Source organism: Brachypodium distachyon, chromosome 2 (assembly GCF_000005505.3).
Source record: "Brachypodium distachyon strain Bd21 chromosome 2, Brachypodium_distachyon_v3.0, whole genome shotgun sequence".
Classification (NCBI taxonomy): Eukaryota; Viridiplantae; Streptophyta; class Magnoliopsida; order Poales; family Poaceae; genus Brachypodium; species Brachypodium distachyon.
In genome coordinates this window covers 19188852-19258455 of record NC_016132.3, presented here as the reverse complement: position 1 = coordinate 19258455, position 69604 = coordinate 19188852, and the positions used below count along the sequence as shown (strand labels likewise).

The 69604-nt window shown below is 48.4% G+C and overlaps 5 protein-coding genes and 3 long non-coding RNA genes across 11 annotated transcripts; 4 read left to right on the top strand and 4 right to left on the bottom strand.

Annotated features, from left to right (window-relative positions):
• Positions 1-19615: 19615 nt before the first annotated feature.
• On the bottom strand, positions 19616-22003 carry LOC100831828. Its single transcript, XM_003566064.4, has 3 exons — positions 21867-22003; positions 21499-21754; positions 19616-21385 (listed from the first exon to the last, which is right to left on the bottom strand). The coding sequence occupies exon 3, from the start codon at positions 21355-21357 to the stop codon at positions 19783-19785; it is 1575 nt and encodes a 524-aa protein (XP_003566112.1). The 5' UTR covers positions 21358-21385; positions 21499-21754; positions 21867-22003; the 3' UTR covers positions 19616-19782.
• Positions 21239-22221, top strand: LOC112270559. The gene is made up of 2 exons (XR_002962804.1): positions 21239-21377; positions 21882-22221. It is a non-coding gene; the product is annotated as an uncharacterized LOC112270559 (long non-coding RNA).
• A 13906-nt stretch (positions 22222-36127) lies between these two features.
• LOC112268531 (uncharacterized protein At5g19025-like) lies at positions 36128-37439 on the top strand. Its single transcript, XM_024459554.1, has one exon. It carries the CDS (start codon positions 36316-36318, stop codon positions 37030-37032), a length of 717 nt encoding a protein of 238 aa, XP_024315322.1. The 5' UTR covers positions 36128-36315; the 3' UTR covers positions 37033-37439.
• A 565-nt stretch (positions 37440-38004) lies between these two features.
• On the bottom strand, positions 38005-40836 carry LOC112270921 (myb-related protein 2-like). 2 transcript variants are annotated; one of them, XM_024459553.1, is made up of 7 exons: positions 40617-40836; positions 40336-40540; positions 40186-40262; positions 40048-40105; positions 39877-39964; positions 39726-39795; positions 38005-38805 (listed from the first exon to the last, which is right to left on the bottom strand). In XM_024459553.1, the coding sequence occupies exons 2-7, from the start codon at positions 40535-40537 to the stop codon at positions 38080-38082; spliced, it is 1221 nt and encodes a 406-aa protein (XP_024315321.1). In that variant the 5' UTR covers positions 40538-40540; positions 40617-40836; the 3' UTR covers positions 38005-38079. The 2 variants fall into 2 exon arrangements, with proteins under 2 accessions (XP_024315321.1, XP_024315320.1); XM_024459552.1 differs by having other exon boundaries at positions 40336-40543; positions 40617-40828.
• On the top strand, positions 39937-43737 carry LOC104582635. Of its 2 annotated transcripts, XR_002963549.1 has the most exons (4): positions 39937-40010; positions 40141-40213; positions 40754-43224; positions 43337-43737. It is a non-coding gene; the product is annotated as an uncharacterized LOC104582635 (long non-coding RNA). The 2 variants fall into 2 exon arrangements; XR_001406363.2 differs by lacking the exon at positions 39937-40010 and having other exon boundaries at positions 40078-40213.
• Positions 43738-48894: 5157 nt separating this feature from the next.
• On the bottom strand, positions 48895-50059 carry LOC112271011. Its single transcript, XR_002963786.1, has 2 exons — positions 49278-50059; positions 48895-49137 (listed from the first exon to the last, which is right to left on the bottom strand). It is a non-coding gene; the product is annotated as an uncharacterized LOC112271011 (long non-coding RNA).
• Positions 50060-50786: 727 nt separating this feature from the next.
• LOC100831529 (E3 ubiquitin-protein ligase SIRP1) lies at positions 50787-53067 on the bottom strand. 2 transcript variants are annotated; one of them, XM_010232938.3, is made up of 2 exons: positions 52815-53067; positions 50787-52069 (listed from the first exon to the last, which is right to left on the bottom strand). In XM_010232938.3, the coding sequence occupies exon 2, from the start codon at positions 52017-52019 to the stop codon at positions 51036-51038; it is 984 nt and encodes a 327-aa protein (XP_010231240.1). In that variant the 5' UTR covers positions 52020-52069; positions 52815-53067; the 3' UTR covers positions 50787-51035. The 2 variants fall into 2 exon arrangements, with proteins under 2 accessions (XP_010231240.1, XP_024315658.1); XM_024459890.1 differs by lacking the exon at positions 52815-53067 and adding an exon at positions 52385-52806.
• Positions 53068-55125: 2058 nt separating this feature from the next.
• On the top strand, positions 55126-58684 carry LOC100841834 (NADH--cytochrome b5 reductase 1). Its single transcript, XM_003568173.4, has 9 exons — positions 55126-55407; positions 56305-56446; positions 56583-56673; positions 56806-56883; positions 57096-57176; positions 57267-57356; positions 57884-57949; positions 58117-58203; positions 58320-58684. The coding sequence occupies exons 1-9, from the start codon at positions 55296-55298 to the stop codon at positions 58410-58412; spliced, it is 840 nt and encodes a 279-aa protein (XP_003568221.1). The 5' UTR covers positions 55126-55295; the 3' UTR covers positions 58413-58684.
• Positions 58685-69604: the final 10920 nt, after the last annotated feature.

The following is a 69604-nucleotide window of genomic DNA, read 5'->3' as shown; positions in this document are numbered from 1 at the left end:
TTCGTCGTTTTGTCGTGGGTCATGTGCTTACATTCCAACATGCTCTCACCTTGGAGTAGTGTGGCCCTTATGATCTACCCTTTTTCCACTGCAGTTTTGAAACCTTGTTTTAGGATGATGAAACAATATTTGTTTTATGCTGGCCCAAGAGGTCATGCGAGGTGGTAAGTACTATTTAAATTCTGGATGATGCGATGTAATAAAATACTTAGACCTTTGTTTCTGTATATTTCATCATGAAACTGTACGTGCTAGTGAGTCGATCCAGGGACTAGCACAGTAAACACAGAGATCGAACCCTAGTAAGGGGAAGGATCACTTCAGATGGTATCAGAGCAATGTCTTGCCTGTAGGAACGTGACCCTAGTTTGGATTAGAATAAGACAGACCAAAGACCAAAACTTAGGATTATTTTTTATCCCTATCAGATCTATACATATATATATACACGTATATAAATCTTTGCATTTATATCTTGCATATGCATGGCATGTTTATTGTTTTATCCCATATATACACGGAATACTATGCTTATTACCACATATGCATGTTTATTATATTATACCACAGATGCATATTTGATTCTTACACCATACACCATTATAATCATGTTGCCATGTTATTCACATAATATTATGCATCCAATTTTATATTTACATTTCCACCCTTGATATTAATGTTCATCACTTGATTCCCACTCTATCACTTTTATTCTATTTTACTTACATTCGACCATTTAATCATGTCACTGATACTCCCTTATCTACCTTCTTTATTTTCTATAGATGTGAAGCCCAACACCGTTCGGCAATGTACCGCCGTTCACCCGCATCTACTACCCCTCCACGGATGACGACCAGTTGTTCAGTGCCCCTTTGGCGGTACTGTGTGCGTTCCTCGACCTGCCACCACCTAGGTTCAGAGGCCGAGTTGAGACCGCCGCACCCGAGGGATGGCAGCCACGGTGGTAGATCGAGCCGAAGATCCGGGGGCGTGAGATCGCGCCAGCTACGCCGGATATCACCTTCATCAGCCGCTACCCCACCTTCGAGCAGGGCCTTCAGTTCGCCATGCAGTGCGCCTTCGCACAGGTGTGCCGGGACTATCGGCACGAGTTCCTCGAGGATCCCCCCTTCCTCCTCTTTGGGAGGCGGAATCATGCATGGTCGGCGGTGGCTACGACCAACGACGAGGATGCGACCCCAGTGACGACCCACTTCGAGAACATGGAGATAAACACCGTGGACTTGTAGTCTTGCCTCGAGCACGAGATGACCAGGGCCGACCTAGCTGAGGAACAGATTGGTAACCTGATGGGAGAGAAGACCCAGTGGCTGGAGGACAAGGCCGTGTTGGAGAACACTGTCCTCAACATGGGAGATGCCATCGAGCAGCTGCAGTATGAGAGGGACCAGGCTCGCTACTACTGCGAGCAGTTCCATGCATTCATCGCAGCTGCAGCCGTAGCCGCACCAGCTGTAGCACCGGCGCCTGTCCAGGTCCCACCTCCACCACAGGATCAGGACATGGAGCCTCAGGAGGAGGAACCGACTGAGGAGGAGGATCCCCAGGAGGTCCACGAGATGGACACCCCTGCTACAAACACCCGCTCCAAGATGAAGGCGAACGGGACCACACCGACAGCCACACTCCCCTAGTTCTGTTGATGCCTACCAGATTTATCTTTTCTTTTCGTTATCAGTGTTGCGAGTTAGTCATTGACCATACAATCTATGTGTATGGCAATGTAGGCAGATTGCTTTTTTCCCTGTACTCTTTTCTTTATGGGCAATGTCCCACCATAAACAAGTTTGTTTTGCTATGTTTTTTTCAAAACCTTTTATGATTGATGAGTGGATGATTGATATATGCTTAAGTTATATCTTGTTTGGGGGTTTAGTTATCCTTAGCTCTATTCTATCTGTTTCCTCATCTATGCTACCCTAAACTGATGCCTCCGAGACGCCGGAACCCCACCAACAACGCCGACGCAGAAGGGAATGCTGCCACCATGCAGCAGCTATTAGCTGCCCAGACCTAATTCTTCCAGATGATCACCCAACAGTTGGCCAACAACAACAACAACAACAACAACCAGTAGAACCACAACAACCAGCAGCACCACCCACCCCAAGTGCATATGCTGACTAGATTTCTACGTTTGCGCCTGCCCACTTTTTTCAGCTCCACTGAGCCTATTATGGCTGACGATTGGCTTTGTTCAGTCAATAAGAATTTGGTCACCATCAACTGCACTGAGGAAGAGAAAGTGCGGTTTGCAGCTTATCTGCTAGAAGGACCCGCAGCGTCGTGGTGGGAAAATTTTCAGATCACCATCCCCATCGAGGATGTCACCTGGGACATGTTCCAGGAAGCCTTTCGCACCGCCCACATCTCTGCGAGAGTGCTCAGCCTGAAGAAGAAAGAATTTCATAGGCTGCGACATGGAAGCCGCTCTGTGTCAGAATATATAGATGTTTTCAGCCAACTGTCCCGCTATGCACCGGATGATGTGAACACTGATGCCAAGCGCAGGGAGAAGTTTTTGGACGGTCTGAACGACGAACTGTCAGTTCAACTTGCTATTGCTTACACCCCCACCTACCAGTCTTTGATTGACAAGGCCATCATTCTGGAGAGTAAGCTCACTCAGTTGGAAAACCGCAAGAAGAGATTTCACCAAGGAGGCTCTCACACTGGCCCGCACCAGAAGCAGCGCACCTCCTATGATGGAAGTGGCAGTTCCTCCTTGAGTTGGAACGGGAACCAGAACAGCCACCGCAGTGGAGGAAATAGTCACCACCACCGCCAAGGAAGCCAAGGACACCACCATCAGGGTGGCAATGTGAACCGGCACCATCAGCAGCACCAGCATCAGCAACAGCACCAGTTCGCTCGCCCAAGGCCCATCAATGGCAATGGGAATGGCAGGAACAACGGCAATGGCCAGAACAACAATGGTCAGAACCACAATGCCAATAAGGACATGACCAAGGTGGAGTGCTACAACTGTCACAAGATGGGACACTATGCCACCAACTGCCCGGACAACCAAGATGGTACTGGGAACAAGCCCAATCCATTCCAGAAGGGCCACGTGAATCACGTGGATGTGGAAGAAATCACCGAGGAATCAGGTATCATACTTGGCACCTTCCACATTAATGCTTTTGAAGTACTATTTCTGTTTGACACTGGAGCATCGCATTCATTCATTTCAGTATTAGTAGAAAGAGGCAAATTACCCTCTAAGACCATGGCTAAACCCATGAAAGTGAACTCACCGGGTGGAACAATACTAGCAACCCGACACTGTCGCCAGCTACCCCTAAGTATTGGGAGACACAATTTTCCCTCTGATCTCATAATTATAGATTCCCGAGGACTGGACCTAATCTTGGGAATGGAATGGTTGACCTTATATGAAGGATTAGTAGACTGTGCCCAGAGGAATGTCACACTCACAACCCCAGACAAGAGACGCATCCGGTACAAGTCCACCCATGAGCTTAAGAAACCCAAGATTTATGCTCTTAAGGGGGCTAGCATGGACGATGTACCAATAGTGAAGGAATATCCAGACGTATTTTCAGAGGAATTACCAGGCATGCCACCGGACCGTGACGTGGAGTTTCTTATTGAGTTAGTGCCAGGAAGTGGACCCATAGCCAAGAGACCGTATAAGATGGCTGTGGATGAATTAAAGGAATTGAAGAAGTAGCTAGCTGAAGTTAGCGAAAGGTTTCATCCGCCCCAGTTCATCTCCATGGGAAGCACCTGTCCTGTTTGTAGAAAAAGAGGACAAGAGCCAAAAGATGTGCATTGACTATCGTTCACTAAATGAGGTGACGATAAAGAATAAGTATTCCTTGCCCATAATCAATGATCTATTTGATCAACCGAAGGGAGCCTGTGTGTTCTCAAAGATCGATCTGCGATCAGGATATTTTCAACTGAAAATTCGAGAGATGGATATACCCAAGACGACATTCACCACGAGGTATGGACTGTACGAGTACACCGTGATGCCATTCGGTTTGACCAATGCACCTGCATATTTCATGAACATGATGAACAAGGTGTTCATGGAATTCTTGGATAAGTTTGTAGTAGTATTCATCGATGACATACTAATCTATTCCAAGAGCAAGGAAGAGCATGAGCAGCATCTGCGCAAGATTTTGGAGAAGTTGAGAGCACACCAGCTGTACGCCAAATTCAGCAAGTGTGAATTTTGGTTATCAGAAGTCAGCTTTCTTGGACACATAGTGTCAGGAGCGGGAGTAGCCGTTGACCCAGCTAAGGTTGCAGCAGTTACGGAATGGGAGGCACCGAAGAATGTCGGAGAAGTCCGCAGCTTCCTTGGACTTGCTGGTTACTATCGGAGATTCATTGAGAATTTCTCCAAAATAGCGAAACCCATGACAGAGCTTTTAAAGAAAGAGAAGAAGTTTGCCTGGAATGAATTTTGTGAAGAAAGTTTCCAGGAATTGAAGAAAAGACTAGTGTCTGCACCCATCCTTGTTTTGCCTGACCTACAAGAGGATTTTCAAGTATACTGTGACGCCTCACGTCAAGGATTGGGAGGAGTGTTAATGCAAGGAGGAAGAGTTGTAGCGTACGCTTCGCGGCAACTAAAGAGCCACGAAGACAACTATCCCACTCATGACTTGGAGTTAACATCGGTAGTGCACGCCCTGAAGACTTGGAGGCACTATCTGATGGGAAAGCATTGTGAGCTGTTTACTGACCACAAGAGTCTAAAGTACATTTTCACTCAGAAGGAGTTGAATTTGAGGCAGAGAAGATGGTTAGAACTGATAAAAGATTATGACCTGAATTTACAATACCATCCAGGCAAGGCTAATGTAGTAGCCGATGCATTGAGCCGCAAGGGCTATATAAATGGACTAACAGCTGGAGAATTACCACCAGAGTTGTGCGAACAGTTCAAAGACCTCAGCCTAGAAATAGTACCGAAAGGTTATTTAGCCACTTTGGAAGTGCAACCCACACTGCTAGATAAGATTAGAGAAGCACAGAAAGATGACTCAGAAATAAAGGAAATAAAAGAGAATATGCTTAACGGAAAGGCCAAAGATTTTCGTGAGGACGACCGGGGTACCATATGGTTCGGAAAACGCATTTGCGTACCGCAAGATCCGAAAATCAGAAAGTTGATTTTGCAAGAAGCCCATGATTCACCGTACTCAATCAACCCTGGAAACACAAAGATGTACATGGACCTCAAGGAAACATTTTGGTGGTCCGGATTGAAGCGTGACATAGCAGAGTTTATTGCCTTGTGTGATGTGTGCAGCAGAGTTAAGGCAGAACACCAAAAGCCAGCAGAATTGCTGAGACCATTGCCTATACCGGATTAGAAATGGGATAAAATAGGCATGGATTTTATCACCGGGTTACCAAGGACCAGATCAGGATATGATTCCATTTGGGTAGTGGTTGACCGTTTGACCAAGGTTGCCCATTTTATACCTGTGAAGACTACTTACACTAGCGCACAGTTAGCAAAATGCTACATATCCAAAATAGTGTGTTTACACGGAGTGCCCAAAGAAATAGTTTCAGACAGAGGTACCCAATTTACCTCAAGATTTTGGGGACAACTACATGAGTCTCTAGGAACGAGACTGGAATTCAGTACAGCATTTCATCCGCAGACGGATGGACAAACCGAGAGGGTTAATCAGATCCTTGAGAATATGTTGAGAGCCTGCGCTCTAGACTATGGATTCAGTTGGGATGACAATCTGCCATATGGAGAATTCTCATACAACAACAGCTTCCAAGCCAGCATTGGAATGTCACCGTTTGAAGCTTTGTATGGAAGGAAGTGCCGAACACCATTGTTATGGGATGGTGTAGGAGATCGTAGTCTATTCGGCCCAGATATGATAAAGGATGCCGAAGAAAAGGTTAGACTCATCCGAGACCGGTTGAAAGTAGCCCAGTCAAGGCAGAAAAGCTACGCGGATTCTAAACGTAGGGAAGTCATCTACGAAGCCGAAGCTAGAGCGTATCTCAGAGTTTCACCGATACGCGGGGTAAAGAGATTTGGTATAAAAGGAAAACTAGCACCCCGTTTCATTGGGCCTTTCAAGATCTTGTCCCGCCAAGGAGAAGTGGCTTACAAGTTGGATTTACCGGAAGCACTGTCCAATGTCCACCATGTCTTCCATGTATCGCAACTGAAGAAGTGTCACCCCGAGATGGCCCACACACCCCTGAGGGATACAATTCCACTCGAGGAAGTCTAGTTACAGAGTGACCTCACCTATGAGGAGAAACCGGTCAGGATCTTGGATGCAGCTAAGAGACAGACCCGATCCAAGACTATCAAGTTCTGCAAGATTCAAACTTTTACATGTGCATTGCATCCATGAGCATCATGCCACAATTGCATTTTCGAATTCAAATTTTGAATATCAAAAAGCTTTGGAAAGATTCTTTATTTCATTTGAAACCCTAGGGTTTACACCCATATGAGCTTTGGATTTTCAAACCAATAGGTTTTATGTATAAAAGGGGCTTAATGCACATATAAGCCATCCCATAATTTTTGGTTAATTATTTGGAGTTGAAAAAGTATTTTATTTAAATGGACATATAGCCCTAAAGGCATTTATAGGGCAAATGTATTTTTATATATTTTATTTTGAGGGGAAAATACTCCCAAAAGTTGTATCATGGTGGAACATGATTTTATAAATTTTTTGGGATTTATTTGGACCAATTTTGAGTTCAAAATCAAAAGTTATCAAAGAAATAGGAAAAGGGAAAAAGAAAAGAAAAAAAAACGGTCCGACCGCTTGGGCCGAACCGGCCGAACCAGCCCGACCGACCGAGCCGCCCGCGCGCGCGCGCCCGAGCCACCGACAGGTGGGGCCCACCTATCGGGGTCGTCCCCTACCTCGGGCAAGCGCCCGAAATCGCGCCGCCCTCCCCGCGCGTGACCGCCGCGCGCCATCACCGGGATCCGCCCCTCCCGACCTTCCCAAACCGAGCCGCTCCCGTCCTTTTGAAGCCCGCGACCCCCTCTCTTCTTCCCCTCTGCTCCCCCTCGCTATCACGCCGCCAGGCCGCCCCGATTCTTCGCCGAAGAGCTCCGCCGCCACCGCCACTCTCGCGCCGCGCCCGACCACGCCGGTGAACCATCTTCGACGCCACCGCGCTCCCTCTCCTTCCCTCTCTCTCGCGCCTCTTATGACGCGCTTTTCCCTTCGTTTTGCGCGCTGCAGCACCCCGCCGACCACCGCCCGAGCTCGCCGGAGTCCGCTGCCCGCGCCACCCACTCGTCTTCGACCTAGGCGAGGACTCCGACCGCCCGAGCCCGCGCCGACCGCGCCACCAGCACCGCCGTGCCGTGCCGCGCGCACCCGCGTCCTCCCCGACGCCCGAGGTCCACCCGTACGCCGCCCGCCTCCACGCCCGAGCCGCGCCGCCGCTAGATTCCGTCGCCGGAACCCTAGCCTCGCCGGTGAGCCCCCCCGTTCAATCTCGTCCGTCCATCCATCTCCAACGGTGTAGATTAGATCTCTTTTATTTCACTTAAACATTATTTGTTTTATGCTGGCCCAAAAGGTCATGCGAGGTTGTAAGTACTATTTAAATTCTGGATGATGCGATGTAATAAAGTACTTAGACCTTTGTTTCTGTTTATTTCATCATGAAACTGTGTGTGCTAGTGAGTCGATCCAGGGACTAGCACAGTAAACACAGAGATCGAACCCTAGTAAGGGGAAGGATCGCTTCACGGGCCGCCGACTGGTACGGCTCCTTCGCTCCTCCTTTGCTGCATTTTTCAGTTGTCAATTAACCATACAAACGTAGGTTTTTTTTCAGCAAGCGGCTGCTCACCCGCGGCAAGCCTCTCGGAGGCTCCCGCCGGCGCGGGTGAGGCGGGGGAAGCCCCCCTCGCAAGTCCATCTACCTTGCAAGGTAACCACCCCAGCTACCCTTGTCCGCTTCCGATAACCATTTTACTTGTCAATCCTCACACTCCTTGTTGCTGCAGGCCCAAACGCCCCCTCATCGGGGGCGGAGCCAACCATGGTTGACCTCGACCCTGATGTCGAGATCACGGGGCGCCAGCCACGGCGGCAGCGGTGGCCACCGTCACCACCGGTACGGCGCTTGGTGACGCGCCAGCAGCCGTAGACGCGGCTGGCGCGGATTCGCCTGCCGCCCAGCAGGGAACGGCTCCTGTCGGGGGCACGGGGGCTTCTCCAGCCCCGGGGTCCCCGGGCGCGGGTGAAGGGGAGGCTGCCGGGGACGGACGACAGGATCCCCCGGAGCAATTAGACGACCCCCCGCACAGCCCTACAATGGCAGCGGGGGCTTCGTCGTCCTCGGCTGCCTTCCCCAACACTGACCTCGGCACCCTTGCCAGGGTGGCAAGCCATCTTCGGTTTCCAGCCGGACAGCCCCCGGTCTGGTCACCTGCACTACCCGGAAGGGGCCCTCCCATTTCGGAGTCAACTTGTTCCCGGCCTTCGTTCCTTGTATCCGGCGCAGGACAAGGTCTCCATTCTCGAGGCCCCGGGGACGGACTCGTCTGTCGTGATAACGACGGAGTCCCTGCTGGTAGCGCGCGGCTCGCACAGCAGCCCGGCATCGAAGCTCTTCGATGAAGTTTAGATCATCCACCCTTTGCTCGTGTTGGCTGGTGTTGTCGTACGCGCGTACTCGGGGAGATCCGTGCTTGAGCTCGAGGGGCAGCACCGCTTCTACCCCATAGACAAGGGCGAAAGGAGTTTCGCCCGTTGCCCGACTAGGTGTGGTCCTGATTGACCACAGCACGGGCTGGAGTTTTTCAACCCAGTGTTTCCCGTGGCCTTTAAGCTTGTCAAAGGTTCTCGTCTTCAGCTCCTGCAGCACTTCTGCGTTGGCTCGCTCCGCCTGCCCGTTACTCCTCGGATGAGAAACGGACGCGAAGTGCAACTTGGTGCCCATGCCCTCACAATAAGCCTGGAACACTGCGCTCGTGAACTGCGTGACGTTGTCGGTGATGATGCCGTTAGGCACACCAACCGGCACACCATGCTTTTAAAAAACTTGATGGCCGCCTAGGCGGTCACCTTCCGCACTAGTTCCACTTCCACCCATTTGGAGAACTTGTCGATGGCCACGAACAAATATTCATAACCACCAACTGCTCTCGGTAGCTTGCTGACGATATCGAGCCCCCAGACCGCGAACGGCCACGAGGAGGGGATGACGTGTAGGGCCTGTGCCGGCTGGTTGCTCTTCTTCGAGTGGAACTGGCATACTTCGCACGTCTTCACCAACTGCTCCGTGTCGGCCAGGGTCAAGGGCCAGTGGAAACCGTGCCGAAACGCCTTGCCAGCCAGCGTCCGGGAGGCCACATGGTGGGAGCATGTCCCTCGGTGTATCTCATCCAGCAGTGCGCGCCCTTCGTCTTGCGGCATGCAGATGAGCTTGACTCCATTTGCACGCCCGCGGTAGAGGTTCCCGTCCACCACGGCGTACATCTTGGCTAGCCGGGCCACTCGTTCTGCGGCGACATCATCCTCCGGAAGGGCCCCCTCCTTCAGGTAGCGGGCGATTTCCATCGCCCAGGGAGGGGTCTCCCTGCCTACGCATGCCGCTACATCAGCGGCATGGACCCCTGCTGTTGCGGGGGTTCCTTCGGTCGCCGGAGGGGTGTCCCCGACGACCGGCTCGGGGTCAACTGAAGGAGCCGCTTGCTTCTAGCAGAACACCCCCGCCGGGGGCTTCCGGCACTCTGCTCCCATCTTGGCCAGCTCGTCAACAGCGAAGTTATCCTTCCGCTTGACGTGCTAGAACCGCAAACCCTTGAACTTGCGTTCTAGCTTGCAGGCTTCCTCCACGTACGGCGCCATCTGCGGGCAGTCGTAGTCCTTGTTCACCTGGTTGATCACGAGCTGGGAGTCCCCGCGAACAATCAGGCGCTTGATGTCGAGGGCGATTGCTGCCCGTAACCCAGCGAGCAAGCCCTCGTACTCCGCCGTGTTGTTGGTGGAGTTCGGGAAATCGAGTTGAACAGCGAACCTCAACTGGTCCCCTGTCGGTGACTCGATGACGACCCCGGCGCCAGCTCCTTGGAGACTGAACGCACCGTCGAAGTAGAGGACCCAGTGGCCTTCGTCCAGCTTACCAGGTAGGCTGGTCTCCAGCTCCTCCTCTTCGGCGTTCGTCGACGTCCACTCGGCGACGAAGTCCACCAGAGCCGCACTCTTGACGCTCTTGGAGTTGGTGAAGTGGAGGTCAAACTCTGATAGCTCCATCCTCCATTCGGCCACCCTCCCGGTGGCTTCACGGTTGGTGAGGGCTCGCTCAAGGCAAAACCCCGACACCACCGTGACGCGGTGCGCCTGGAAGTAATGGCGCAGCTTGCGGACGCAAGGAGAATCCCCAAGAGGAGCTTCTGCACTTGCGGGTACCTCGTTCGTGCGTCGCGCAGCACCGTGCTGACGAAGTACACCGGGTGCTGCACTAATCGCTTACGCGGTGCAGGAGCTGCCGGCTCGGGGGTTGTCCCTGGGTCCGAGGCGGTTGCTGGGGGCCGCTCAGCCCCCTGCCCCGCAGCCTCAGTCCCTGGAACATCTTCCGCCCTCTCGGCAACCAGCACCGAGCTGACCACCTGGTCAATCGCCGCTAGGTAGAGAAGCAGCGGTTCGCCCGGCCTGGGGGTGACGAGGATGGGCGGCGACCTCAGGTACTGTTTGAGTTCCCGGAACGCCGCTTCGGCCTCGGGAGTGCAGTCAACCGGACCCTTCTTCTTCATCACCTTGAAGAAAGGCAGGGCGCGTTCGCCCAGCCTTGAGATGAAGCGGCCCAACGCGGCAACGCAGCCGTTGAGGCGTTGGACATCCTTCACCTTGCGGGGAGCCTCCATCTTCTCGATGGCTTCTATCTTGCTTGGGTTAGCTTGTATCCCCCTCTGTGAAACCAAGAAACCCAGAAGTTGACCCAAGTCCACACCGAAGGTGCACTTGTCAGGGTTCAGCTTGAGCTTGATCCTGCGGAGGTTATCAAACGTTTCCCGCAGGTCATCAATCATGGAGTCCCTGCGCTTCAATTTGATGACGATGTCGTCCATGTAGGCCTCCGCGTTGCAGCCTAGCTGGGGTCCCAAACATTCACGCAGCGCGCGCTAAAATGTTGAGCCCGCGTTCTTCAACCCGAAAGGCATGCATGTATAACAATAGCAGCCAACCGGGGTGATGAACGCTATTTTTTCCTCGTCTTCGACTGCCATCTTAATTTGATGGTAGCCGGAAAAAGCATCTAGAAAACTCAGCAAGTCACACCCAGCGGTAGAATCAACTATTTGATCGATGCGGGGTACAGGGAAGGGATCCTTGGGACATGCACGTTTAAGATCAGTAAAATCTACGCACATGCGAAGCTTGTTCCTGCTTTAAGTACTACTAGAGGGTTAGCTAAACAAGTGGGGTACAGAACTTCCCTGATAGCCCCGGCAGCCTTGAGCTTGTCCACCTCCCGCTTGATGAAATCTTTACACTCTTGCGCTTGCCGACGAATCTTCTGCTTGACGGGGCGGGCGTCCGGGCGCACCGCAAGCTGATGCTGAATCACCTCCCTAGGGACTCCAGGAAGATCCGACGGCTCCCAAGCGAACACGTCGGCGTTCTCTCGGAGGAAAGTGATGAGGGCGCTTTCCTATTCGGCAGTAAGACTCGCACCGACGGTAACGGTGCGTTCCTTGTTGCCGGCTTGGAGGGGCAGCTTCTTCACCTTGGCGGCCTCCTCCCGGAGCTTCTGGCCCTTCCGGGGCACGAGCTCGAGCCTGCACTTCCCCCGGCAAGCTCTTGTGGGGTAGCGCGGGCCTTCTTAGTTGCCGGGGCATCGCCCGGCGAGCTGTCGTCTTCGGCAACATCTTCGCCGCTGGCGTCGGCTGCGGCGGCGGCCCTGACGACCTCACCGACGCACCAGGCCGCGTCCTTGAGGTCGCACCTGATGGAGAGAACTCCATATACGGACGGCATCTTCATCATGTCATAGGCGCAATGCGTAGCCGCCGTGAACTTGATCAGCGCTGGCCGACCAAGGATCCCGTTGTAGCGCAACGGGGTGTGTGCCACGTCGAACACTATGTGCTCGGTCCTGAACGCTTTCCGGGACCCGAAGGTTACCGGCAGCGTGATGCGCCTCAGAGGGCGCACGATCCCGGGATTCACCCCCCGGAACGGGTCGGTGGGCTTCAGCTGCTCCACCGGAACTGGAGTTTCTCCACTAGCCTGGCGGACAGGAGGTTAAGCCCCGCTCCGTTGTCCACCAGTACCTTGGTCATCGTCATATTGCCGATGATTAGTGAGACGACGAAGGGTATTACCCCTGAACCTAGCTGTCACGCTGGGTGATCGTCAGCGCAGAAGGTGATCGGCACATGCAACCACCTCTACGGCTGTTGCGACTCCGTGTCCGGCAATTTGTCATCTCGAGAGGCAATTTCTTTCCTCTCGAGTGCAAGACTGTCCTGTGCCTCCAATTTGGACAGCTTGACAGCTGCGTCCACCTCGGCACGAGTAGCCGCCAACTCCTTGGCAGAATCGGCGACTAGTTGCTCATCCTTCGACCGCCACTCCTGACTATTGCCAACCACCAACTTGCGTAGTCGGTTGGCTTGTTCGGTCAAACCTACAAGTGCAGAAATAGTTAACAGGCAATAGTCCATGCAACAGTATGGAGAAGGTTAAATCCGGCTAAGGAACACAGATCGATACCATTGGCGTGCACAGCGGCTTCTTTCGCCTGGTCCAGCTCCTGGCGTAGTTGCCAGTTCTCCTCTTCTAAAATCAGATAGCGGTCGCCAAGATCCACCAGCTTTTCGACAAAAGGCTGCAATAGACAGAAGCCCGAGTGAAAAACACTTAGCAGAAAATTTTCACTCAACACTCCCATCGAGAGAACACTTACATGGTTTTCAAGCGCCAGCGACCCAATGCGCAACTGAGACACAGAAGTCGACGGCTGCATGATCGTTCAAGCTAGCGGAGTCTCAGGAAGCCCTGTTGGCGAGTTCCTCGCTAGTGGAGAATCCTGCACCTCGCACCGAGCCAGAGACGCAATTGGCTTTGTAGAACTCCGAGCTGGAGAAACGGCACGAGAGTTCTTGGCCGTGGTACACGTCAGCCCAGAAGACAAAAGTCAGCAACAAAACAAAAGAGATGGGTTTTTCAACAAAGCGTACCTGGAGGAGCTACTCGACGAAACGTCAAAGATGCGAAGACATCCTTTCGGCTTGGCAGCGACTTTGGCTTTCTTGGTTAGGGGAGCCGACGGAGATGGCGACTGGAGCTTCGGCTCGTCGGAAGCGGCCGTGGCACTCGAAGTAATCAACTCTTCGTGCACCTCGTGCTGATAAGAATCTTCAGTCGACTGCTCCGCTTCACTCGACCGACCACGCTTTCGGGATTGATGGTCGTCTTCGTCCTCATCCACGTCATCTTCGTAAAGGGCGTCGGAGTTAGAACAGTCAACCAGTTCGTCGTCGCCGACTGGCACTTCTTCGTCCAGTGAAGGCTGGCTCATAAGCTCTTGATGGCCCTGGAGCAACACCTTTCGATGAAGACTAACATGGAAATTGCAGAGTAATAAGTGGCGAGTGAGCAATTAAAAATCACCTCTTCGCGCGATTGATCGGGTCCGTAGGGGGGAAGAGGCGACTCCAAATCTTCCAAGGTGATCTCCTTTCGAGTAACCACCCTAACTCGGGTTAGAAGATCCTCGTCCGACAGCTCTTGTGCACAAACTCGAGTGGAATCTGTCGGCCCCGAGTACTCCCACACAGAGTGAACTCGAGCTTGGATCGGCTGAATCCGCCTCTTCATAAATAGAGCAATAAGCTGCAGACTACTCACTTCTTTCTCGGGAGTCTGCTGAAGCTCGGCTACCTGTTTTAATAGAACAATAGCCTCTGCATCTTCTTCGGCTATCAACTCATGATTCCAAGACTTCAGTTTCCTCACCTGAGCAGTAGGGGAGAACTCGGCCAGGTTGAAATCCTTGCCGTCGACTGGTTCATCCTGGAGGTAAAATCACCGACTCCTCCACTGCTGTACCGACTCGATCTGATGAAGGGAGAAATACTAAACATCTCCACGAACCTGGATGTTGGTGCCGCCGGTCTGATAGATCTAGTCGCCTTTACCCTGCCGCTTAATGATGAACAGCTTCTTCCACAGACCCCAGTGGGGTTTCACGCCCAAATAGCACTCACAGAGCGTGATGAAACACGCAATGTGCAGATAGCTATTAGGAGTCAGATCATGCATCTGAAGCCCGTACGCCAGCAGCAGCGCTTGGAAGAAGAAGTGGACTGGGAGAGAGAGGCCACGGATAACAAAATCATAGAACATAACTCGCTCCCCAGGCCTGGGACGGGGAGTTACCTCATTGCCTAGGACGCAAACTTTGCCGGAATCCTCTCCTGGAATCAGCCCATGCTTCCGCATCACTGAGAAGTGGCGCGCCAAGATCCCGGAGCGCTTCCATTCCCCAATCCTCTTGTCACCGCCAAGCGCGGCGTCAGCAGTTTTCTTGGATTTCTTGTCCATGGCAGGGGGGGGGGCATCGCGAGATGTCTTCCTACTGTCGGCAGCAGCCTGGCACCGACGGCAGCGGAGTTTTTCTTCCTGCCCATGGCAGCAAACGCGCAATGGCAGTAAGGAACGAGGGGTGGAGCGAGAATGACGGAGGGGAAGTTGGGCTGGAGCAAAGGAGCTGAGCGCAGAAGGAAGCCGGGATTGAATGCAGAAGACAAGGGGGTGAAATGAGGCAGGAAGAAGAAGATTGATAGTGCAAGAAAGGGCGGAATCACCGCCGCACGATTCAGAATGATGGCACGCGTTTCGCATCCATGTATAATGCGTGGTCCCAGCATTAATGATCCGTTTCCCCTTCGACCGGTTCAGGAACCCATGACAGCTATCATTGCGCCTAAATTCTCGCGCACGTCGTATGGCCAAATCAAACTGACCGTCTCAACAGTACTCAATTCAGTCCGTTCATAAAGCATAAGGTACGTCCCATTGACTGCTCAGACCATTTCTTTAATCAGAGCGGCAGCAAAGACGTCATATCAAACTCTGGAAAGCTCGGGTTTGCCACCCGACGACACAGGAACTCGAAGTGTACCCGACATACGGGCACTCGACAGTACTATCCGGGTCGCACAGACTACGAAACACACCCGAAGCCAAGTCCATGGCGTGAAGGTAAGACCCGATAGTTTTTCGTCGGGCCTGGAAATCAGCACCTTCCGGCAATTCCAGATCATCCATGCGCTTGCATGAAGAAAAGATCCCAACGGACGCGTTGGTTGATCGCCCCACAGTCCAGGATTTCGAGTCTGTAAAGCCCTCGGCAGGTTTGACTTGAACACCGCCAGTTATCCAGGCTCGAGCTTGGGGACTCGAGTGTTGATGTATGCGAACAAAGTTTTTGCCTCGGTGCAATTAACTGGACTCGACCGATCAAGTATTCCAAGCGTGTTATGCAACCATCTCACACAACATCAGTACAATTCGCAGAAGTATCATGTGGTTACCGAGTCATAGGCTAAGAATTCTCGAAGTTCGGGCTTGACGAACATTCGAGTCAATCAGCTTGATATATAAAAACTCTTTAGTCCCTACCCGAGCCTACGCCTCGAACAGGAACTCGGGGGCTAACTGACGAGGGAACGACCCTTCGAGTGCTCAACTTTCATATACCCGATACCGCCGAGGCTGTTGAAATTAGCTGTCGTCATGCTCTGGATCTCGTACAGGCACTGGTTGTACTTCTCCTCCATCTGCATCGTCCATATCTTCATTGAAATAAAAAATAAATGAAAAACTATACGAAAACCAGACACGTGGTTAGAAAAACCACTTTTGATAGACTGAGTGACTAAAAGTGTCCGGTTTTGAAAATGAAAACACGAAATAAGTACGAAATGTTTTTTTAGACAAAAAGCAAACTTTCCAACGAGTAGAGGACCAAAAAATACTTTTCTCTGATAAGTATTACGCGAACCGATCCCATTCTGGGGCATTGAGTGCATATTGACGTGGCACTGTCTATGGGCGGCGAGGCGGCAGCACTTGCACTATTCTGCTCCTGCCGACCTCGACAGAAAGATTCCCCTGCGTCTAGCTTCACATCACGGCCAGTGTACCCTCACGCTCGTGTCGATCGCCGGCGCCCCCTGTATGTTTATTTACCAATAATGGATTCGTATATTGTTGTACGAGTATATGCTAGCATTTTTATTTTTGAGCGATTGTATATGCTAGCATATCACGAGTCGATCAGGAGGGCGATCTCACCGATCAGTTCTTTTCAATATTACGTACCCCTTTCGGCCTTTTGTAATCTGCATATATTCTCTCCTCTTTTCGATTGATAGATATGAACTACCACATTTCAGTGACTTTTCGATTGATAAATTGGACAGAACCACCACATTTCAGTGACTTATTACGAAAACCACCGGTTTTGCTAATTTTCGTGCAGAACCACCGCAATTCAGTGAAGTTGTTGCACATTGCACTGATTCAGACGATTGCGGCGTATAAGCGTGCTTCTGACCGACCAGGCCCACATATCAGTTTGACCGGTCCGAGCCGGCGTTACGCGGTCTGTTAGCCAGGTCTGTCCAAGCCTTTCTCCTCTCCCACTTCGTTGCCTAGCTCCGCGTTGCCGCAAGCCCGCATCAATATCTCGCTGGAGCTTCCCCGTTTCGATTCTCACCCGCACCAGATTTCTTCTCCGGCCGCCGCACGTCGTCGTCGCTGGACGCCTTCGGCAACGGATCCGACTGGTTGCTCCCTCCTTCCGCTTCTACGTGTCAGCGCGCACGCGCAAGTCGGGAAGCAGGGGCGGCTCCGTTCCAAGGCGATGTGCTGGTAGCCGCAGAGTGGGTTGGTGAAGAACTCCGGGACGGAGAGGAACTCATCCTCGGAGACGAAGACCTTGGCGCGGCGGTCAAGATGGCAGAAGCGCTCATACAGTGCCACGATCAACTGCTGCGAGACTAGAACAAAAGGAGCAAACATCAAAATTGTCGATTGATTGATTAGAACTCCGATCAATCACGAATTAGAGCAGCCATACAAATTGAACCGTGAGAATGAGAACACCGAAAGAAGGAATTCGAGATTGTATTGTCTCCTCACATACATAGGTAGCTGCAGTGCTCCTGCACCTCCTCGGCTCCTCGATGCGTACTGCGTCAGCAGCGACGACGCGTTCCCCATGGCCGAATTAAATCAAATCGATGATTCCCTTCTCCCGTCTCGGCGGAGGGAAACTAACTTGGCGTGCTATGAAGCGTTGGCGGAGAGAGGGAGGGGATCGCGAGGTATGTATGCATATAGGAATTATCCAGTCTCGAGCATGACCGTGCCAAGCGCAGAGGAAGCCCGACGGCGAGGTTGGCAAGCGTTGGCGGAGCGGGGCGGTGCGCGCAGCTGCAGGCAGGAGCGGCGACAGACAGGGGCGGCGCGAGCGGCTGCAGGCGGCGGCGGCGGCACGGAGCGGCACGGCGGCACGCTGAGCCAGGCGCTCCCGACGACGGAGCAAAGGTGGCGCGTGCGGCCGCGGGCAGCTGCGGCGGCAGCGCGGAGCCAGGCACGCAAGCAGCGACGCACGGAGGGGGGGATGCAGTGAAGGCACGCGTCGGCGGAACAGCGACGGCGGCAGCGCGGAGCCAGGCAATGCAATGGGAGAGGAGAAAGGCTTGGACAGACCTGGCTAACGGACCGTGTAACGCCGGCTCGGCCCGGTCAACCTGATATGTGGGGCCGGTCGTTCAGAAACGCGCTTATACGCCGCAATCGTCTGAATCAGTACTATGTGCAACAACTTTACTGAATTGCGGTTGTTCTGTGTGAAAATTAACAAAACCGGTGGTTTTCGTAATAAGTCACAGAATGCGGTAGTTGCGTGCAATTTACTCATATGAGATATGATCGTAGATCACGTCTTCCCGCCGAAGAATCCCAGGCCTGATCTTAATCCACTATCGACTCCACGCACGCACGTGTTCCAACGAGCGCGTGCACCTACACATTAGGGCTATCCAGTTATCCAGACCTATTATACTTGCAAGATTCTTCTGTCCCTAGCTGGTTATCGGTCAGCTAGCTAGATTCGACTCGATCTAGCTGATCTCCTAGCGAACGGGCAAAAGCAAAAATATCGACCGAGAATATGAACAGATCAACCGGGAGAAGAAGGAATCCATCTAGTCATGCGCCGATATGTACTAGTACGCGTTTATCAGATTTCTCTACATATCTTTGCTGATCTAACTTTTTTTGTAAAGAAAGACGAGAAAACTTAACGCATCCTGTCGAAGGGCTTTACATGTCTCGGATTAGGCAGCAACGATCTCCGTACGCACAGCCCGCAACGTGGTAGGCCGTTATGGTACGTTCTCGTGCGAGGCATCGGATTCTCGGGCGATTAGCGCCGCAATCAGATGAACGACGTGGCGAGCTTGGGTGGAGGAGCGTACGTGTGGTGAGGTGGCGGATAAAGCTCACGGGCAAAAGGGTGTCGCGCTCTGCAGCCACAGCGGCACGCTGCCAGGTGACAAGAGGCACTAGACTCTCTCCTCCCCTGTCCTTCATTTCTACCGCTGCTGGCTGACTAGCACATGTTTGGGTGGATGGATGATATGATCTGCGAAAAATTGTGGTGCATCTGGTGCCCGAGTCCTGAATGGATCCAACGAGTCCCTGTTCCAAGGCCGAGATGTTCCTCTGAGAATGGCGTGCACTGTTTGGACGGGCCCCGGATTGGACTTGCTGAGTGTAACACAGAGGGGTTAAAATTCGCTGTCACTAGGTTGTTTGTCCGTGAAACTGGGACGGAAATGATGCCCACGTTGAACGGGAACGGGGTGAAGACTGAGGCTGTCCGGCTGGATATGCATGCATGGGCGGCACGGTGCAGCCGTGCAGGACCTCTTTTCTCGCCTCGGAGAGTCCACCGAAAGCTACGAGTCCTCTCAAGTGTCTGACTGTCGAGTAAGAAAATCCTTCCATCATAAAGCAGTGACAAGCGATGGAAAAAAGGTACTTGCTTCGTTCCCGGCGCTACATTTTCAATTTAATTAATTAAATATGTATATTTTTTAAAAAAATACATCATTAGAATCGTTATCAAAAAACTTTCTAATGATATAAATTTTTTTATTAATTAATTTATATTTAATTAGCTAAATTAAAAATCTAATGATACGTGCGTGCCTCATATTATGGGACAAGTGAGTACTACGCGCAGGCTTTAAGAAGGCCGCGAGGAGGAAGAAAAATTCTGTTCACAAGTCCACAACGGCGATATGCAGGTGGCCAATCATCTCGCAGTAAGCGAATTAAGCAGGCCCACGAGAGGTGTTTTATTTTGAGACAGGCCCACAAGAGGTGTTGGCGGTTGGCAGCAGGAAAGGGCCTAGTGTTGGGCTGAATATTGTAGGACAGGCTTGGGCTGAGTAGCGCCAGATGAAAGGGCCAGCTTGGATTATTTCTGTCCGGGTCAGTTTTTGCTTATTACACCGTTTTTTTCTTTTTGAGGGAAGCTTATTACACTGTTGATATATGCTGTATCATTTTGACATTTTATTTTCTTTCTGTCCCATGCCTGACTCATGGGTAAGTCCTGTAAAAGAAAAGACTCATGGGTAAATTTATCGTAGTGGGTAACGACTAACGAGACCGAACTACGGAAATTACAAAACCGATCAAAAAAGACCATCAGTAACTGCTAACTAGTGCTTCTGATAGTGCCGAGCATGGTATAAACCGTCTGCAACATGGAAGGCACGAAGATGAGCGCCACCGCGGCGAGGAGCGAGACGGCGACCCACGGCGAAGGGAAGAAGTGGAGCACGAATCCCCCGCACCACCAGCTGACCTTCCGCCTCCGGTGGCACGCCACGGCGTCGAGCATCTCCCCGTACTCGTCGGGGAGCCTGGTGCCGACTGTCTGCTCCCCGAGCTCCCTGAAGAAGCAGACGAGCTCGGCGTCCGTCATCCGGGGAGCCGAGATGACCCCTCGCCGGCGGAGGAAGGCGGCGTCGGTGGCGCAGCGCACGAGCCCTTCCATCCTGGCCACGTGCGTGGTGACGCAGGCGCCGTGCGCCCAGTGGAAGCGCATCTCGAAGGCCAGCAGGTTGTGGAGCACGGCGGCCGTGTACTCGTGGACGTGGAAGCACGGGATGCTCATCACCGCCACGGGGCTCGCCCGCCGGCTCCAGAAGGACATGTCCATGTCCCCGAGGTCCTCCTCCGTCTCCGCCGCGTTCCTGTTCTGGAACCAGACGGCCGAGTGGCGCAGCTCCATGGAGCAGGGGAAGAGCCGCTCCGACTCCTTCTTGATCTTGAGCAGCTTCAGCGGGGTGGAGAGGATGCTGTATTTGCTCGTGGGCACGCGGGACCAGTGGAAGAGGTGAAGGACGTGGTGGAACTCCGCGGCGCCGGCGTCGCCCTTGTGGCAGGCGCGGTGGCGCGGCTTGGGGCAGAAGTCGTCGAAGCAGCCGATGACGAGCTCCTCGACGCAGTGGCGGAGCTTGAAGGAGAGCCTGTCGCAGGAGGCGACGAGCAGCTTGAGCGCCGCGAAGGGGATCTGGTTCTCGAGGACGAGCATGTCGAGCTTGATGGCCTCCGCGTGCTGCGCCACGGCCATGTGCAGGATGAAGTACTCCCTGTTGATGGACGCCGCACGGGCCGTGCTGTCGGCGTCGTCCCCGGCCCCCGTCTTGCTCAGCATCATGGCCACCACCAGCAGGAAGCAGCTGTCCAGAAGCAGCATCTGCAGGAACTTCTCCTCGTCGTCCAACAACAACCCGCCATCGTCGTCTTCGTCGTCGTCATCGGCGAACTCGTCGCGGAGGCGGAAGCGGTCGGCGGAGAGCGCGGCGACGAAGCGGTCGGCGGAGAGGCCGCACTGGTCCTGGAGGTAGCGCATGAAGGGGAGCTTGGCGTCGTCGGGGAAGGCGAGGCCGCGGTCGGCGCGGTGGAAGGGGCCGATGGCCACGGCGCGCACGGCGTGGAGCGCCGCCTCGACGGCGCCGCCGCGCGCGCGCCCGCGCCGGGTGCACGGGCGGAGGATGGTGCCTGACCGCTCGCCGAGGTACCACAGCATGGGCGTCCGCGCGATCAGGTCCCGCATCACCGCCTTGTTCACCGTCGCCGACGTCAGCTTCCGCAGCCACTTCCGCCCGGCTTCGGCTTCGTCGCAGTTGTTGTCGACGGCATCCGAATTGGTCTCCGCCGCGATGTCGATGAGGTGGTGGTGTTCATCGCTCGTTTTGCTCATCAGCTGATCCCCTTCTTCCATTGCGGCGATTTCTCGAACAGGTCAGGTGCTGTTCAAGGAGTTTAGCTTAATCCATTTATTGATTGATAGATTTGATAGCTGACAATTAGTGTAGGGTTTAATCTGTCACGGTAGTTGGGGACTTGGGACCAGAGACATTACCCACGACAAAGAAGAATCCGAAAGCTTTCAGCAAATTACTTGTCACATTCTTGATGACCAATGCGAAAAAGAGACAGATCAGAGTTTTATTTATTTTATCAATAATGGATGTCGTCCCCTTGATTTTACCTTCGTTTGATACGTAGGCATCGACAACGGAATGAAACTTGAACAAGACACCTTTGTCTGGCTGCTTGTTCGTGTCTGGTAGGAAAACAAGCATACTTTTCGAAGAGAAACAGAGACCAGAAGCCTACTGCAAATTATTATAAATAAAACTCAAGAACTGTACAGGCAAACAAGCATAGAAGTACTTTATTTAGGAGAGACGCAAAAGATGTTAACGCTGAGTCGTCTCTTGATTTTACCTTCGTTTCATACAGATTCAAACATGTCGGCCTTCCGTGGATGTCTTCACTGGTGCCTGGCGGCGGAAGACCGGCACCGAATTTATGTAGCATCGTAGTTGCGCTCATCAGGTGTTTGTTGAAATGCCTTCTGCTACCTACGTGCCATGGCAGCACGCATCTCAACAGCTTATTTGCCGCGCAAGAGTAGTGGCAAGTAAATGCCCATAAGGCCACAACGTGTTTGAGGAAATGCCTCAATTCAGGGCGCCGTGAGCAATGCTCCAGGCTACAGAGGATGAGCTGGGCATTGGTGTCCTCCCTACGGAAAAGCTCGTGCTGGATATCCTCATTTCCGGACTGAGCATTAGTGGTATTATGGCCAGCAGCAGATCACACGTGATGGATATGGTACAACCTTGATATAGCAAAACCGTTAATAATTTCCGTAGTTCGGTCTCGTTGCTAACAAGAAATTTACCCATGAGTCAGGCTTGGGACAGAAAGAAAACAAAATGTCAAAATGATATCAACAGTGTAATAAGCAAAAACTGACCCGTACAGAAATAATTAGAGTACGAAAATTCAACGAAAGAAGTACGTACAACCTGGAAGATTTTTTTGCTAGAAAGTGAACCAGAGAAAATAGTACTTCAGTGTATAAATAAATAAAATAGAAAGAGTAAAATGCAGCTTTCGCAAAAGTGTCAAGTTAGTCCTAAATGTTTAAAAATGCATGTTTGAGTCCTAAATGTTTGTTAAGTTGTTCACTATAGATCCTAGTTGTGTTTTGTTGTAGTAAAATAAAATCCTTATATGGGCCGGACCGTAAATCCTACGTTGCGGCGACTAGGTAAACATTTCTCAGCGTGAGTCAAGATGCCAACATGACGTAGTCAATCCTACATGGCAAAAGGAAGACAAGTTAACAAGTCAAGCCTCTCATGCAATAGTCAAAGGATAAAATGAGTTAGAGTAAGGGGCAAGAAAGGTGTGGAAAATGAGGCTTTTGGTCCATGGTGGACCATGGACCAACCCTCACTTTCCCCCACATGGTGCACACAAAAGTTATGGACCAAGGAGCTACTTTTACCACTTTGCCCCCACTTTTCTCTCTCCCTCACGGGTAGCCATGGTCTTTTGCCATGGATCCCTAGGCTATAAATACCCCCATGGGGCATGTATCATTCACTCTCACTTGAATAAACTCAAGGGGAGAGGGTTAGAGTGCTCTCTGTAAGGTTCGCTCTCGCGCGCCGCTCTCGACTGAAAGTCGATCGGCCTCGAGAAGCCTTTTACGAGACTCTAGTTTCGAGGCTCCGAACTAACCTTGGTTGGCACGGGATCGAAGGAGAAGGGGTAGGGTTAGAGTCTTGACGGTATCCTAACCTCGCTACTCGGGAAGACGAGTTCGGCCCAAGTCCGAGGCGGCTCCAAAAGTGCTCTCGCTATAAGTGACTTGGGAAGACGAGCTCGGACCAAGCACTTGGCTAACGACCCCCTCGAAGCCTCTCCTAACATAGGACTAAGTCGTGCCCGCAGGGTCGATCGAACCTATTAAAAAAATATAGCCCGACGAAATGGCTATTTGCCCGCAAGGGAACGGACCTTCTCGGGCCCTCCCCTCGCATGCAACGGGGGCTGGGGACATGTTATGGTGACAGGATAATCAATTGCCACTTCACCGAGAAGATCAAGGCATAAACACTTTCCTGAAGGATTGTGTTGCAAGTCATCCAAAAGTTCTGGGAAAAACGTCATTTCACCGAAATGATGTCCCGCAAGAATTAGACTCCAAAGAATTCATAAAATTCTGCGACCATCTGGAAGATGAAAGTACACTTCACCTCCTTGGCTTATCTGAAGACAAACGGCGTAGTCAAAAGAGCCAACGGACTCACCCTCTAGGGGCTTCACCAAGTAGTCAAAAGTATGATAAGCAAAGAGGAATGCGAGCCAATAGGCCCGTCAAAGCTGTGGTTTGAGGAATACACACCTCTGCAAGCCACTCCACAGGCCGGACACTTTCATTTTGGGTGCATAGGAGCAAAAGCAATGCTCTCGGTCGAAGTCGGGCGCCATGCGCTCACTTCAAGAGGAAAGGGCTCTAAGAAACCACCGCCCTCGGCTTCGTGAAAAATGAAGAGCATCAAATCGAGGAAACTCCCGGCGGAGACCTCATGAAGCGTGCACCTATAAGCAAAGTGCAACTCGCTTATACAAAACAAGGGTACGAGAATGATTCTCCTCCGAGAAGACCTCGACCCAAAACTCTAGCACGAGCTCGGCCCTATGTGGGAAGTACCTTGCCGCATCGCGGCCAAGAGGGACATAAAGAGAGCACGTGTGCCATCCTGAAAGCATAAAGGGATAACTCCTCATCAATGCCTGGAGCCGGCAAGGAGCTGCCACTTCTATGCCTAAAAAGGCCGAAGTAACCAAGGATGCGCCTCCGACCCTTCGAGTGAGTATAAGTGCCAGGCCAGCCATCTTCGCCAAGGGATTATAAGCACCCTCGAGGCCATGTCCTCAAAAAGGAAGGGAAAGGGATGTGAGCACAATCATCCTTGGAAAAAAAATAAGGTAGCACATTATCATATGTGTTACCTTGGCATGTGTGGGCACTCAAAAGAGGCTCACCGTCGCCGAAAGGGAAAACCTTGTCACGTGGCATCGCCGCGAAAGGTTAATCCTCCTCGTGGAGAGTTGCTGCCCAAGTGCCGCTCTCCAAACTTATCATGGGAAGCCTACACCGGCCTAGGTATTTCCCATGCAGCATCACCGCAAAGGAGAACCTTATCAAACGACATCCCCGCGAAAGGAAAATCCTCCTCAAAAAGAGTTGCTGCCCTAGTGCCGCTCGCCAAGGAATGCTAGGAGGCCTACGTTGGCTCAAAGCATCTCCCAAAATATCTCCGAACATAATTGCCTCATCGGCAACCCGTTCCTTGGTGGATCGTAGTGTGCCCCGAGGCCATCCACCAAGCAGAACCAAGTCTCTCGAGGGCCTAAAGCTCCTTAAAACGCATTTAAGGAGAACCGTAAATAAGCGAGTTATGCATGAGCTTACTTACCTCGGAGAACCATGCTACCCGTGTGCGAGATGTCGCGCACGGGCCTGTGTGATAGTAACCGAGTTAAGGCTCCATAATAATCGCGGGAAAGCATAGCTTCCTGAAGTCCGAAGAGGGAAAATTCCGCATGAAATTTCCCGAACGGCAGGTCGAAATGTCCGGATCACTACCGGCATATCGATAGCGACCCTCGCAAGGGTACCAGGATCCATGGCCATAGCTCCAAGGGCCATGGTCGCGGCAAAGAGCTCAAGGTACGAAAGTACCACTTAAAGTCTATCTTCAAGAGCTAGCATGGCGAACCCAAGGTTCGGGGCCGTCGCAAAGTACCATCGCTCCAAGAGCCATGGTCGCGGCAAAGAGCCCAATGTACGAAAGTACCACTTAAAGTTTAGCTCCAAGAGCTAGCATGGCAAACCCAAGGTTCGGGGCCGTTGCAAAGTACCATAGCTCCAAGAGCCATGGTCGCGGCAAAGGGCCTAAGGTACGAAAGTGCCACTTAAAGTCTAGCTCCAAGAGCTAGCATGGCAAACCCAAGGTTCCGAGCCGTTGCAAAGTACCGTGGCTCTAAGAGCCATGGTCACGGCAAAGAGCCTAGGGTATGAGAAGTGCCCGCAAAAGTCTAGCTCCGTTAGCTAGCACGCGTTGTGATCCCAAGGCTCAAAGGCCGTCGCAAAGTTCCATTACTCCAAGAGCTTGTGTCAGGACAAAGAGCCTAAGGTGTGGAAGTACCACCAACGACTCTAACTCCAAGAGTTAGCGTTGCGAACCTATGGTTCGAGGTTGTCGCAAAGTACCGTAGCTCCAAGAGCTAGGGTCGTGACAAAGGGCCTAAGACACACAAGGTAGCGCTAGAAAGTCGAGCTCCAAGGGAGACGCCACGACGAGCCCGAGGTTTTAAAGCCGTCACAAAAGTACCATGGCTCCAAGAGCTAAGGTCGTGACAATAATGAACCCTAAGATCAAAGGTCCAACGGCGATTACTAAATACCCACCTCGCCAAGCGAACAAGAGATACTCGCCTACAAAAGATGACACAAAGAGATTAATACGACTTGCAAAAATTCCTAAGGGAGCGACTGCGGAAAATCTAGGGAGAAAGGTGTCGCAAATCGGGCGCAACAGCCGATCTAAGCCACGGCGAAAAAACACGGGAGAAAATGCTCCCTCGAAGCGCCCCAAGGCCTCACGCACGACCGCTGTCCCAACCACATGGCACAAAAGAATATGCAGGCCCAGCTCTGCGCCGGCCCATCTACACAAAAAAAGGATGGGAGGGGAACCTCCTCCCAAGTTAAAGGCCATCCATCCTACCCGCAAGGCATTCGGCAGAATGTCGCGCCGTGCACGCCCCCGCGCGCCCCTGTGCCTTGCTCCTCGTAGCGCCGTGCCGCCTGACCTGCTGGCCGTGCTCGCCCGCGCCCACGCGCGCGCCCTTGCGCCTTGCTCCTCGCCGCGCCGTGCCTCCTGCTGGCCGTGCTCGCCCGCGCATGCGCCCCTGCTCCTTGCTCCTCGCCGCACCGTGCCGCACCCAACCTGCTGGCCGCACCGACGCCGAGGCGTGCGCCCACTGTCGTGCTTCTCGCCGCGCGACGCCACGCGATGCCCCACCTGGGCCACATGCCCCATCGTGCTCGCACGCCCCGTGCCGCCCTCGTGCGCCCACGTCGAGCTCCCCGCTCCCGCACGCGCACTGGGGTCGTGCCGCTCGCCCGCGTCCGCGTCAGACCGTGATCACGCGCGCCATGTTGCCGTTGTGCACGTGCGCCGCGTTGCCTACGCCCGTCCGTGGCACGATGCGCCACCCCCAGCATGGACACAAGACGCTCGAAGAAATGCCTGAAGGGCCGGCCGCCGCCTAAAAGACTTTGGAACCACGACAGTGGAGCTCCTCTGAACTTCGCACAAGCAGGGGTAGCTACAAAGCTGACAACGATCTCCCGGGAAGACTTGAAAAATCAACCGACTCCTCGCTCCAAGCGGTCTTGCACACGTGCCGCATCCCCATGAGGCTTCAACAATGGCAAGATTCCGCCGCTTGCCGACTGGCCTGGTCTCTGTCATTATCAAGGATGTATCTAATGCCCCTGCGGAGCACCCTACTACACCAAGCTCTCGAAGGAATGCCGGATGTCACCGAACACGTCTTCGGCACCGGGCAAGCCAAACAAGTATGGTGTGAAGCTCCTCGTTGGCTTAAGACTCCATTTTATAGGCCAACAAGCTCCTAGGCGTGCGGCCCCGAGCCAATGCCATGGCGACACATCGTCGTCCTCTCCACCGTCCAAGGCCAACAAATATGGGAAGGAGACAAGCTAACTTTCCTAAAAGGAGGAAGAGAGGAAGGGGGAGAGCCCCCCCTGCGCGCCCCCGACCGGGGCTGAGCTCCCCTCGTCATCAGTGGTGACGACGGCGTCATCCACGGGAGAAAAAGGGAATCGGTTTGACCCCCACCTTTTTCCAACCCGTACCAAGGAGGGAGATGACCGACAGTCGTTGGATCTAGGGCGCCCGGCCTCCCCTGGTCGTCCGATCTCCCCACTTAAAAACGAACCGGTACCGGGCCGGCTAGGCCTCGGTCCGGGAATGGATCAGCAAACAAAAAAAAAAGAAGAAGAAAAGGGAGAAGACAGGCCGGGCGCGCCCTGAGGGCAGCCCAGATTTCGGCCCATCTCGCTCCGCGTGCACGAGAACCAGCACAGCTGGCCCATACGGCAGGCTTGGTCGGAGAAACTCGCGGGAAGACCCAAATTTTTTGGGAAAATCACCAATAAGTCCCTGGGAATTTCGGGGAAGCCCGCAGGGCCCCTGATTTTTGCAAAAACGCCCCCGGGGCACTGGATTTCTCGCAGAGAGGCTCCTAGGTCCCGGTTTTTGTTAAAATACCCCTCGAAACTTGATTTCTCATGTAGAAAATCACCATGGCATGGTTTTTCCTCGAAAAACCTCTAAGGCTCCAGTTTTTCACAGGAAAACAATCGAGAGTCTCAGTTTCTCGCAGAGAAACCTACCAAGACAATGGATTTTCCTCGAAAAACCTCTAAGGCTCCAGTTTTCCGCAGGAAAATGATCGAGAGTTTCAGTTTCTCGCAGAGAAACCTATCAAGACAATGTTTTTCCTCGAAAAACCTCTAAGGCTCCAGTTTTCCGCAGGAAAACTATCGAGAGTCTCAGTTTCTCGCAGAGAAACCTACGAAGTGATTTTGCCGGGAATATCACATAAATACAGGAATAGGAGTCAAGAGTCTCACATCGAAGGTTGATCGAAGGCATTATCAATGCCTCCAGCTCAAGGGGGCTACTGTTGTAGCAAAATAAAACCCTTATATGAGCCGGACCGTAAATTGTACGTGGCGACGACTAGGTCAACATTTCCCAGCGTGAGTTAAGATGTCAACATGGCGTAGTCAATCCTACATGGCAAAAGGAAGACAAGTCAACAAGTCAAGCCTCTCATGCCATGGTCAAAGGGTAAAATGAGCTAGAGTAAAGGGCAAGAAAGGTGTGGGGATGAGGCTTTTGGTCCATGGTGGATCATGGACCAACCCTCACTTTCTCCCACATGGTGCACACAAAAGTTATGAACCAAGGAGCTACTTTTACCACTTTACCCTCACTTTTCTCTCTCCCTCAAGGGTAGCCATGGTCTTTTATCATGGACCCCTAAGCTATAAATACCCCCATGGGGCATGTATCATTCACTCTCACTTGAATAAACTCAAGGGGAGAGGGCTAGAGTGCTCCCTCTAAGGTTCGCTCTCGCGCGCCGCTCTCGACTGAAAGTCGATCGGCCTCGAGGAAGCTTTCTAGGGGACTCTAGTTTCGAGGTTCCGAGCTAATCTTGGTTGGCACGGGCTCGAAGGAAAAGGGGTTGGGTTAGAGTTCTGATGGTATCCTAACCTCGATACTTGGAAAGACGCGTTCGGTCCAAGTACGAGGTGGCCCCGACGAACCTCTCGCCAAAAGGTGTCTTGGAAAGATCCGTTCGGCCCAAGCCCTTGGCTAACAACCCCCTCGAAGCCTCTCCTAACGTAGGATTAAATCGCACCTGCAGGGTCGACCAAACATATTCAAAAAATATCGACATGTCATCTTGTCCAAGTGTACAACGACCTTCAGTATAAGGCCGGCGTACACGCTCTACTTTTATACCCGCACTTGTGCCATCGAGCATTGGCATCTCTTACTCTAATTGTTGTCGAGAACAACAACATTTTTGAACAGCTCTGACCGGCCGATGTGGCAGTTTGACTAATGGCACGTCACCTGGACCCACATGTCAGATAACCCTTCGAATAGGAAACTTGCAACAAAATCCCCAATCCTCGGTTATTTCTCTCCGGCTGTCCTCGCCCAGACGGACGCCGGTTCCCCACCTCCTCTATGTCCTCGGTGGCCTCGATGTGCAGCGCCGCTGGTGCGCTCGAGGGCAGCTTGCGGTTGACGGCGTGCAGCGCCTAGCCCGCGGTTTGCTGGAGCCAAGCGGGATCGCAAAGGGGGACGACGCACTTGCGCGGGAAGATACAGTAGCAGCAGGCAACGCATGCGCAAGCGGCGGCAGCGATGGCCGGAGGGCAGGACCCCCATGCGATGCATCCACATCAGCCGTACCACATCGTCCAGGTACCAGCGGCTGAGCCCCCATGCGATGCATCCGCACCAGCTGCACTTCGTGCACACCACGGCAACAGCCTCGGCCAGCGGGATCCTGTTCATGCAGCCCCAACCGCCGCCGCCGGCGAGGTGGGCGCCACATCAGCGCCACCCGCATCATATTTGAGGTTGCACATGGAAACGGCCGTGCCAGAGAACTCCCACGCAGCGTCAGTTCCTTCTTCAGGCGTGCCAGAGCGGGAGGGAGAGATGGGGGAGAACAATGGGGAGAGAGCCGCTGCTAGGGGAATGGCCAGCTCGAAGCTCGTGAAGAGCAGAGAGGGGAAGATATCTGCCACGTGGGCCCAGGTGACATGGCATTAGTCAAACTGCCACGTCGGCTGGCCACAGGCGTCCAAACACAACTAGGACCTACAGTGAACCACTTAACAAACATTCAGGACTCAAATGTGTATTTTCAAACTTTTAGGATTAACTTGACACCTTCGCGAAACTAGTAGGACTGCGGTTGCATTTTACTCAAATAGAAATGATTCACATCCAACTTGGCCCTTTCATCTGGCGCTACGCAGCCCAAGTCTGTCCTACAATATTCGGCCAACACTAGGCCCTTTCCTGTTGCCAAGCGCCACAACACGTCCCGTGGGCCTGCTTAATTTGCTCACAGCGAGATGATTCGCCACCTGCATATGTTGTGGACTTGTGAACCGAACTCGTTTTTCTTCCTCCTCGCCGTCTTCTTTGAGCCTACTGGTACCAATTTTTCCATCGATTATGAAGGAATTTTTTCGTAAAGAGGCCCCGCACCGTGCCACGGAAACCAAATCCAATCCCGGGCCCGTCCAAACCGTGAACACCATTATCTGCCACAGTACATCAGGCCACGAGACCACGTGATTCACACGCACCGACGAACACGCAGCTAAGGCTTCCCCCCAAGTACTCCAGTGTTGCAGGTTTAATTATGCATGTAGCTATCATACCAGTCAGTCAATCAACTGAATCAGTAATCCACACGAGTTGCGTTACTACTAGTCACTAGAAAAGACCAAAATGAGTCAAGGGACCGGATAAGGACAGCTAGTCCACGTGCCGGCGCTGTTGCTGGCCTGCTGGGATGCCATGGTTGCGTTGCGTGCGTTAATTGTGTGGTATACATTTCTCCCGTGCGATCAGATCCAGCGAGCGCGGAAATTCTCATATGGCGGCCCAAGAAATTAAAACCGAACATTACTCAAGTGTCAAACTAGCTAGAGAAAGAAGTTCAGCGTTGCTGATGAAGGGCCTGGGATCGTTCACGATCACTGGAATGCTTCTTTGACTGTCCTATTCTTAGGTCACCAGGACGCACCTTGTTTGCATGAACTAAATTGTGCGGTGCCAAATATGATATTGCTGAGGAAAGATTTCTTTGCCCGAGTTCCGGCCGGTGCACCCCTAAGCCGCACAAATCTCAATCAACATACATGATGCATCTGGCCTGGTATTTGTTTTCAAACCTCTCGTCAACCCGTTTGAACAATCATCATTTCCATAAACAAAAAAGATTGGGTTGTGAGTTGTGAGGGTATGAATGATTTGCCTGTCCTGCACCTCCTAGCTAGCGAAGAGATGCGCCACACGTACGTATAAGTGGCGTACTTTCTGTAAAAAGTTGGCTATGTTTCATGTGAGACTTAAGTACACGTCCATTTCATGTCGAAGATATGTTTTTCAACATTGTTTTCTCGACAGATCGTCAAGTCCTGCAAAGGGCGCAATCTACGTCAGATTATGATGCGGCGCTGCTGGGAGCGATGTTCAATGGTTCAGAGAAGCCAAGTATATTCTCCATGTGTCCTTCGTGTATTCTTCGGTCGTGTTTTGTCCTCGGCCGGCTCATGCTTTAGCCGCTTTGAAGTCTTGTTTAGTGTTCTTAGTTCATGAACAGTGGTTGTTTAAAAAAATTTGGATTGCATTCAAATAACATACCTCAGCCTCGATCAACTGTCCAAATTCTATTCATGCAATATATGAAGAAGGAAAATCAGAACAAAGCCACACAAAGGTGTAGCCAATGGCCTAATGCAATAGCAGAACTAAAAAAGGAGGGACATTGGTGAACAATAGATGGATTAGAGAAAAGCTAAACATACATAAAAAAAACATTCTCTCTTTGCAACGGCACAACAAATAAAATGATAAATTGTAAAACATGTATCAAAACATTCTCTCTTTGGTCTTCTTTGACAACCACTAAACATCCCTTAAATAATTTTTTTCCTAAGATTTTGTTTCTATACTCTACTTTCTCAAAAGACAATGATACCTTTCCTTCTTAAAATTATATAGCATCACCCGATCAAAAATAGTATTGGGACTAAATAGCTTCACTCCTTTTAGTTTTCTCCACTACCTCACTTCACAGTTCACACATAAAAAAAAAGTTTAGAAGTAGCACATATTTTAAAAAAAAACTATGAGAAAATAAGACATGAATGAATGAGAGGGCATCCTGTTCCAAAATAAATTTTACATACAATATTTTAAGTCTATGCATACATCCATGTCTTGCCTGAAGAGTATGTCTTCTAATTCTATTTTACCTTGACGTCGGATTATTCCAAAACACGTGAGGCGGGACAAAAAGACCAGGAGAAAATGCATGCATTACAAAAAGGTGGACGGTATTACGAAGGAAAAAGAAGCCTGCAGAGACATATTTTGGGCGAATAATACATTTTCCTTATATTTTATTTCCATGGGAAAATATCTTACCAAAGCAATGTCATCATCTGTAGTTGTTGGAAATTCACCTCCACTGTTGATCAATCAGTATTAGCACGTACACTATGGGCAAATATCTTACCAAAGCAATGTTGTCATCTGTAGTATTTTGTACCGACATGCTTTCTTCTATTTGAATAGTTCTTCATTCTTCAGTTGTAAAGGCCTGCACCAAGTGATTGTTTGCACTTGATGAAACAAGGAGTAAACAAGAGCTGACAGTGTGGTCTGTGTTGCATGATCAACAACACACCGGGTCCGCACTTCTCCTCCATCGGGACTTTGGGATCTTCATTCACATGATTGCCCTGAATCTACTATTTTCGTAAGGCATCTTGGCCAGATGCTTTTAGTGCCCTGCAAATAGAAGCTCAAGCTTTGCTTCTTTCTGATCTCATGTTTCAAAATTTGATCTTGCAGCCTTGCAGGATGTCAGTTTCATCAGAGAGAATCAAATTTTGGCTCGTGTGTCAACTTAATTATTCTTTTCCTCAGACTACTTAGCAATTGGTATATAACATAGCCTGACCTGTGGTATCCACGACTCACTATACAAAATGACATCAAATGGTAAATATAACTATGACCAAGAATTCTGTACGCGAAGAGCAAGTGACACTCTCAATAGAACATTACCGAACAGTGCAAACTTTAACGGTATTGGTACAACAAGAAAAAAAGTCTTTTAAAAGTTGCATTGTGCAAAGTTTCAGGTGGAGTAACAAAAAGGAATGAACATACCAGTGGCTCATAAAATATCGGCAATGGTTACTGGGTCAAAAGTATCCATTCATCCTCTTACAGATATTTGACACTGTACATAAAGGAAAAACGAGAAAATAACTACAAGTCCTGACAACAGATAAGCAGTTCATGATGAATTATGTGATCATCAGACCAAACCTTTGGTTATAGGCCACATCGTCGAGAGCAGGAAAAGAAATCTGTGAGAAAACTGGAGGTGTAAGCCTACAACCAACCTTGCGCAGATCAATGATTCTTCCAGATTTTGTAATATTGCTTGACATATCGGATCATCTGGGATTAAAACACCCACCTGCCTCCTTTTCACATACCTAGTAGATGAACCGTGCTTGATACATTGCTTTGGCGATTTCTTGGTTGCAGGTAAAATAAGACACATATCAAATATAAGATTTATTATACAACTGACTAATCAGACAAATAATTTGTACCTGCGAATTCCTAGTTACTGTCAAAGAAGAGGGATGTCGTCGCACTGGAAGCGGCCTAGCTGGTGGAGGTGGACTCGCTCGAAGTCCCTCCATTAGCGGTGACCGGTGGGGGCAGGGGCAGCAGGCGGAGGCCGCCGCTGGCGGTGGCTCGATAAGGAGGGAAGGGATGGGGGCGGCGGAGGCGGCTGGATGAGGAGGAGGGCGGGGGCAGGGGCAGCGGGCGGAGGCCGGCGGCGCTCTCCTCAGGCGTCCGTCCTCGGCGGCGGGAACTGGCGCAGGAGGCGCTGCGTCCCATGGTGGCGTCCGTGGGGGCCGGCAGCGCCACACCCCATGGCGGCGGTGACGCGGAGGGCGGGGAGGAGCAGGTGGCACGTGGGCATGGTGAGACGCGAGAAAAAGAAAAGAGGAGAAAAACGAAGGGAATCGGCAGTACGGCGGTGGCACGAACCTGTAATTTCTCTCAAGTTGACGTACGATGGACTAACGTAACTGTGAATTAAAGAGCAGTAAAGATACCGGCCTGTGCGGCCTCCGATGAGCCGTAGGTCCACATCTCATGTTTCAGGTCATGGGACCGTGTGGAGAGAAATTGAGAATGCTTATATAATTGTATTGAAATGACGTATATTTCATTTATCGGGATCTGTTCCACTGTCACCGGATAACCGAACAACATCAGTTCACACCACTCACAAAGTTTTAAGACGCACTTGCCGTCTTAGATAGACAAGGACCCAAAGCCTAAAAATCTTTTTAATGAAAATGACACGTCGCTCGACGTGTTCGAGAAAAAAAATCCTAAAAACTAGAAGTTCACGGGAGCAAAAAGATAAAATATTTATATGATGATGTGACATATAACTTGAATCCAATCCTGTGATTAAATTAATGGTATAAAAGATACAGTTTGGGAAGTTTTTTTCCTGCCCATTCAACTATACAATTGAATCTCTCAATGTAACAGTCAAGTGAACTTTACATGAAACTTGAGGTGAGGAAAATAAAGCCATGAACACATATGCAGTGAGATGAAAATGAAGAGGAAATAATGCCAAAAGGAAGCCTCATCTCCGTGTTCCTTTTGATCCAACTAAGGTTTGGGTATGATAGCGTTTGCTTTGTGGATGTCTTGAGTGAGTTGCCAACCTTGCAAGAGAATTTTTTTTTGAAAATGAACGACTCTGCCTGTAAATTAACCTTCTAACCAAGAGATGCATCACGCCTGAAAACGCCTTGCGTTGCATGGTTTGGATGGCAAGAGTACGTAGGACAAATGGTTATGGTTTGGATATTATAGAATTACTTTGTGGCAATCTTGGGTTAGTTGCAGTTCTTGTCTCGTGTTTTGAAACTTTGTTGGGACAATGCGTCTAGAAGGTGTGGAGCTTTTTTTCGAAAAATAAGATATCACGGCCTCTGCATCGACTGATGAACACAGCCAAGAAGTTGTGGAGCTACATACAAACTATAATATTTGTGTAAATTGTCTATATTTAAACCAGAGTGTGAAAATATGCACACTTACCTTGAAGATAGACGTGTATGTATATGCTGATGCACAACAAGCGGACTCCATCTTGTGAACTTTTGAAATTCCAATGGAAGAATTAGAAGCAAGACCTTTGACCAATGTCAAACTCAACACAATAAAAGTCAAAATTCTTTATGTTTGGCAAGATTTTATATTATTTGGTAGTTGAACCTTTCAATGTAAAACCACACAATGCAAAAAATAATTGAACTTCACATGGAAATTCGTACGAGAAAAGGAATGTTGTGTAAGCATCTGTTGGGAATCCCACAAGAGAGAAGAATGTGAATGAAAGAGTCGACGGAAGAAAGGGAAGAGAAAGCAAAAACTAATTGTTCATTCACAAATCCAGGTGTGCCGCTTTCCCACCAATCCGACCTCACAAGCGGTTGCGCTATAACATGTGGAACTACGTAAATTAACGGCTCGTAAACTATCTCACGTAGAGATAGAGCACCATACAAAGTGATAGCTTTGCGTGTAAATTTAACCAAAGAGATGCATGGTTTGTGATAAAGCCGTGTCGTGTGCTTGCTAAGTTTTTGTTCTGGATATCTATTTAATTACGTGGTTTGGATAAGGAAGGATACATAGGACAAGCTACTATGATGTGGATATGATAGCATTGCTTTATGATGGTGTTGAGTGAGTTGCGGACATGCCTTTGTGCTTTGGAAATTTGGGATGAGCTTACGGGTCACGACTCAAGAAATTAGGGATGATATGCCTCAAGCATGCGAAGTTATAGTTCGTGTCATAAACCGATGAAAATAGGTTTACACTTTACATCAAAGACTTATAACGACGTACACGGAAGCAAAATCTTAAACCGGACTCAAACTCTAAATTTGAAGTCCTTCTATATTTTGGCAAGTATTTTATCCATCCATTCGGTGCAATTGAACCTTTCTCCGTAAAACTGCATGGTCCAGCAGTCAAGCAGTTGTGGAAAAAGAAATGCCGTGTAAGCATGATGTGAACCTTTTTCTTTTTAGAAAGCATGACGTTCACCTTGCACGAGAGGAAAAGAAAAGAAAAATTGACGAAATCCATCCAGACGGAAAAAGGATAAAGAAAGCAGAACCCGAAGGCTCCTTTCCGTGTGCCTTCCTTCGTTCCTCCCGCGCCACACTCCAACGGCGACCCAGACGGAACCGCGTACCAACCGAGCCTGAAAAACCCGGGCGCAGCGCACCGATCCGATCCCGCAAGCGGGGCTAGGCCGCAGCCCGCACCCCACCGAGATCCCGATCCCAAATTCCCATTCCGATACCTCGGCCCCGGACGCCATGGCGGACTGCCGCAGCCTCATCGAGTTCCTCCGCGCCTTCGAGCACCGCCGCCGCCGCGCCGCCGCGGCCGGTGCCGGCGGCTCCTCGGACTACCCGCCATGCCCCCGCTCCCGCCGCGCGCCCACATCCTCGTCTTCGCGGCGGCAGCAGCAGCAGCGGAGGCTATTCCCCTCCCTGTGCGACCACTCCCCGATGGCGGCCCTGGACGCGCTCGCGCTGCTCGCCGTCCTCGGCGCGCTCGCCTTCCTCGCTGCCCCCTACGTCACGCTGCTAGCCCTGGAGGTCGGGGAGCTGCTGCGCCAGTACCCGGACGAGCCCTACCTGTACGTGGCGTTCGCGGCGGGCGCGGGCGCCGCGGTGGCGGCCGTGGCGGGGCTGCTTGCGTGGGAGGTGGCCGGGCACCACGCCCGCAAGTGCGGCAAGCCCCGCTGCCGCGGCCTGCGCAAGGCGGTGGAGTTCGACATCCAGCTCGAGACGGAGGAGTGCGTACGCGGGAGGCTGCTGCCGGTGGCCGGCCAAGCGGCGCTGCTCGCGGCTGCCGGGGCGGCCCGCCCCGTCGAGCTCGGCGATGAGCACCGGGAGCTCGAGGCTGAGCTTAGGAAGATGGCGCCACCTAACGGACGCACCGTGCTCACCTTCCGTGCGCCGTGCGGGTGCCCCAAGGGGAGGATGGAGGTCTGGGGCGCCAAGAAGGTGCGCCGGATCAAGAAGTAGTGATGCCCCAAACGTTTCTGGATTTTCCATCATAAGTATTTCTAGTTACATACATCATACAGCGCTCTGCTCTTGTAGCAAGTATAGTTGAGAATAAGGAGAGGAACAAAGGAATAGATACATATATTATGAATTATGATGTGCCGCCATAGCTCGCTCCTTCATTGACAGCTGTTAATTGGATTATGCAATAAGTTGCTGTTGCCTGTTGGTATATAAATAATGTGCAGCCGCAGATTTTACCTTGTTTATGCTATGTGGATGACCGGACATATCAGTTTATATGCTATGCTGGTTGTGTCTTCTGCTATCTAGCAGAGATGGTGATTGTGGAGGAATTACTTTCATTTTTGTTGTACCTATGATTCTCTGGAATCTTAGTTAACTATGTTCATTTTTTTTTCAAATCCGAGTTGTGCTTAAAGCCTCTGTCCATAATGTCATGGATAACTTGTGTTACTAAATTGATTTAATGGTGTTACTTGCATGGTAAGGTTCTGGTAGTTCCTGTTATTCTTACTGCTTAAATTTGGAAAAAAATGGCATTCCTGGATGAGTAGTTCTCACTATGGTACTTATGGTTTTCTTGCAATAACTGCGATGCTTAGTTAGCTCTAGTTTACTAATAACGTTTGTCATCGGAGAGGTATGTAATGAAAGAAATATACTGTCTTTGGTCACGACACACGGGAAGAACTCAGGGGTGTCGCACTCAATCAATGCATCTTTATATTGTTTTTTTGTGCCATAGTAACGCATGGTACCCTACTATACTAGTGTTCCTATTCCATTCATATTCCTTTTGTTCATGTACGCATTTCATAACCTGTTTATTTCTTGTTGCATTTTTTCTTGAAATGGGGATTTAAACTGCCGATCCGTACGTTTCTGTACTGAGTGGTTTAAACTCTTCCGTATTGTACTAGTATTTTTTGTCTTGAAGCGTACAGTTTAATCGCTGAATAATGATGGTAGAATGCTGGGAGAAATTATTTGTATGCTCATTTCTTCTCTTTGATCATATGCATATCATTATCATTTATCAATTCAGCTCCAGCTGAAGCCATTTAAATCAAAATGCCTAAAACCTTGATCACTATCATCAGTGTTGTGGGTGTTCAGATCAAGTTTCTTCCCAGAATTCGGGCGTTCAAAACTTGGATAGTCCATAGCTCGTCTCTTGCAGCTTGGTTCTTCAAGATACAATTTCTTTATATCGCCTTCTTTGGTTCCTGAAGCCGAACTGGTGGTGCTGCCTCCAACATTCTTTTGAGGTGTAATATACTCCTGTTGAATCTCCGTGTCACTTTCACTTCCCAACTCTGCTTTATGGTACTCTTTTACATTGTGCAAATGACCCATCCTACGCTCGCTTAAGCTTCTATTAAGCGGAAATTGATACTCATGGCCATGAGATTGTTTTCTGTATAATATTGAACTATCATCATATGCTTTGAGCACTCCATGGCTGTGTAGTCTATGCTCATTGATGTATCCTTCAGCTGCAGTCAAACAGTTATTTGTTGAACTTTCAACAAACTGGATTTGCCTTGGCTCTAGTCTGTGCATCCTTGAACTTTCTTTTATATCTGTAACTGCATTGCTGAAACATTCATTTGATACTTGTGAGACTAGTTCTGATATTTTTATTTTTGCATCCTCCAGGTTTGCAGGACCCAAATTCTGTTTTCCAAGGCTCTCTTGTGCCTGCTCTAGAACTGACTGCAGATACTTCCCTTGGGCTTCTATCCGTAGTTGTAGATGCCGTTGTACCTGTTGCCAATTTAGTTTCAGGTAAGAACTATCTACTGATTGTTCATGGAAATGTAGGCACTGAATGCATAATATGTTGCTTTGCTAGAATTTGATAGAAGTCCACTGCTAAATCAGAAGATTGATTTAGTGCTCCTGTACGGTTATATGGGGTGTATTTTGATTGACTGAGACAAGACTCTGACTTGCAGATACTCAAATAGATATGTTGTTTATGTGATACGTAATCATAGTCAGATGTACTATCGAATACAATCTAATGACATCAATCTTATGTCACATAAACCACTTATTTATGGGGAGTAATTGTTGGTCAAAGCCTTGTCTTCTTAACCAAGGAAATATTGCCTCCATTTCTCAAAGAATGGCACCCGTGCATTTCGAGGTTTAACTTTGACCATCAAATAGACCAATAATATGTTGATTATGTGTTACAAACTACTCCCTCCGTTCCATAATTCTTGTCGAAATATTACATGCATCTAGACGCTTTTTAGAAATAGATACATCCATTTTTGGGCAAATTTGAGACAAGAATTATGGAACGGAGGGAGTATATACCATTGGAAACTTTTTTTAATACGAATCAAGTGATTGAATTTTTGTAGCACGTAACCCACATATCATTGGTCTAATTGTTGGTCAAAGTTGAACGCGCCATTTTTGAGAAACGGAGGGAGTACAGAGGAAGTAGTCATTTAATCGCTAGATTGTAATTCGTTTTATGGGGCCATTCCCAGAGGGAAGCGTGCCCGTCAGTGATATCAAACAAAGATTTGGAACTCAGTCATTTCCACTTCGATTGGCACAGGGGGTGCTAGCTGGATGCTTGGTTTAGGTTATATCTTTCAATCTACTGCATACATCTGGTGAATGATCTTGGCTAAGAGCTTATTACACAAGTACTTTTAGCGCCTTACCTCGAGTTGCTCGTTTAGCTGCCTCTGCACCTCGATTTGCATCTGTAGGGCTTCACCAATTTGAATAGTTCTGGCACCGAGTAAAAGAGATTATTTACTTCAATATTCACATGAAATATACAATTTTAAAGTGCATGGGCTATGTTCTTACTTCTCTGCCTGTGGAATGACATTTGTGTTGGTCATTGCTGGTGTACTTGTTGCAGGCATGCTATCAGCTACAACTGCACATCCTATAGCTGCAAATTTTCATGAATTGTGTTATTATACAATTTTATTATAATGGTAAAGATGGAACTATGGAAGTTAAACTTTTACTCACCGTTCTTTGTTGTCCCAACGTTAACTTGAGCTTGGAGGTTCTTACTGAGCCTGTATTTCTGAAACATTAAAGAAATGATGACTTGTGCTGCAGTTATAGGTGCCACTTTTAATAGGAGAATTTCTGATCATCAGATACCTGGAGGTGGCTTTTGAGATGATACAGGGTGAGTCCTGGGATGCCCATAAGCCTCATGACTGTTTTTGGTGTAGCTTCTGGGTGATGAATGCGAGTATAAGAATTCAGCTGGCTTCTGTAGATTGAGTAGATTAAGAATCGTATACTTACTCTCTGCTCCACCTAATTGATTGACCGCATCTACAAATCTCTGATGTAACTCGGGTGTCCATTTCAGTCTAGGTTTAGCATCAGTTGAAAGAACTAGCCCAGAATCTTGTGTACTTCCTCCATGCAGAAACAGATGTCGTTCCATTGGAAAGGTCGTCCTAGTACTGAAGAGCTCACTTGGACCTTGATGTTGGTGATACATCTTCTGCTGTAGAGTAGAATGGATAGTATTAGAATAACAGAAACATGAAGGGACAAAAGATTTAACCAATTTCTCTTACTTGTGTTCTCCAGCCGTGTCCTTTCTCTTTGCCCTTGGACGTTGAAATGTTTATGAGTGTTTCCCTACTGACAAGACAAATACCTGCACTATTGTCCGAGCAAGCTTAAGCCTGTTGATACCCTTTTGGTCTTTCAGGTTGATAAGGAATGCCTCGTGAGGGACTCCTTATATGGTGAAACATAGAATCTAGCATCTTGGAACAAACAAGGAAGGAACAATCTTTAATGCAACTGACAGAAGATGCCGTCCTCAGTTATTCTGGAAACAATAGCGAAAATCAAAATGTCAGGTTTCTCTGCCTTTTTTATGGGAACTTCATCTGCATGGTTTACTCATTAGATCAGTAGAAGTATGTGTATAGGATAAATACCTAAAACTGGAGTGATTTCCTTTCTGAATGTTGCTTTCTGGCATATTATTCTGCTATCTGGTTGGTCTGAAAGATGCCTTTTCTGAATAATTCACTGAATCACCAGATGGAAATATTTGCGTAGCTTCTTTGGAGGTAATTTAGTTCGTATTTAGAAGTACTTTAGTGTTGTTGGGTTTACGTGATTAATAATTTTAATGTTTATAGTGGAATGCAATATGTTATCTTTTGTTCAAATGAAACAATGACATTTCTTTTTACATTACTTGATACTCGTTGCCTTCTTGGAGAGTGATATCTGACACACGGAAACATATTTTTCCTATCAATTTTATTCTGTCCTTTGTGCTACTATAAAGTGCATAGAATATGAACAAGCACAAGTTCCATCAGTGTCCTTTTCTAAGATTGGTACATATTCACATTGTAGTCCAGTCTTAGGAAAGGCTTATGCTCAACCAAGGCATTATGAACAAGCTCTTAGGAAAGGCCTCTGCTCTTTACATGGGATAAGCTCCTTTTGAACCAGACCACTTTGCTTTTAATCATCACCAGTCAAACAAACAGCACTTAGGTGCTATGTTCCTGTATATGTTACAGAAAATTCATCATTTCGGTACTTCTTGCTACATAAGTAGCTGGTTTATTGCAATCATTCTTCTCAACCAAGGCATTGAAAAGCCAGATGTTGTAAGCAAGTGTAGGCGTTCTATTTCCTCCATCCCTTTTCCTTTTAAATCATTACATGGATACAAATTCAGTCAATTCATGTCTAGTTCACCGGGAGATGTGTTTTGCGGCACTTAAGGATCTGGTTTTGTTCTCATCCTGTAGTCAAGTTTCAAAGTTCTCTGCATTTCATCAATTTGCCTTCATAATTCTTTTCTTTGGGACACCAATAGAACAAGAATGAGCTATCCTCATATGTCATGTCATGCTTAACAAAGGAAAGTATAAAAAAGAAAACAATTCATACAAGCGCTCATGTATTTCGCTATGCTTAACATTGTACCATTGCACCAGCTCTGTGTGTGATTCGGTTGATTGAACTATTGAAGTGGCACCTCATTAGAACTGTGTCAGGGGTATATGTCATTGTTGACAAATGGGACCGATTTTCAGCTGTGACAATTTAAAGGTCTTCTGTACTTAAGGGAATGAACTATCAGGAATATCTCTCTTTCTGCTTCACTAACACCGATGGCACTGCGCTGAACCTTTATCCCTTCTATTAAGAGCTTTCTTTGCTAGTCACTAGCAATGGTAAATTGGTACCATAACTTTCTTTTTATGCTATATCTTTCTTTTCTCTTCCAAAAAGTACGATCGTTTCCATTAATAAAGTTACTGTGCTTACTCTTGTATGCTGATGACTATGCACATCTGTGTAGCATGATATGTCAATTTATGTTTCTTTTTCTTCTTAATGCAGTTTATTTTTCTTAGCTATGTACCTATCATGTATTGCATGCTAACTGGAGGGTGGGCTATCTTGCTATCAACATATAAAGAAGTTATCAAAAGAAGAATCCAAAGCATCATCATTTGCTCTTCATCTTTTGCAAAGCAGTGTCAGCTTCGACTGGTCCTGCTAGGTGTTCTAGTACTGCAAGTTCAATATGCATTAAGCTTTCTGCTCTAGCATCTTTGAACTTCTTTCATGTCAGTTGCCTCTGCATCTTTGCCAGCGTAGAGCCTTATCTATTTAATAGAAGGCTACTGCAGTGAATTTCTTGCATGAAACAAGGAGTATGCGTCAATCGACCAGCATGCTAATCTTTAATCAGATTATCTGCCAAGAAATTAAATGATTCTCATGCAGCTGATCAGGAGGAATAGAAGGGCATAAAAGAACCCTTTTTTTTTGTCTCAGTGGAAGTTAAAGGTTTTGTGTGTGTGTTTTGGCAAGCACGAAAATTGCTTTGGTCGAAGAATATTTCCATTGTCAATAAAACTGAAGTGCCTTTCAAGTTTCTGATCCTTTTTTTCGGCAGAAGAGTACACTAGGTACACGATTTGTTCCCTTTCCTATCATCCTCTGTAAATTGGTCGTTGGTGCTATATAAAGCAAAGTACAAATCCAATTGGAATCCATGATGAATAGAGCATCACAATTGCATGAGCTACTTATCTTTTGAATGGAGGTTCTTTGTCCAAGCGCCACGGCCCGCGGCACCAGTTCTTTTCTCGGTGTCCTTGGCATCTGTGTTGAACCTCAAGTTGCACGCACAATTCGGTGAGCTATGCTTTTCCCCTTATGCATTTTCTATCTCATCAATGCTCCTAGATGCACAGTTTTTTTCCTGACGCGCCTTGCCCACATCCTAATCACAATATTCCTTGCACAGCACTGAAGCTTTCTGTGGTTTTCACAGAATATATGCTGCCTGAGCGTCCAAATAAACTATCACGGCGGCGACTATCTTACACTTAGTGATAGTTACTGTTCAGTGATGCTCGTTGAGCAACTAGTCTGGTATAGTGGTTATGTGATGCTCTTGCAGTTCAGGGACACCGGGGAAGCACCTGAAGGTTCGTTCCTGATATGGTATCTAATGCCAAATTTGCACTTGAGATTTTTTACCTTGTTTATAGCTGTGGTGTGCTCTTATGCCATGTGTTAATGGTTAGATTTGTTTCACTGATATGTGTGGTTAAAATTAGATTATATTGAGGCAATTAGAGGGACATCTTTGATATTCTTTCTTGGGATCATCGTTGGAGAATATGGCATTTCTGCTCCTGGTCAGTGCTTTTGGTTTTGCTCTCTTTTTCATATTCCAATGATCAGATTAACATTAGTCCTTTTCATGAGAAATATTCCCCTTAGTTTGTACGCGGTGGTGCCACATTTCGCTTCGTGGTTTATCGCAGATTAGTCTGTACTCTTTACGTTAGGTTCATTTGGATTTGTCTAGCAGTATCACGGGTAAACTTGTAGAGATTCACCTATTTATCCCAGAAAAAAATGACGATGCTTTCTCTACAGGATAAATTTGGAATTTATAGTTTTTCTTTTCATGTCCTGATTCTTACTAGACATGCACATTCTTCCTCATTGGTTTCAGTCAGTTTGCTTCTAGGTCTATTCATGACGTAAACATGTGAATAACTAGGTGATTCCCCGCGCGTTGCTGCGGAATAGTTAGATATGCAAAGAGTCAAATTGGGTGTTTAAAATGCAAAAGCAACAGAAAAAACATATTTCTCCGTCCAACAAAAGATGTCTTAAATTTATCAAAATTTCGATGTATCTAGACATAACTTAGTGTATAGATGCATTCAAATTTGGTCAAAGTTGAGACATCCTTTGTTGGACGGAGGGAATATTACATTATTTGACTACATTCAGGTTTGAGTTTCACCATAAATCATACATAGGCCGGGCGTAGACTGCACAAATCATTTGCAGACATATATTGCATATTATAGATCACAAATGGATGGTACAGGTACATAGTCAACAACAATTAGCAAGCCTTGAGGACATCATGTAGCCATGGAGCATGGATCCTGGTAACTATTCTTTATAAAAAGAGAAGCAAAACACCGCTAATAAACAGATAAAAAGAGAAGCAAAACACTGCTAATAAACAGACAGGACAAATGAATTGCATCAGTGAGATTAGTTGAGCAGCAAATATCTTTATATGATCTAGAAAAGAACTACATTCATGCAAAAGAGCTACCTTCCCGCATTATACCGAGCAGCAACATGTTGTAATGATGGCAGAAAGTCACTTTGATAAATATAGATGTATTCCCAACAAAAAAGGCATAGATTTATAATCAGCACCAAGAATTCATGTAGACTGTAAAATTTGGTTGTATAGGTTAGTTGTGCAGGCTAAACGAAAGAATGTGGATACAATAGACTGACATAAAAAAAATCAATCTATGAACATGAACTGCCCGATTATACTACTAAAAGATAACCAAAATGGTCATCTTGTAGAATTTTAGAGGTCCACCATATATGCATGAATACTTTGTTCATTATTTGAGTTACAGCTATATTTTTTGCATTTGTGGGAATGCCTGCCCTCACAGGCACCAAAAACTTTAAGCAAGTGGCCCAAGGAAATGTGGGGCTATGTCTATGTGTCATGCAAGTAATTCCATGTTGTGTAACATGAAGATTGAATCAGGTTTATTTTTGGATTGATTTGAACTACTCTTGGAGTTATGCGTACCGGAAACCAATTATCTTCTCTTTTCACAGTATATTATTATTCACCACAACTACTGATATTTAGTCTCCATAAAGCAGTCTGGGTAGCAAAGAAACTGAAAGCAAACGTCTAAGGAGTTGTATATACGTATTAGCATATACATGGAAGATATGGCAGTAGAAAAAGAAGAACTGAATCAGCCCTCAGTAAACTACCAAAAAGGTGAATGCAAACAACTATAAAGTTGCATCTAAATGGTGTATATTTCAAAGGATCTGCAGCAGGAAAAGAATAATGTTAGTTGGTTCTACGATGGAGTCAGTAAAAGGATCTTCATCAAACAACAAAACGGAAAAAATAAAGAAAGGTCGATTTAAGGCAAAGAAGGAAGCTTACATGTATTAAGCAAATATTTGGGCAACAACATAATAAGATTCCCTCATTCTTGTGCACTGATTCACAGTGCAGGACTCTATTTAAACATATGATTCGATAATTGTTTGATCCAAGGACACTCGTCCAAAAATTTCAATATTCTTTACCTCACATGATAAATCCGAACAATATGTAAATGGCTAATGGGAGCCATTCCTCCTTCGCGAACAAATATATCTGAAACACTGTAGAAGAAAATATAAGTGTGAGTGAGGTTGAACATAAACATGGATTCTTGCAATATTGTTTTTAAAGGATGAGTGAAATAATGACATTCGTCGTGAAGATATTACTATAGCAAGCAAATCAAATCGAACTAATAAAAAAAGAAAACCAAACATATATATAATCAACTAAACGTAGAGCTGAGCTGATGTGGACAGCGGATATGAAAAAAAATCCCACGTGGATTGATGGTCTATCCAATGTAAGTATCGATTGGATAATAAATTACAATTTTTGTAGAACAGCCCAGATCTGCAAAAAGAAGTGTATATGTGAGCACACCAGTGCTGATCACGGCAAGATGACAATTGGAAGTGCTTCTTCTTTTTTATCATCTTATGCATGTAACCTCTTATGCAGGACGTCAATTATGATAAATACATGCGATTGATTTTGTTTCATAGAAGCACATTGATACCACGCCATGGAGGATCTTCATCTACAATCTTTGCTGCACGAAGGAACATCAGTTCACATAGGAATTTTATCAATCACCTATGAAGCAAAACCTGCAACCAAGTAAAACGATCTGGGCAAAGGGAATATGACATGGAGAAGCAGATGGGAAGATCAAAGCACATATGAGCTTAACTAATAATACTCATCTTATTCCGGAGGCGTCAGAGACTCGGAGGGACCACGACTCCTGGAGGGGAAAGACTGCGGCTCGCCAACTCCGGCGAGGGGAGGGTGTGCGTCGCTGCTAGGGATGTTGCCACCAGTGGTTTTTTTTGCTAGGGAACTAACACCGCTGCACTGCTAATCTGCTACTGCTTGGTAAACATAGACACGGTGGGGAGGGGAGGAGAAAGAGGGGGTGAATATAGAGACGCGGTGGGGGGAAGGGAGGAGACGCACTCCGGAAGGGGACTCATGTACGGCAGCTAGCTGATGGAAGCCATTAAAATGGATGGAGCGCCTCTTCACGTTCTGCCGCAGGTCACGCTGACGGTTACTGGCGCATTGAAGCTTGGTAGAGGAATAATAGCGGCGGCTACGGGGAAGATGAGAGATCATCCGGCGGTTTTCGGTGCCGGCATGGAGGGATGGCTCGGACGGCAGGCCAGCAGGCAGCAGCGCCGCTATCCCTAGCTTTTCCCCTGCCGCCGAGGAAGTTCCGGTGTTTTTTTGTGTTTTTCAGTTGACACCGAACATGGCTTTGCCCCTTCGCTCGGTCTTGAGCCTTGAAGCCTTGGAGTTGGAGGGCTCGGCCTATACGGACCACTAATTGGGCTGGGCTAATTAGCATTAAGTGAAAAGACTCAGGTTAGGAACGCTAATCCCAGCCGTAAACATGGCATCCAAGGAAGCAAATATTTCAGATGACGTGGAAGCATGTGGTTTCAGCTTGCAAACATTAACTGCACTTAGTGGGGATGAATCTTATAGAGATTATAGATAACCGTGTAGTTTTTTTTTTCCACCGACAAGCACTCTTGAGTCTTGATTCCGAGGTCCGGAAATGGATCCTGGATTCCCCACAGGCTAGAGGAGCTTAAGGCAGGACTAGTCTGCTAAGCAGTCAGCCAGCCTCGGGCGACCTTTCGTCTATTCGTGATGATCGAGATACTCGCAAATTCTTGCCAAATAGTGTGTGCCTCAACTGTTTGACGTTTGCCCAATTTTGGTTATAAGTGTAACAAGATCACATGGAGATTCTGGTAAACCGAGTTTGACAGCAGAAAAAGCCACTCACTCATGCAGAAGTCAGCTCCTTGGCGGACGCTTCATTCCAACCTGATAGGGGCTGCGGCGGTGGTGATATGTGAGCTGCTCCACAGCTGGCTTGCCGAAAGTTTCGGTACGATGGGCATCGCAATTCGCAACCCAGTGCCGCACGCTGCTGGAGATTAGGATCTGGGATAGCCATAGCCGATTGTTGGATGTCGATTGGGGCGTGCATGTCCCTCCACATGATGAATTCTAGGTACTACACCCACTTATTATTTTTGACAGCAGTTACTACATCCACTTATAACAGCTACTAAAGAAGCTGTTCTTTTTTTTTTCTTTCCCGGTGGAGCAACCATTTATTGACTGAGAAAATTGCGCTGTCTTGCTGCGAAATTCTTGTGTTCTTGCAATCCATGCTAGTCGCTCTTTCCTTTTATAACCTTTTATAAAATGTTTTGGTAACTCAATTTGACTTTGCCAAAACATCTTATAAAAAGGATCAAAGCTAGTTTAAAGTCAGAAATTCTAGTTTTGTCCAAAGTCAAAATTCTTAAATTTTGACCAAGTTTATAGGAAAACACTACCAACATCGACGATATTAAATTAGTTTTATTTAGTCCATCATATATCTATATTTTTACAGTATATTATTTGACATTATGGATGTCTATATTTTTTTCTATAAAGTTCAAACTTTGAAAGATTGACCTACGACTTATATTTAGGAATGGAGGTTGTACTAAATAGCAGCTGGGTGTGTTAGTTCTTGACTATTTATGCCATGTCAATTTTTGCGAACCATTGGCTAGTCAAATATTTGGCAAGGATTTGCTGTCCCATGTTTGACCAAAAAGTTCAAAAATTGTGAAGAGAGATGTGAGGTAGTTGATAAAATTCTTTTGGCAACCAAATTTTTGGGTATGAACCAACCGGAGACCAAAATAAAATTGGTCTCTAAAATTTTAGTAGGACAATTTTGGACAAGAACCAAACACACCCTTACCCAACGGCTGCTTCCCAGCTGCGGGTGAGCTTACACACCCTTACCCAATAACTGCTGCACAGCTGCGGGTGAGCTTGATCTAGGTTCCAACAATATACACGGAAAAGTCAACAACGACGAACCGAGGGCCTCTTCCACGGAGGCAACGTACATTGGCTGCGCTTGAGTTAGTTTGGAATTCCAGGTGCGCGCGGCATGTCTTATCCAAACAGTTCTAGTACATCCGTTCCTAAATGAAAGAAGTCATAACTTTGTCCTAAGTCAAAAAAATTAAATTTTGACAAAGTTTATGAAAAAATCCACCAAAAACTATGGCAGTCATAGCTTTGTCCTAAGTCAATTTTTTTAAAGTTTGACCAAGTTTATGAAAAAATCCACCAAAAACTATGACTTCAAATTAGTTTTATTAAATCCATAATGATATATATTTGCACAGTATATTATTTAACATTCTGGGTGTTGATGTTTTTTTTTCTACAAACTTTAAATAGATTGACTTATGACTTATACTGTATTTAAGAAAGAAGGTATCACTAAATGGTAGCCATGTGCTTTACTGCTTTGTAGACCCAACAACTCGGATTGATTTCTTGAGTACATGTGCTGCCATATTGGCACCACGCCTGATTTCCTCGTGAACCTGCATCAGAATCGGCAATATGATACTGTTCACTGCAGACTTCGTATGAACTTTTCGTACGAAGACCAATAGTGGTAAATAGCAACCAGGTCCAAGAAACCGGCTGGGACTTGGAACCGGTAATTAACAGGTTTTCGCACCTGGTGCTTAAGAATCGGAAGCCACCAGACATCACTGATCAGTATCATATCCAAGAATTCATATCAAATCATGTTTAGAGCATTTTCAGCGGTACTAGATGTTATTTAGAGGCTTTCAAGACCTTATTTTAGTTTCATCTTCAGCAGGAGCCCTTATATTTCAGCCCCTACTTGATTGTTCCGTTACAATGACATATGAAGCTCATCTGTCAGTGAGACATGTCATTTTCTCGTCTTCCTCCCCGAGCTCGTGCGAGAGACCAACTAGGGAGATGCAGCGGGAGGGCTTGCCCTACTTCCCTACGCGCGAAGGGTGCGGCGGTGGGAGGCGGACGGTGGCGAGGGCGTGGTCGGAGGCGGGTGGAGGAGGCGGGTGCGCGCGAGTGCAGTCGCCGGAATAGGAGGCTCAGGCGGAGGTGCGAGCGCGCGCGGGGCCAGCGGACGGCGTCGACAACCGAGGGCGCAGGCTAAAGGAGGAGACAGGCGTGGCGGGAGGAGGAGAAGGGCGACGCGGCGGGGAGAGGAGATGGGGACGCGGCGCGACGGCGGTCACGGGCGGAGACGGCGAGCATGGCCACGGACGGCCAAGGCGGCAGTGAGGGGAGGGCAAGGGGGAGCGGCCGGTGAAGGAGGGCTGACGGGGACGGGGCACGCACGGGGGGACGATGGGCATAGGAAGAAATCTGATGTGGCACGGGACACGGGATAGGGGCCTCCCTCGGGAGTCCCTGGAACGGGGGCTTGGGAGGTGTTTCTACAAGCCTCCCTGGAATAGGGGCTCTAGTAGAGTCTCTGCCGAAGCGTTTTTTTGATTCTGGCCCCTAAAAACTCCCTCCTGCTGAAGATGCTCTGAGCACCGGATGCATAATGCAAAGCGCGTGCGTATAGATTCCACAGCCACTAAGCTCGCCTTTCTCTTTTGTGTCCGCAGCCACGGTCCTGAGTTCAACTGAAAGCATTTGCTGCTTGGCAAAAGATGAACAGACCGATTTAGATTTGGATGCGATTATCTCTGATATCGCATCATTTCATTTCCATGCCACCCACTAAACAAGTGAGGCAACGCAGGCTAAGACAAGAGGGCAGGCAATAAACTTGGAGCTAATAATTGCCACAACCAAGCAGACAAATGGGACATTTTATGACACCGAAAACAAACAAAATCTGGACAGTCTAAAGGTTTATGTCAAAGTTACTACCCAGGGAACAGTGTGTGCATGTGAAAAACATCTTTGTAAGTTGTAACTGGACGAACAGCAGAAATTTAGGTATACATTGATAGCGAACAGTTTCAAGACCAGAAATTCCATCGAAGCAACACCATCAAATAGTCATCAATCTTTCAACCACATGCTTAATTATTTTTTGACAGCAGCTTAATTCTTGTTCTTGGTAACAATGCCTCCAGTAATTCTTATGCACGATATTAGCCGCACTTCTCTATGGATGATGAGGTTGATTTCCGGTTTGATATAAGACTAGCACTAGCCCAAGATATCAAAGGTCACGAATGCGGAATGCATCATTCTCAATGCCCAAGAGGTAAAGAAAGAAAATGGTGTAATAACATGTCGAATAACTTAGCTGTAGGACTGAACCAAAGTGAAGTAGCGCAAATCACATGTCAATGCAGTAACAAACTTTGTACCCTGTTGTTCATCCATAGAGATGATCAGTAATATGGAAAGAGAAGTTCTACTGACAAAGTTGCATCACTATCCCCAGATGTATGGTCATTATTCACAAGAGTGGAGGAGATCAACTATGCCTTCCATTCGGGTTGGCTTCAGAAGCATGTGGCAGCTGCTGATGGCTAAAAGTGCCTCCAACATTCTGCGGTTCAGGCGTCGAGAATAGACCACTAAACCATGGAACAATGGCCCAAGGTCTGCTACTTTCCTCACTGCTATTTCCAGGGTCGTCAGCAACGACCTCCTCACGGATGCTCACTATTCCATCCATGTTGCCAGTCTCATTCAAGTCTTTTTTCTCATCAGATGGCAGTTCAAACCGGCAAACCGGGCAGGAACTATGGAGTTCAAGCCATGGCAGGATACATGAAGAGTGGAACTTATGTTCACAAGGCATCTTCTTAGCCTGGGACCCTAGCTCAAGATCATCAAGACAGACTGAACAGCTGACAACCTCTTCAATTTTGACAGTGGGCAACGCTTCGACTACTTCTTTCTTCGCAGGAGGGGTACCATATCGGCTTGTGTCATTCTCAGCCAAATGTTGAAGAAGCAGACTGAGCCCTGCCCCTAGGACATACTCCTCCAGCAAACCATCATCATTACTTGAGCTGCCATGGTCACCTCGGTCCTCATCAGGGTCAAGCACTGCACTTTGCAGAGCTAGGGCCTGGTTGAAGGCATTGATCAGAACAGAGTTGTCCCTTTCCCTGTCGTCTCGAAGGTCGTCATGGATGCTGTCAAGCACACGACGTAGCGCTGATGCCCGCCGATGCCTCCTGATGAAACCCTCAAACTCATGGCCTATGTCATTATCTTCGTCATCACTGTCCTCCGTCCCTCCTGGCAGCTCAAGAGAGTTGTCCAGCAGGCCCCATTGTGGGTGACTTTGCTCTGATCGCTGACTTGCTAATGCCTCAAAGTGTTCACCGATCATCTCTTCGATGAATCCACTCTCACATAATGGACACTTAATTTCCTCCACCATGGCCTCCTCAACAGCTTGCTCACATACATGGCACCAGTACCTCATGATGGCAGCTTCTGCCATCTCGCAAATCCTTCCGTTGATCAAGCCTAGTATATGGTTCAAAGGCAAATCTGCAAACAGGGCAGTAGGGCACCATGTTAAAGGCTGTATAGATCCCCAAGCAAACAACCAGAGGGTACAATTTACCATCTATGAGAATAAGTACAGCATCTCAGGAACAATTTATCAATAAGTGGAGCAGGATAAACACTATTCACATCGCAATGGCAAGCATACAGATCTTCCAAGAAATCAGCATCACGAACAAGAACAAGGACAAGAACAAAGCTAGTTTTGCATCAAATACGAAGTTAATCCTTCTTCTTTTTTGGTTCTTTAGGAACAGCCGAACAGGAGTGGCAAGCTGTCCTCAGGAGGAGACCCACTTGGAGGTGAGGCGATACTGAGATCTCCGAGAAGCGGGAGGCAGAGATCAAGAGCCAAGATTCTTAGTTCATGAATCAGGTGCGGATTCCATTCTTCGCGGAACAAGATACTATTCCCCCATAATAAGAACCACAACAAGAAACTAATTCCGGGCACCGCGCAAGATTCACAACATTGCCTGCAAATAATTTAGTGGCAGAACTCGTCTTCGATCCCAACCCAAATAAATCCTACGCATAAAACCCCCGAATCAACAAACCGGTCGCTTTACACAGATAATAGCAAAGATATTATCCTGGGGGGCGACGGAAACCGACTCCATGTAGAACCCGGGACGGGACGAATTAGTCCCCGAAAAATCAATCTTTCGTTCGCAACCAAGGAGAAGGAAACAGGGAAGAAATTTCATCGCGTGAAGAAGTGGCTAACCTTTGGGGTTTTCCTCGTGGATTGGATTGGATTGGATTGGATCGGATTGGACTGAGGCGGCCCTCTTGTCCTTGTTTGCTTCGGCCAAAGAAGAACAAGAAGTTACAGAGCGCAGGCTAGCTTGACTGCTGCATGGATATTTTACTCCTAGTGGTTATCGTCCCCTATATTTAGAGCAATTTTTTATGCTCCAGGCGCAAATTTCCAACAAAGTTTCTTTTTTTTTTACTAGGATACAACCAATAAAATGTGCTCTGACTTGTAAGCATACAAAGTTTCTGATCTTTTAGAAGATTTAAGCAGCTGTAGATTGGGGTTTGGCTGATAAGACATCCTTGTCATCCATCCAAAGCAGACCACCTGTAAACTAAGTCTAATGATGTCCGGTACTCCGGTTCTGCCTGATTTTGTCGGTGTGCCAACCTCTCGTGCTCGTTTTCTTTCCGAGATTGAGAGGTAAGAACTCTTGCTAGCCAAACTCTGTCAGACTTTTCTTCGGACTCTCCGCGTCATACCTCTATTCGTTTAATACTTTTTGGTACATGAACAAACCCCTACGGAGTAGTACCTACGTAGCAAATATGACAATCATAGGAGTTCTCTTCCCTCTTTTCGCGAAAGCAATTACTTCAAAAAAGAACCAACCGAGTGATGCCGTATTTGTTCCCAGCATGCAGTTCTGGAACAAATTTCCAACAATAATTGGTAGGCCAACCAAATAGCATGACGCATGAGGTCAGGTAGCGCATGCATTTCCGTAGTGGTGGTTATCCAACTGTCGCTTGTATGTCGCTATACAACAACTAAAAAAACACTCAGCGGCACATGGTCAGGTACAAAACCTTTTTAGGAAAATATTGACATCAACGGTGAAAAAAAATGTGATTTCCACTTTGCTTCTTCCATCATTTTTTTGGTTATTATTATTATATATTTTGGCCACTTGGCCAGGTCAAATTAATCAACGGCGTGAACTGAGTAGTCCGTGAACTGCAATCAGTATATATGACTCTTTTTTACTAATTAATCGCTGTGTGGAGCGGACTTAACGGTGAAGTATCGTCGCTTTGGACTTTGTTTGATACGCAAGATTATTTTAGGAGATTGCGCAGGCGCTGGCGTCAGCATGGCATCAGCGTCCTGGGCCGTCGGAGAGAAAACGGAACTGGACTAGCACATGGTGATTGTACATTGGCAATTTCAGGCCCATACGCGCCGGACTCTGGCCGCGCGTGGGCGTGGCACGTTGTCTGGCCTATTATCTTTTACGGTATTGCGGGCCACTTTCATGCTTCTGCGGGTAGGTCCATCGACGATCTTTCATAAATTCACGTCTTTGCGCGTGAGCTTGATCTGAAGCCCCTTGTAATTTACTCATCATTTCTAAATGTAAAAAGTTATAACTTTCTCACAAATCATATTTTTAAAAGTTTGATCAAGTTTATACAAAAATGAATTAACATGTAGAATTTCAAGTAAGTATAACATGAAATATATATCATGATGAATTTAATAAAACTAATTTAGAGTTGTGGATGTTGGTATACTCCCTCCATCCCATATTATGTGATTCAAATTTGTTAAAGATGAACGTGTTTATATATTCTAAAGTACGTCTGAATACAATAATATTACGACACTTAATATGTGACAGAGGTATTTTATTATAAACTTGGTCAAAGTTTAACAATTTTGACTTAGAACACAAGTTAGAACAACTTACATTTAGGAAAGGAGTGAGTACAACTTTTTTTTAGCAACCATGATCTACTCTTTTTTTCTTATAAACAAGAGATGTTTTAGCTTTGTCCTAAGTCAAACTGTTTAAAATTTGATTTAAATAATTTATATAAAAACCTATAAACATCTAAAACTCCAAATTAGTTTTACTAAATCCGTCATCACATATATTTTTATATTATACTTATTTAACATTGCAGATAAAGATATTACTCACTCCGGCCGGAATTGCGACAAGATTTGATACAATACAGTCTAAGTGAAGAACACTGAAATATAGAGCTGTTTGGTTTGATCCCAAAGTTGCCCTACTTTGGCCAAAAACTTGAACTAAAGTTGGCTATGTGACCTTGGCTAGCCAAATATTTGGTCACCGTCCAAACAAACACCAAATTTTGATGAATGACCAAAAAATTGACTTTGGTATGTTTTGGTAGCAAACCAAACACACCCTATGTACCGGACACGCATGCTATGCTGGTGTTTATCTGCCACCGTCCGATTCAGATCTGGACGGTGGAGACTGGAGCACGGGCGACAAATGGACCAACCACCCATCCATCCAACCAACCAAACTCCCCTTCTTCTCCACCTGACCTCGCCGTCGCCGTCTCCTTCCCCACCTACTCCAGTCCCCAACCTCGTCGCACCACCCTACTTAACCCCGCGCACCAAACCTAACCCAGACCCACGCGGATCTTTCTCCCTCTCTCCTCGCCAGACAGCCAGACAGCCCCGAGGATGGAGTTCCTGCAGGGTCAGAGCAAGGAGACCACGGTGGCCGTCGCTATCGCCGTCGTCGCCGTGGCCGCCGGCGCCGCCTTCCTCCTCCTCCGCGCCAAGAAACCCAAGGGTACGCCACGCACGCACGCAACCCGTGCACTTGCCGTGCGTGTTCAAGCTCTCTCTGGTTCCGTCTCGTCTTTGTACAGTGATTAGTAGGATGCTCTGCTCACGGCTAGCGGAGTGTATCTCTTTAGAAAATGTCGCGGGTTGATGGCATCTTGGTTTGGGCCTTGGAGCTTCTGCGACATGTCCCGCGAGATTGTGTCTTTTGGGGGGTAGGATGAACTGAATGTTTGAATTGTGAGTGACAATTAGGCAAACAAAGATAGGATCAACTCATATGATTTCAGGTGGATATTGTTTCATATGTATAGAGGATATTCATATACCAATATACTATAATAAGAATCAATTAAGATTAAGATATGGATCATAGAAAGACCACTTTTTCTCAATCCTAAATTAATAAAATAAAGAAACTTGGTCATCCTAGGTTGTTAGTTACAGATAACTTAATGCCTTTGAACTCCCAGGGCCATCGAAGTTAAAAATTCACCAGCGACTACATGTTAACTCATCATTCAAAGTTTTTTTTTTTGGGTAAAGAAGTAGGTTTTAACCTACTGCAAGGAGTTTTATTATTATATTAACCAAAAGAAAGTTAACTGTACCTAGAGAAGATGTGCAAAAAGCAAAAGGTGAAAGAAAAGGAACACTACCTAAAGCTATCTTTCCAGTTCTTGAAGCCTGAATATCTCTCTATCTTAGCCCTGTGAAAGACAAGATTGAGCATCCAAAGTTGCAGTATGATTAGACCTCAGTTCACATGCTTTTGCAGATTCTAGAGCATTTTTAAACTGTTTCTGTCCTCTGGATAGATAATTTTCTGTACTTCAAGCAAGATTACTCCTTTTGAAGCTTCTGGATAAATTATAAATAGGTGTGCTATTATTTGTTCCCTTAGGCTGCTTGGATGCTGAGAACTTCAAGGAGTTTAAACTTGTGCAGAAGAGGCAGATCAGTCATAATGTGGCCAAGTTCAAGTTCGCTCTCCCGACACCTACTTCTGTGTTGGGACTTCCAATTGGCCAACATATAAGCTGCAGGTTTGGGCACTTCCTGGTCGTGTCCCGATTTACAAGTCATGGCGTTAAGTTGAATGCTCATTCTTTTTGGTTCAAGGATCCAGGTGATTATTATTTTTAATTCCATTGGTTTCTATTTTATGTTACCTGGTTGCAGAGGGAAGGATGCTACTGGCGAGGAAGTAATCAAGCCTTATACTCCAACTACACTGGATTCTGACATTGGATACTTTGAGCTTGTTATTAAGGTAAATTTTGGTAGACATGTTACCTTTATTTTATTGTCATGTTACTTTGTCTCGATATCTTTAGTTTGTATATCAATAGTGTTGTGAAATGTTAACTTTCTTCTTATTTTTATTTTTTCTTTCTCACTCAAGATGTATCCCCAAGGAAGAATGTCTCATCATTTTCGTGAGATGAAAGTTGGTGACTATTTGTCTGTGAAGGGACCCAAGGTATGTCTGTTAAAAGTAGTTCGTCATTGATTCATGTAGAATCTGCTGCATTTGGCCATTTTCGTGGTACTTTTCTGAATTGTATTTGTAGAATCCCTGAAACATAATAAACAGCATAGTGCATAAGTTTGCTTGTGATAAATGTGAATTCGCAATGCTATGCATGTTGACCTTTCAGTGTGGTGGTTAAATGAATTTGTGTCTTAATGTAGGGCCGTTTCAAGTACCAACCTGGGCAAGTGAGAGCATTTGGAATGTTAGCCGGAGGATCAGGAATTACTCCAATGTTCCAAGTAATAGATGGTCAAAAAATTCTTTGATGGCTGTTAATATTTGAAATATTCGGTTAGTACTGAGCAATGCATTTTGCTATCTTATTGTAGGTCACAAGGGCAATTCTTGAAAACCCAAATGACAATACAAAAATTCACTTAATCTATGCTAATGTCACATATGATGACATTCTTCTGCAGGTATGATTTTGTTGGCAAACCTTCTGCAGTTCTCTTCTGACAATTAACATTTTTGTCATACAAAATTGGTTCAAATTTTAATAGCTCTTAGTGAAACCTAGATGTAGAATCCTAGTGTATCTGCTCCTTGAAAATGGAAGAATTTTGGTGTAGCATTTTTATTACAGATTGTGTCGCAAATTACAGAAACCTGACATAGAGGATCTCCATTTTCAATTTGTATATTGTTGCTGGAATTTCATACATGCCTTTTCTGGAGCTTTTCTTGGTAGCAACCCTCTTTCTTAATGATAAATGATTTGTAAAGAGGTCCGGCCATGAAATCTAGCCAAGCGTTATTTTATTATGTTTCTTATAGCAATTCTGTACTACTTATACCAGTACAAGGAAAAGGTCAGGTTAGACTAACGCTTCATATATGCTTTTGGTCCGTTAGGCTTACAGTATGACTTTGTTACGATGATGCAGCTTACTGCGGTAAATGTAATTGAACTGCTGAAGTTCACTTCTTTCTTCAATTCATGCAGGAAGAACTGGACAATCTGGCTAAAAACTATACCGATCGCTTCAAGATCTACTATGTCTTGAATCAGGTTTATATTCTGTCCTGATGTTTAGTACTTTGTCTTGTGACCTGTAGCAAACTTTTATGTTTTGCTAGCCTAAACTTTTAGGTACTATGATTACTGCAATCCTCATTACAGTATGTTGAGGCTCCTAGCATATAACTTACATCACGGGCGTTGTTTTCCATGTGCAGCCACCCGAAGTCTGGCATGGTGGTGTTGGGTTTGTATCCAAGGATATGATCCAGACTCACTGTCCAGCGCCTGCAGCCGACATTCAGGTAAGTCCTGGGTCTTCGGTGAACTTGGAACCATAATTTGTTCTCTGTCAAAGCGTAAATGTTTCTCATCTAGTGACCAAGGCACTAGTTTGACACTCTGTAACTTTTCGTTTCAGATATTGAGATGTGGACCTCCTCCAATGAACAAAGCCATGGCTGCACACCTAGACGACATTGGCTACACTAAGGAAATGCAGTTCCAGTTCTAAGTTTTGACGATAGAAGTGCACCAAAATAACCTGGCACGTGAGCGCTTTTATTTCTTTCAATTTGACATGGGCTGACTCTATTGTGATTTAGCTCGTATAGACAGAACTCCATAGTTGGACTGGCAGGCATGTTCTTATGAATGCTACGAAAACTGATTAATTTGGTATCATTGTATTCACAAAAGAAAAAGTGTCACTGTACTGTACTGTGCCAGTTATGCGTCAATGATATGCCATTTTAGGCATGAAACCACTACATGTTTCCTATGCTACTTCTGGCTGTGAAATTCTTTGCTGGAGGCAAGAGCTGTCGATTCAGTTATAACATGATATCATCAATTTCTAAAGCAATATTAATCAGAATATAAGTTTCAAAGCAATATATAAATTGCAAAAAAGCACTATTAGTACAATAAACCTAAGAACTTGTAAACATGCTTGCTCCCAAATTTGATATAGTGTGTATATATTTGGAGCGGATAGCCGTCGGAAATTCAAGAGACCTTACCGCCCACCTGTGCCCAAAATAGCGTTACAATAAGGGCAGCTCCAATGTGAAAATAAAACCGACCATAAGGCCACTATGGTCGACCTCAGCTAACTTTACACATTGCGGAAGTCGACCACAGGCGGAAAAACTTTGAGGTCGCCCTTACCGCTATGGCTCGGCCTCAAGGAATAGAAATCAATTCTTTCTCTCTCCACTTTACACAGCGCTGCACCTTGAGGCAGAGCAGTTTCTTTGCCGCGCGTTCGGAGACGCGCCGCCGTGGGGAGGGCACCAGCAGCACCGGCGTGCAGAAGCAATAAGACACAACTACTGCGGGACTCACGATCCCAACGGCCAAGTTTTCGTGGATCTTGCCTCCCTGTGTCGCCGCTGCAGGCGCATGATGCGAGCGTGAGGACGTGCTCCTCCGGCTCAGCCAAGTCGCCGGCGCAGTCGAATCAGAAGCAATGAAGGGAGCGCCTGAGGTGGAGAACAGGAAGCATGGCGAGCTCGCTGATGATCAGCGCACTCCACGCCGGGCGCTCGTCGGGGGCGACGTCGATGGCCACGCTGGAGCCTCCGCCATGTTGGATTTCTGCTCTGCGATCCGACAAATCGAGGCCATCGGTGGTAGGATTTGAGGAACCAGATCCATCGCTAGTGGATTTGAGAAATCATGAGATTTGAGAGACAGAAGGGGATACTAGGGATTTCGGTCGCGTGAGGAAAGGTAGAAGCAGTTAGGAGAAAAGAAAAAAACTGACATGTGGGGTCTAGCTTAAGGCCCAGTCGCCTTTAAACATTGTGGGTCTTTTGTTTTGCTATAGCAGATCAGATGGGTCCCATCTTAAGGTCGCTTTAAGAAATAAGGAATTGGAAAACGCGAGCTATCATTTCTGCCTTTTCAGAGATATGCGACACCAGTGACAGCAAAGCAGCTGCCTGTTTTCCCCAGGAGGTCATTGTCCTGCCCTGTGTGACAGCTAAAACAGTACTATACCACCCCAGTGCTACAACAGTTGGTTGCTGCTGCTTGAAAGTGCAAATCTGGGACAGCAGCAAATCAGCCGTGTCTTTTCTTTTCATTTCTTCTTGGGGCTCCGTATGTAAGTCCTTAGTTCTAGAAATTTGGTACTTACTGTGATACTAAATTCTTGATCAAATTTGTTCAGGTATAGATGCATCTATTATTAAAAAACGTTTAGATACATGTGATATTTCGGCAACAATTTAGAATAGGAGGGAGACACATTTTTCTCAAAATTTGACTTAAGATTTGATGGTTGGTCTAAAACGAGACAAATGCAGGGATCCTCCGTGGTGAGTGGCGATCATTGAATTGCATCTGCTAGCTATCTCCACCAAAAGTCCAAACTGATGGAAAATAATAATGATCTTAGATTTTTTTAATTTTTGTTAATTGACATAGTTGAGTTTCTTTGTAGAAGAGCTGAATACCTTCGCAGAGACCTTTTTCTGTTACCCTCTCTAGATCTCCCTTGGGGAAACATTTTATAATTAAAACTCAAGACTGTCACCATCATTCATTTGGAATGCACGTACGTACATCATGGCGCCCCACTAACACTGGAGAGGTCTAGTCTTAATAATGGAGACGATGATCATTGATCCCAACTCGTAGGTAGCTCGTAGCCTCGTACCCAAAAATCTTATCTATATGGCTTTGCCGCATGGCCACGATTGCATGCATTTCCTACGCAGATCTGCACTGCTCGAATCGAATGGCTCCAGTGGTGATGGCAGGCTGAGGCTATAGGGTGCGTAGAAGCTAGCAAGGCCGAAAGGACAAGCGTAAAGCCTAAGCCTAATTAATTAACAGATCGTGCTGCCATGACTGCTGATTTTTTATTTTGGAATTTAATTTTGAGTAACATGATTAAATTGTGTGAAATTCTCCCCGTTTCAAAACAAATGGATGTCTTTTTAGAGTAAGCCACACAAAGTAAGAGTGTGAATGTGAAATGTCAACATATATTACATTTCAATCATTTCATGCACATATATTTGCCCTCGCCAGGAGCTTCAATCATTTTTATACACAAAAAAATGTGGCAATTGTTGCCAACATTATATACCAACCAAATAAACATGTCCTAGATTATTAGTACGTTCTTTTCATGATATGAGGTGTATTGGGTTTCATTAAGATAAGGTTTTGATCAAGAGTTAATCAATTAATATGTGGTTTATATGACATTGTCAGCATGAAAAGAGCTCTATTGATATCAATTTTGCGTCAAATAAACCAGATATTAACAAAGTAATATTTACTCAAAGTCTTGTCTTAACAGAACCTAATTTGTCTTACATTATGAAAATTATGGAGTTTATTGTTGTTGTTGTTGTTGTTGTTGTTGTTGTTGTTGTTGTTGTTGTTGTTGTTGTAATATAATAAAATCTTTACATGGGCCGGGCCGCGATCCTACATGGCGACGACTAAGTCAACGAATCCCGGAGACCGGTCAAATCGCCAACAAGGCATAGCCATGCTAACTAGGCGTCGGTCAAAGAAGTCAAAGGGTCAAGCCCTCCAAGCCATGGTCAAAGGAGTTAGAGTAAGGGCCAACAAAGCTCTAGGAGCAAATTTACCACCTTACCCTCACTTTTCCTCTCCCTCAAGAGTAGCCATGGTCTTTTGTCATGGACCCTTACGCTATAAATACCCCCTCATGGGGGCATGTATCATACACACTCCATTGGAATAATATCAAAGGGGAGAGGGCTAGAGCAATTCAAGGAGCCCGCTCTCGAGTGCTTGGGTCGAGCCTAGTCTCGACTCGACCTCGGGGACGCAACTTGGGAAGCCTAGTTTCGAGGTTCCGGGCCGTCTAGTACGACCTCGACTCGAAGTAGAGGGATCGGGTTAGAGTCTCGAGGGTATCCCAACCTCGCTACATGGGAAGACAAGTTCGGCTCATGTCCGAGGCGGTCCCTAGAGATCTCTCGCTATAGGTGACTTGGGAAGACGAGTTCGGTCCAAGCGCTTGGCTAACGACCCCCTCGAAGCCTCTCCTAACATAGGACTAAGTTGTACCCGCAGGATCGACCGAACCTATTCAAAAAAATATCGACGTGTCAACTTGTTCCAAGTGTACGGCGACCTTCGCTATAAGGCCAGCATACACCCCCTACACCTTGTTCTCGCATTCGTGCCATCGTGCATTGGCATCCCGTACTCCTGTTGTTTTCTAGAACAACAACAGTGGTGCCGATCGTGGGCAACCCTCGCCGCAATTGAAGATTTGATGGCACCGACGAAGCCTACTTCATCGGGTGTCCAACTTGCTGCGAGCATGGGCGCCACGACGGAGGTCGTGGCCGCACCCCCGCTCCCGGCCGTCCCCGAAGGAGCCGAAGCACTCGGAATCGTCGTGGGCGGTCCTTCGACCCTCACCGACGTGGTGGCAAGGATCGGCGAGCTGCTTGTGGTTACCGCCCCGCAAGGGACACGGAACTTGGTATGCCTCGTTCGATGGGCTTCGCGCCACCTCCCTTGCGACCGGTGGTCACCTTGCCCTCGGAACCTACAAGAGGAAACAATGTGGCCTCGGGAGGATCCGTGCCGGAAAACCAAGGAGTCCCGGCTTATGATCCCTCCAACCCAGGACTACCTCCATTAGCGCTCGCCACAATCGCCAATGGAGCTCCTTGGTACCATCCGTATTGGGGGCTTCCGCCGCATGGCGCTCTCCAAGTCACACACGCTCCGAACCAACCTCGCTTTGCGAGCGCCCAGCAAGCGCCCCTTGTTCCCCTCGCCGGGGCCGAACAAGGTGGCAACCAAGCTCCGCCTCAAGGCGCGCCCCGCGGAGATCGAGATCCCAGCGTACACGGAAACGAGTAGGTGGCGGAGTCCGGAGCCCTCGCCGGCGGTGAAAGAAATCCTCGCCGACCCTCCGACCCCCAAGAAGACACCGAGATCCCTCTCCGAGTGACCCCTCTAGCGACGAAAGCGACCCCGATGAAGGAGGATCGCGTCGCCGGAAAAACCGGAAGGGCCGACCATCTTGTACCCCGCTCACGCGGGAAATCCAAGACGCAGATTTCCCACCAAGGTTCAAGCCGCCGACGATACGACACGACGGAGAATCCAACCCTCTTCAATTCCTGGACGTCTACTCCACCGCCATACGGGTGGCAGGTGGAGGCCCCACCGAGATGTGCAACCTTTTTCCGCTCGCGCTCACCGGAATGGCGCAAACTTGGTTTTATAACCTGCGGAAGAATTCCGTGCATTCGTGGGAGCACCTCCAGGAAGTCTTCATCGCCAACTTTCAGGGAAATTTCAAGGAACCCGTGCAAGCTCACGAGCTTTATGTCGTGAAACAAAGGCCGGGAGAGTCCCTCCGAAGCTTCTTCCATCGCTTTGCGAAGGTCCGGAGCCAAATCGCCAACCCACCGTCGACGACCGTGATCGACGCTTGCATGTAAGGCCTTCTCCAAGGAGAAGTGACTCGCGCTCTAAGTCGCAATCCTCTAAAGACGACCGAAGAGCTCTACCGAATCTTGTAAGAATACGCTCGGGGCGAAGATGGAGACATCACCAAGGAGGACGCGCCGTGCGGCGCGCCCGAAGGAACTCCCTCGTCGAATCAACCCCAGGCGTCTGCACCACCTTCCAAGAGGAAGATGAGGCGGGGGAAGAAGGCGCCCGGCGACCAGGCTCGAAAGATCTTCGCCGTCGAAGGGCAAAACTCGTCCAAAAGGACTTGGCAGCCCAAGAAGCATCCTCGCCCCGCCGAGAAAGGCACCGGAAGATGCGTCATCCACAACTCGGCGAGCCACAGCACCTTGGAGTGCAATACCCTCATCATAGCTCGTGAAGAGTTCCAAGCATGAATGCAGGCCCAACGCAAGGACGAGAAGGCGCCTGAGGCCCCACGCCCCGCCAGCGTCATCATTGCCGACCCTGCGCCCAAGGAAGAGAACCTTCTGTTTCAAGAACCCGCTCACCATGTCGGGGTAATACTCGGGGGCTCCGCCACAGGCCGGGGGTCAAAGAGACAACGCAAGGAGTATGCGCGCGAAGTCAACGTCATTGGAACCTTCACTCCAACACCACCACCCAAGTAGGCGAGTGTACCCATTTCCTTCACCGAAGAAGACGCCAAGGGGATACGCTTCCCACACGACGACGCCCTCTTCTGACGGCCATCGTCTCGAATCGCGAGCTCACGAAAATACTCGTGGACGGCGGAAGCTCCGCCGACATCTTGTACCTAAGCACGCTAAAGAAGCTGATGGGGCCGTAAGGAGGATATAAGAACGGTTCTTTGCAACCGTCGCTTTACCCCCTAACCGGTTTCGTCCCAGGCAAGTCCATCCAGCCGCTTGGCCAAATTGAGCTCCTCACGACCTTCAGAGACGCCACTAATCATCGCCGAGCTCGTGCGCTTCGACGTGGTGGACATGGAGGCCTCCTTCAACGCCATCCTTGGCAGGACAACCCTAAACTGCCTCTGTGCTGCCGTCCACCACAACTTCCTATGCATGAAGATCCCGGGCCCAAAAGGCGTGATCACGGTCCGTGGTGAGCAATCCTCCGATAGGAAGATGCTATATCGCCACGAGACTAAGTGCACCGAGAAGGGAGAGGCGTCCAGAAGTATCCACATGCTCTCGGGAGCAGGGGAGTCCAAGCCCGATCACCCGGAACTCTACATCCCTAAGCCTCTTCCCGAGGGAGAGCTTAAGGAGATACGCGTCTGCGACAACGACGCCATGCGCATCATGAAGATCGGAGCCGACCTCTCGATCGAACTCGAGAAGAAGCTCATCGACCTGCTCCGGGAGAACTCCGACCTCTTCGCTTGGTCCCCCTCCGACATGGGAGGAGTCTCGCGTGATATCATGGAGCATCGACTCGCCGTAAGACCCGACAAGGCACCCGTGAAGCAGAAACTCCGGAAACTCTCCACGGAGCAAAGCAAGGTCATCAAGCAAGAAATTGCAAAGCTCTCCGAGCCGGACTCATCCGAGAAGTTTGGCACCCCGAGTGGTTGGCCAATCCGGTCTTGGTGAAGAAAGCCAACGGCAAATGGCGAATGTGTGTTGACTTCACCGACCTGGACAAGGCATGCCCCAAGGACGACTACCCTCTCCCGCGAATCGACTAGCTAGTCGACTCCATGGCGGGATACGAGAGGTTAAGATTCTTGGACGCCTATTTCGGGTATCACCAAGTCCACATGGCGAAGGAAGACTAGGAGAAGACCAGCTTCATCACTCCCGTTGGCACCTTCTGCTATCGCAGAATGCCTTTTGGCTTGAGGAACACCGGTGCGACTTTCCAACGCCTCGTTAGCCTTATCCTCAAAGACAAAGAGCAATTGGGAAGAAACGCCGAAGTCTTTGTTGATGACGCCGTCATCAAAAGTCAAGCGGCGAGTACCCATCCCGAAGACCTGGAAGAAACCTTCAACAACCTCCGCAAATACGGCGTGAAGCTCAATCCCGAGAAGTGCGCATTCGGAGTCCGAGGAGGAAAGCTCTTGGGTTTCCTCGTCTCCCAACGGGGAATCGAGGCCAACCCGGAAAAAATCCGGGCCATCCTGGAGATGGAGCCCCCTCGCTCCGTCAAAGATGTGCAGCGCCTAGCAGGGAGGATGGCTGCATTAGGATGATTCGTCGCCCGATCAGCCGAGAAGGGTCTTCCTTTTTTTAAAGTCCTAAATGGCCTCAACAACTTTGAGTGGATCGACGAAACTCAAAGGGCGTTCGAGAAACTCAAGGCCTATTTGTCGACTCCTCCACTCCTCACAAGCCCGAAGCAGGGAGAGCCTTTGCTCCTGTACCTCGCCGCGACTCCAGTCGCTGTGAGTGCAGCCCTCGTGAAGGAAGAAGATGGGTCGCAACGCCTGGTGTATTACGTGAGCGAAGCTTTGGGAGGAGCAAAGGGTCGATACACGCAGATCGAGAAGATTGCGTACGCCCTCCTCATGGCCTATCGAAAGCTCCGTCATTACTTCATGGGCCACACCATCATGGTGCCGACGACATTCCCCCTCAAAGAAGTCTTCGGCAACAAGGAAGCCACCGGGAGAATCGCCAAATGGGCAACGGAACTGGCTCCCTTCTCGTTGGAGCTTACCGTCAGAACGGCTATAAAATCCCAGGTCCTCGCCGACTTCGTGGCCGAATGGCATGCGTCGCAAGCCCCGCCCGAAGAGACGTCGCCCAAGGCCGAGCCCCCCGAACCACACTGGATAATGAGGTTTGACGGCTCCAAGCGCCTGGAGTCATGCTCGTTAGCCCCGAAGGGAAGATCCTGGAGTACGCCGCCCACCTCGACTTCAACGCAACCAACAACATGGCGGAGTACAAAGCGCTCCTACTCAGACTCCGGTTGGCTAAGGCCCTGGGTGTTCGACACCTTCTCATCCAAGGTGACTTCCAGCTGGTGATAAACCAAATGGACAAGTCATATCAATGCCTTGATGAAAGGATGAAGAAGTATATTGAAGAAGTTTGCAAGATGGAACGGTACTTCCTAGGCATGGAGGCGTGACGCATCCCACGAGGAGAAAACCACCTCGCCGACAGATTGGCCCGAACGGCCGGTTCCAAGGAACCTTTGCCACCCGACATATTCTTCGAGGTGATCCGCGCCCCTTCCATAGGAGAAGAAGCCGATGACTCTGACGAAACTTCAAAGGCCAGCATGGTCATCGACAATTCACCCTCTTGGATGACGCCAATTATCCGCGCCCCGAAAGGAGAGGTGGACGAGGAGGCAGAAGGCCCGAGCGCCAAAACTTTGCTTGCAAAAACAAAAATGTACGTCCTCCTCGACGACATCCTTTACAAGAAGGGTGCATCCGCGCTACTCAAGTGCATAAACCCCGACAAGGGGGCTGAACTCATCCAGGAGATCCACTCCGGAGTGTGCGGCCATCATCTTGCGCCAAGAGCCACCGCGGCGAAGGCTTTACGACAGGGATTTTATTGGCCCACCATAGTGCAAGACGCAATCACGATATTGCGAAGATGCGAAGTTTGCCAGAAAATGGCTAAGTCCATCCACGCGCCGGTGACGACGCTGAAGAATATTCCAATAACTTGGCCACTGCACGCTGGGGAATGGACCTTCTCGGGCCTTTCCCCGCATGCATCGGGGGCTGCAAGTATCTCGTGGTGACGATTGATTACTTCTCCAAATGGATAGAAGCTGCGCCACTCGGCAAGATCACGTCACAGGACATCCAGAATTTTTTCTGGGAAAACATCATATGTCGATATGGCGTCCCACGAGAACTAACTGTGGACAACAGCAAGCAGTTCGACTGTGCGGAATTCATTAAATTCTGCGAATACCTCGAGATCAAGCTGCACTTCGCATCCGTGGCCTACCCCAAGAGCAACGGCGCATGCGAGAGAGCCAATGGACTAATCCTCCAAGGACTCCGCCGAAGGGTAGAACACACGGCCAGCAAGGCAAGAGGAGCATGGGGGGACGAACTCGCCAGCGTGGTTTGGGGCCTACGCACCTCCGTAAGCCGTTCCACGAGCTGAACACCATTCTCTTTGGTGTATGGCACCGAAGCAGTTCTTCCTGCCGAGGTAGAGTTCCGCTCACCTCGGGTCGAAAGACTCCAAGAAGCTACTCCACTCGCCTTCAACGAAAATGAAGAGCATCACAAGACGACCGTCGATCTTGTGGAAAAAGCTTGTGACAAAGCCCTCATGAGGCACACCGTCTACGAGCAGAGCGCCGCACGCTTCTACAACACGAGGGTGCGGGAACGAGCTTTCTCCCAAGGAGACCTCATGCTGAAAAAGAACGTCGACCCAAAACTCCAGCGCAAACTCGATCCTAAATGGGAAGGACCATACCGCATCGCCGCGGTGTTGGGCAACGGTGCATACCACCTCGAGAACATGGAAGGGAAAAACCTCGTCCATGCCTGGAACGGCGACAAACTCCGGCGTTTCTACGCCTAAGGAGGAATCTCAAGGACGACCCTCGCCACTCCCAAAGGAAGACTATCAGCGGCCAACTGGCCACTTCCCTGCAAAACTTCGATGGATCGTAAGCGCCAACGAGGCCACATCTATTTAAGGCTTGTAAGTGCTCATCGGGCCATTCCTTAAGACAAGCAAGCGGGGGATCAATAAAAACAAGTCCTTGATAAAGAGTGACACGAGACACTTGTACGACCCACCGTCGTAAATGGAACCCCGTCGAACAGCAATGTCACGAAGGGATGATCCCCAAAACCGAGTTGCTGCCCTAGTGCCGCTCGCCGAGGGACGCCAAAGGGCCTACGTTGGCTCAGGCATCACCCAAAAATGTCTCCGGACATAAGTCGCCACCAGCGACCCGTTCCTTGGTGGATCCTAGCGTGCCTCGAGGCTATCCACCAAGTAGAACCAAGTCCCCCGAGGGCCGGAAGTTCCTTAAAACGCATTTAAGGAGAACCGCAAATAAGCGAGTTATACATGAGCTTACTTACCTCGGAAAACCGTGCTACCCGCGTGCGAGACGTCGCACACGGGCCTGCATGATAGTAACCGAGTTAAGGCTCCATAATAATCGCGGGAAAGCATAGCTTCCTGAAGTCCGAAGGGGAGGAATTCCGCATGAATTTCCCCAAACGGCAGGTCAAAGTGTCCGGATCACCACCGGCATATCGATAGCGACCCCCACCAGGATACTAAGACCCATGGCTCGTGACCATGGCCTAAGGCGCCGAAGCCAAGACGTATCCCAACGGCGACAACAATTGATTACGCAAAAGTGTGATCATAGCGAACGATCGCGAGCTGTATAAAACTAAGGAAATAAAGTACTTCGCTAAGAAGGAAATAGAGTACTCCAAAGAACACATGTTGAGCCAAGTTAACATTTCCGATAATGTTGACCATATGGCAAAAACATAAGAAAATACATGCCGAGCTAAGTTGACATTCTCGACAATGTTGGCTACATAGCAAAGCATAAAGTACATCAAAAAGGTTGCCTTACAACCTCTATGTCTAAGCCTAGAACATGCAAGTCATGAGGCTATGTCATAAGTGGATATGCAACATCGCATAAGTAAGCAGCTGGGGTACCTTGTCGCCTCAAAGGGCAACAAGACTCAAGCCCCACCATCGCTCGTGAAGAGCAGGCTCAAGGCAACGCACGAAGCGTCGACCTAGAGCGCGACAAGGAGCTCCCTGGTCCGCCAGAAACTTCTTCGCCCCGTGAGTCATCTCACCCTCAAGACCGCTAGTCCCGGCACCGCCGTCCAGGACAGCCGCGACTGCCGACGAAACAAGTCGGGCATCCGTACTCAGAAGGCACCTCTTCACGGCAGGCTCAAGAAGCTCCACCTGTGAAGTAAGCACCCTACTCGCCTCATCCGTCGTGCGACACGGGGGAAGATCCGGCTGAGGGGAGCCCTTCAAACAGAGTACCATCTCTCGAATCTCCGAAGCCTGGGCAAGCAGGAGCAAGACCACCTCCAGGCGGCTATCCGAAGGGGCGCGAGCGCGAGGAGCGAACACCGGTCCGAACCTGGCATCCTCCGACTCCGCCTTGAGAGAAGCAACCTCCACTTGGGCGTGCTCCACGTTGAGGCTGGCCACCACCAAGTCCTCCTCGGCACGACGGGTCTTCGCGATCGCATCCTCCTGGCCCTCCTCGGCAAGGCGAGCCCTCGCCTCCATGGCCGCAAGCTCCGCTGACACCCGAGAAAGC

Bases quoted from the DNA above. Each gene is read 5' to 3' on its own strand.
- LOC100841834 (XM_003568173.4), top strand. From the start codon at position 55,296: ATGGAGTTCCTGCAGGGTCAGAGCAAGGAGACCACGGTGGCCGTCGCT. The intron at 57,357-57,883 runs GTATGATTTTGT...CAATTCATGCAG, and splicing joins ATGATGACATTCTTCTGCAG to GAAGAACTGGACAATCTGGC. The intron at 57,950-58,116 runs GTTTATATTCTG...TTCCATGTGCAG, and splicing joins TCTACTATGTCTTGAATCAG to CCACCCGAAGTCTGGCATGG.
- LOC112270921 (XM_024459553.1), bottom strand. From the start codon at position 40,537: ATGTATCACCAACATCAAGGTCCAAGTGAGCTCTTCAGTACTAGGACG. The intron at 40,106-40,185 runs GTATCTGATGAT...TTAATGTTTCAG, and splicing joins ATCTCAAAAGCCACCTCCAG to AAATACAGGCTCAGTAAGAA. The intron at 39,965-40,047 runs GTGAGTAAAAGT...GAAAATTTGCAG, and splicing joins CGTTGGGACAACAAAGAACG to CTATAGGATGTGCAGTTGTA.
- LOC112268531 (XM_024459554.1), top strand. From the start codon at position 36,316: ATGGCGGACTGCCGCAGCCTCATCGAGTTCCTCCGCGCCTTCGAGCAC.
- LOC100831529 (XM_010232938.3), bottom strand. From the start codon at position 52,019: ATGGCAGAAGCTGCCATCATGAGGTACTGGTGCCATGTATGTGAGCAA.
- LOC100831828 (XM_003566064.4), bottom strand. From the start codon at position 21,357: ATGGAAGAAGGGGATCAGCTGATGAGCAAAACGAGCGATGAACACCAC.